A 72,089-nucleotide genomic window follows, 5' to 3' on the forward strand; every position below is an offset into this window, starting at 1 on the left:
GATAGGGATAAAATCTTTGTTATCTTCTGTCTACTACTAACCATGGCAGGTGAAACATCGGATGCGAACAAGCGTGTTTTGAGAGAAGAACTCACAATGTTGTTGGATGATCATCGGCAAACTTTTAGTAATGACATTGACAAGAAGCTTGCGGGAACCAATACTGCATTGCAATGACTCAATGAAAGCATTGCAATACTCAATACAAGCTTTGATTGATTAGTTAATCTGCCACCGAACAATGGTGGACTAGATCCTCATGTTGCAGTTCATGAACAAGAGGAGTCCATCACAAATGAAGAAAATTTGAGGCAAGAACATGACGCCTTTGATGCACGACAATGGAATCGATTGAACTTCAACCGTCAAGGTATGAGAGGTAATGATTTTCAGCAACATAACCCACGTGTTAGTGAGGATCCATTTGCTAAGGTTAAGTTTACTATACCATCTTTTGCGGGTGCTTATGATGCTGAAAAGTATTTAGATTGGGTGATGATGGTCGAATAGAAGTTTAATGCTCATTTGATTCCTAAAGTGCATAGAGTTAGGCAACCCACTAGTGAATTTAAAGATTTTGCAATCATCTGGTGGAATAGAGTTTGCATCGATGGATTAGCGCCTACGACACGGAATACTTTAAAGGTTGCTATGCGTAACAGATTTGTTCCACCCTCTTTTAAACGTGATTTGCGTAAAAAATTACAGCACTTAAACCAAGGTGATAGATCCATAGAAGAATATTATCCTGAGATGAATGGAAAACTGCGTTTAAAACTAAGTTTGGCTTGTATGAGTAGTTAGTAATGCCTTTTGGGTTAACTAATGCACCTAGTACTTTCAAGAGATTGATGAACGAAGTTTTATGTGCTTTCATTAGAAAATTTGTGGTGGTATACTTTGATGATATCTTGATTTATAGCCAGTCACATGAGTCACACTTTAATCATCTACGTTCTATTTTTAATGCTTTGAGGGATGCATGTTTGTTCGGTAACCTCGAAAAGTGCATGTTTTGCATGGATCGAGTCTCTTTTCTTGGCTATGTTGTTACTCCACTGGGAATATAAGTGGATGAAGCAAAAATTGAAGCCATAAAAATCTGGCCAATCCCTAATATTGTTACTCAAGTGAGATGCTTTCTTGGTCTTTATGAGAAACCATCCAAATAATATTTTAATTAATCACTAGGAGGATCATTATTCATAATCACAACCTCGATGAGTAACCAGAATATCATCCCGGTAGTTCCGGCACGTGTTTTGTACCCAAGATCGGAACACATGCCTTTCAACATTTAGCACCACAACATAGCTTAAGAAAGAGCAAGTAATTAACATTTATATTACAAGTCTTTAACATGCAACTATTTCCAATAATTTACAACAAAAGACAACAATATCTGCGCAGCGAAAACATAAACCTATACAACAAAAGAGAGTGGAGCTACATGCCCTTAGGCTCCACCCCAAAAGCACGACTTCCGAGAGTAGGATGCACTACTCTTGCCCGCCACCCTGATCGGCAGGCACGAAATAGCCAACACCAGCTCTTCCTCACCAGCACCACCTAAAAACGCAGACATGAGTATGAAGGTACTCGCAAGACTTAAACCATATAGAGCACATATGCATAGCTCGACTCCAAGCATTATGCATTGAGCCACTAGCAAGGAAAAACCACAAGGTTAAGTTAAACATAAGCGGTTAGCAACCTGGACACATATGTGTGAGCAACTAACTTAACCAACAACAGCATAACTCTACCCTACCATAACCAACTGAATATAAATAATTGGAACCATTATGACCATACATGCAACAAAGACCAACTCAACCATATCCCACGTATCCAATTATCAATCACAAGCCAAAACTCTACGACCGATGCAGATGGACAAAAGCATGCTCATGACCGAGAGCGTAGCATTTTGAAATATTTTTACACCCTGCAGGGGGATACTCCTGGACTCACATGACTTGAGGACCATAAGGCTTGCATGACCACACAGATCTATACAAGGGGGTACTCTTGTCAACCTTTCCAAATAAGCCCCGATCATTTGAACATGCATCGCTTGGCGCGGCAGTATTAGAACTACTCCCTGAGCAAACTAGTACTACTACAAGCTCACCCGCTCACACCATTGATGTTCAAGCCCCAAATGACCACAGCTACAAAGATATTCAGCTTGCCTTACCAATAGATCGGCATGTGGTTAGTACGGTAAGTGCTAAAGTCGACTACACCGATGATTAGTGCTTAAATGACGCAAGCGGGCTACGATGTCCGGTTTCCTCTTCCGACCTACCCAGGGGAACTCCACATCTGGGTAGAATAAACACCTCCTAGCACCAACTATGTCTCGTCTTATACTCACCACTCATACAACCATCATCAACCCATATCCAAAATTATGATTATTATGAAAGTAAATAACGCCTATTCTCGTGAACGGTGAAACAATTCACCGCTCAACTACTATCGAATGATCTATGCATTGCTAAGCATTTCGGTTTAACTTGTAATCTAGACACTAACTACATACTCAAGGCGACAAGGATAGGATGAACAACAATTCAAGGTAGAAGGAATGCATTCAACATAGGATCTACCCACTTGTGCCTGGTCTAGACTCGACACATGCAAACATACATAAACATAGTTTATCAATTTTAGACTTCATTCAATTGAGCAAAGGTGCAATATTCTTAGTTGCTTGCCTTGCTGTTCAGTGGCTGCCTATAATTATCCATGCAACACTCGCAGAAATCCTGAAGATTAGAGTCGTCTTCAACCACGGGCGTCTCCTGCTCCGGCTCCTGGTTCACTAAAGAAGAGCGCATGCAATGATGAGCATGAGTAAATGCAACAAGGTATGCTACAATGCTTAACAACATGCTAGAAGTACAAGACAAGCGAATCAATGCAATGCTAAACGATCTAAATGAAATCTGGAAAATAACAGCCACCTGGAGAATCCGGGTTGGTCCGAAGTATCCGGGTCCAGACCCTCCGGGTGAACCTCCGGAAGAGGCACTCGGTTATGGCCTTTTTGTTTGCCTGACCCGGAGCATCCAGGTGAATTCAGAATATCCGGGTTCTGGAGCCTCTGGGCCATCCTCCGGTGAAGGTGCTCAGTTAGCCACCATTATAACTTAACCTGGAACCTCCAGGCTAGTCTGAACTATCCGGGCTATGCCGGACACCCTTGGTGAGGATCTGGGAGAGGCTCTCGGTTAATCATTAACGCAATTACCAGGAGTCTCTGGGTTTACCCAGATTATCCGGGTGAGGCAGACTTAGGTTCTTCCACAACTTTTCCTTCGGTCGATTCGACTCATTTTACAAATCTGTGCTACACAAACGTGTATATGCCCTATCCAAAGGATTCTAAACCCATCTTGCACCCTAAACCCTAACAAATTTTGAACACAATTCGACAGACGATTTCTGCTGAACTCGGAGTATCCGGGTGAGGCCGGAGTATCCGGGTCAGCCCAAAAAAGTTGTTCTCGAGTGGATTTTTGGTTGCTTCGAGTTGTGATATTCTCCAAGACTAAAGAGAATATGTTAGGGATAATCCAAGGGTCCTAGAACTCACTCATCAACTAGCAACACGACTCTATAGCTCAAATTTGTCCAAAACTCCATTTTCGCTCCAAAAAGCTCAAGAACTTCAAGAGCTACTCGATTCTTCCATGAAAATGAAAATGAATTGGATAGATGAGTAGCCCATGATCTAGAGAATTCATAAATACCACATGGATACCTTGATATTGCTCCTAGAGAGAGAAATCCAAGGGAGACTGAGAGGGGGTCTCTCCTTGCCCTGGGATGGATGGAGGAGAGAGGGAGGGCGTGGGGGAGTGGGAAGGAGAGAGAGAGGGCAGGTGGGGCTGCCCATTTAAGTGATTGGGGTGGTTGGCCCACCTGTGGAGCCAATGTGCAAGAGAAAAGGGAGTATTTCCAATGCGATTTCTATTCTTTTCTCTCCCAAATTTCTTTCTCTTGTCCAAATGATTTTAAATGAATTGCTTTATAGTTACAAAATAAAATCACACAAAATTAAACATAATGCTTAAAAGCATATTTATGATTAATTATATAATTATGGATTTTGGGACATGACAACCCCCCCCCCCTTATGAAGAATCTCGTCCCGAGATTCGGAACGAGTCGGGGAGAGGACGTGAGTCTAGGAACGACGCTCTGAGGGTTATCACGCAGTGAGATATGGAACCTAATGCAATACTTTTATTCAACATAGTGATAAGCTTAGATATGCAAGAGATCCCAATTGTGCAAAATGTATATAACGCTTACAAGCTCTCAAAAAGCTCGGGATACTCGGAGCGGATTTTATCCTCACGCTCCCAAGTTGCCTCATCTTCGGTGTGGTTGCTCCATTGGACTTTGATGAATTTTATGGAATGATGCCGAGTTTTGCGTTCCACTACATCCAATATCCGGATCGGTTGCTCACAATATGTAAGATCCAACTGCAACTCTTGAGGTGCAACATCAACGACCTCGGTTGGAACTCGGAGGCACTTCTTCAGTTGCGACACGTGGAACACATTACGCACGGCGAAGAGAGACGGTGGCATGTCCAATTGATAGGCTGCATCTCCACATCAGCCAACAATTTGAAAAGGTCCCACATAGCGAGGCACTATCTTGCCTCGAACTTGGAAACATTCTACGCCTTTGAGAGGTGAAACCTTGAGATACATATAATCTCCAATTGCGAACTCGAGGTCTCGGTGGCAGCGATCCACATAGCTCTTCTGCCGTGATTGTGCCGTGAGAGGATAACTTCGAATAGCTAGAACATGCTCTTCGGCCTCTTTGACCAAATCCGGGCCTAGAAAAAGCCCTTTCACCGGATTCAGACCAATACAATAGTGTTCGGCATCGTCGGCCATATAGAACTTCAAATGGCGACATTTCAATTATCATTTGGAAGCTATTGTTATAAGAGAACTCGGCAAATGGCAAGCAAATGTCCCACCTTTTCCCATAGGTGAGAACACAAGCCCGGAGCATGTCCTCGGAATCTGATTCACCCTCTCAGTTTGACCGTCGGTTTGAGGATGATACGCGGTGCTATGGAAGAGCTCGGTCTCCATAGCCTCATGAAGGCTACTCTAGAAATGAGAAGTGAACTGGGTGCCTCGATCAGAAATGATCTTCTTCGGAATCCCATGGAGGCAAACAATCCAAGTGAGGTATAGCTCCACATATTGCTTGGCCAAAAATGTGGTCTTGACGGGCAAGAAGTGAGCGGACTTCGTCAACCGATCCACAAGGACCCAAATTGAGTCATAGCCATGCGAGGTCTTTGGCAATCTAGTAATGAAGTCCATGCCGATCCCCTCCCACATCCAGGAGGGAATAGGTAAATGTTGAAGTGTACCAGCTAGCTTGAGATGCTCGGCCTTCACCCTTCGGCAGACATCACACTCAGCAACATATCAAGCAATTTCTCCTTCATGCGAGTCCACCAAAATCGTGGCTTGAGGTATTGATATATTCTCGTGCTCCTTGGATGAATGGATAGCAACGAGTCATGAGCCTCATCCAGTATCTTCTTCCTTAGTGCCTCAACCCTTGGAACCACTAGACGATTCTCGAACCACAGAATACTCTGGTCATCTTCAGAAAAGCACACGGCCTTGCCGATCTTCATTTTCTCCCTAATTCTGGCTATGCCCTTATCACCCTTCTGAGCTGCCTTGGTATCATCCAGGAGAGTGGATCTGATCTCTAGATTGGCGAGAAAACCATCCGAAACTATTTCAAGTCCAAGCCGGTGCAAATAATGACAAAGTTTGGCATTCCGAGGCTCGAATCTAAGACAATGAGAATGAGCCCTTTGGCTCAAAGCATCGATGACCACATTCTCCTTACCGGAGTGATAATGAACTTCCAGCTCATAGTCTTTGATCAACTTGAGCCACCTTCGCTGCCTCATATTCAAATCCGCCTGAGTGAAGATATATTTGAGACTTTTGTGATCCGTGCAAATACGGCACAAGTTGCCCATTAGGTAATGGTGCAAGATCTTCAGAGTGTGCACCACTACGGCAAGCTCTAAGTCATGTGTTGGGTAGCTCTCCTCGTGGCGCTTCAATTGGTGGGAGGCATAAGCAATAACTCTGCCCTCTTGCATAAGGACACATCTAAGGCCCATGTGGGAAGCATCACAATAGACATCAAAGCTCTTGCCCACATCAGGCTGAGCAAGAACGGGAGCAATCATGAGCAGCTTCTTCCAAGTCTAGGAATCTGGCTCACATTCACTTGACCACTCGAATACACTTCCCTGCTTCAATAGCTCAGTCATTGGCTTGGCAATTTTGGAGAAATTTTCGATGAACTGGCGGTAGTAACCTGCAAGTCCAAGAAAACTCCAGATATCGGTGACATTCTTGGGCTAAACCCAACTGAACAATCCTGCACCTTACTCGGGTCAACTGTAACACCGTCCTCTGACAAGACATGACCCAGAAAAGTGACCTCCTTGAGCCAAAATTCGCATTTGCTAAACTTGACATAGAGCTGACGATCTCTGAGTCGGCCAAGAACAACACGGAGGTGCTCAGCATGCTCTTCTTTAGTCTTGGAGTATATAATAATGTCATTGATGAAAACCACAGCAAACTTATCCAGTTCCTCCATTAACACGGTGTTCATCAAGTACATGAAAAATGCCAGCGCATTGGTCAAGCTGAAGGACATGACGGTGAACTCATAAAGACCATAACGGGTAGAGAAAGCCGTCTTCGGAATATCCTCCGATCGGACCTTGATTTGATGATAGCCCAGTCTCAAGTCAATCTTTGAGAAAACCCAGGCACCGGTCAACTGATCAAACAGAATGTTGATCCTCGGGAGCGGATACTTGTTCTTGACAGTGACCTCATTCAGCGGGCGGTAATCAACACACATCCAAAGAGATCCGTCTTTCTTCTTCACAAAGAGAGCCGAGTATCCCCAAGGTGAGGAGCTCGAACGAATGAACCCCTTCTCTAGCAACTCCTTCAAGTACTTCTTTAGTTCCACCAATTCATTTGGCGCCATCCTATAAGACTTTTTGATACTGGGGTCATTCCAGGCACAAGATCAATAGAAAACTCCACAACGTGGTCGGATGGCATCCCTCGCAACTCATTCAAAAAGATATCCGGGAATTCACACACTACATGAATACTCAACAGATCCATGGTGGGGATAGCATTCAGGGCATAAAGATAAGGATTGACACCCTTAAGCTTCAAATGAACTTGAGTGCTACCAACGATGCTCTGGGTACACATTGACTAATAAGAACCTCAGCTCCAGGTGCATCTATGAGATAAGGTGTAGCAGTGGCGCTAACTTTCCGCCCGTGACGCTGTGTATAACTCATCGCTATGAAACAGTGAGAAGCCCTAGAATAAAAAAGAACTGTGGGAATGACGACCGAATTAAATATCATATTCAATGTACCCATCAGTACGTTGTCACCCTGATGAACTTCTTCAGCTGTGGTGTGGTGTGCTCAGCCACGCATGGGTACGCGTGTAGCCTCAGAAGACTGCGGTGTGGACTAAGCAAGTGGTGGCCTTGGAGCAGTCACCATGACTCCCGGCTTCGGATATGGGCAATCCCGAGCATAGTGACCGACACGGCCGCAGTTGTAGCATGGGCCGCTAGGGCCATTTGTCACGCTCACTTGAGAGCCAACGGGTCTTGCAGGCTGCCCTTGTCAAGCAAAGAAAGACGGGTGCCGCACCATCCACATCGGCCGTGGAGCAGTCAGTGATGAGATGTGAGATGGTGGAGGCTGACTCTCAGTGCGGACGTGTTGAGAGCTCCCACCCATGGAAGGTGACGGACCCCTCTTGCGCTTTTTCTCCTCCAGGTGGTTCTTGAGCTTGAACTCTACTGTGAGAGATGTGCTCACCAACTTGTTGATGTTGGTGAACTCATGTGCGGATAGCCGGTCTTGCATCTTTGAGATGAGGCCATTGACAAAGTGGTATTGTTTCCTCTCGTCGGTGTTGACCTCATCCTAAGCATATTACGCAAGGTTGTTGAACATATGCACATACTCCATCACTGATTTGCCTCCTTGCTTGAGGTTCATGAATTCCCTTCTTTTGATCTCCATGAGACCCTTAGGAATATGGCAATCCTGGAATGCCTGGCGGAACTCTACCCAAGACACCTGATAATTAGCGGGGTGCATGGCTAAGTAGTTGGACCACCACGCGACCGCCAGGCCTTGGAGCTGATGGGCGGCGAAGAGCGCCTTCTTGTGGTCCTCGCACCGAAGGAGAGCGAGTTTCTGCTCGATGGTGCAAAGCCAATGGTCGGTGTTGAGCGGGTCCTCAGCACGCGTGAAGGTAGGCGGTTGAGTCTTAAGGAAATCCGAGAAGTCATCTCGATGCCCGACCCCACCTCCTCCTTGAGGGGCCGTGTTACACACGAGAGCTTCAAGAAACACCGTCTGAGCTTGACGGTTTTGCTCAATTTGCATTAGCACCTCCGCCATGCTCGGCGGTGGAGACGGGTTATTCTCATTAGAACCCTTGGGAAGATGTCCCAAACTGCCACGGGTTCTCATCCTGTTGTGACAATGAGAAGGAAGAAAGGCGAAGGTTAAATTCCAACATAGGTGAAAAATCAAACTCCAACTAATGCTACTTTACTATGTCGGATCTCGCTTACTTGGATCCGTATTCTATATATTGATGAAAATGCATGTTCAATGGCATGATGCAAAATGAGCAATGAAACATGATATGCTTGCTTCTGAACTACATGTATCTTTCTCAAATGCATCTCACACCATCAAGCATCACAACTACATACGTTATACTTAGGGGCATAATATAGCAGGTTCATACATATTGGCAAGAAGATGCACAAAAGAAATTTTAGTGAGTTGCTTAGTGAAGTTAACCACTTACTAAACAATGTTCTAATTATGTTTAGGCTACTTAACTAAACCAAGCTTTGATACCCGCTGTGAGGAACCGTCCAAATAATATTCTAACAAATCACCAGTATGATCATTATTCATAATCACAACCTCGAGGATTAACCAAAATATCATTCCGGTAGTGTCGGCACATGAACCAATACAACAACAAAAAGCAACAACATCTACGTAGCAAAAACATAAACCTATACAACAAAAGAGAGTTGAGCCACATGCCCTTAGGCTCCACCACAAAAGCACTACCTCCGAGAGTAGGATGCACTACTCTTGCCCGTCACCCTAATCGGCAGGCATGAAGTAGCCAAACACCAGCTCTTCCTCACCAGCAGCACCTGAAAATGCAGGCATGCATGAGTACAAAGGTACTCGCAAGACTTAAACCGTATAGAGCACATATACATAGCTCGACTCCAAGGATTATGCATTGAACCATTAGCAAGGAAAAGCTACAAGGTTAGATTAAACATAAGCGGTTAGCAACCTGGACACATATGTGTGAGCAACTAACTTAACCAACAACAACATAATTCTAGCCTGCCATAACCAACTGAACATAAATAATTGGAACCATTATGAACATACATGCAACAAAGACCAACTCAACCATCTCCCACATATCCAACCATCAATCACAAGCAAAAACTCTACGACCGATGTAGATGGACAGAAGCATGCTCATGACCGAAAGTGTGGCATTTTGAAATATTTTTACACCCTGCAGGGGGATACTCCTGAACCCACATGACTTGAGGACCATATGGCTTGTAAGACTACACAGATCCATACAAGAGGTACTCATATCAACCTTTCCCAATAAGCCCCGATCATTTGAAACATGCATCGCTCAACGCAGTGGTATTAGAACTACTCCCAGAGCTAACAAATACCATTACAAGCCCGCCCACCCATACCGTCGATGTTCAGCCCCAAATGACCATAGCTACAAATGTATTTGGCTCACCTTACCACTAGATTGGCATGTGGTGAGTACAGAAGTGCTAAAGCTGACTACATTGACGATTGGTGCTTAAACGATGCAAGCAGTCTACGGTGTCCGGTTTCCTCTTCCGACCTACTCAGGGGAACTCCACATCCGGGAAGGATAAACACCTCCTAGCACTGCCCACGTCTCGTCTCATACAACCATCATCAACCCATATCCAACATTATGATCATTATGAAGGTAAATAACACCTATGCTCGTGAACGGTGAAACAATTCATTGCTCGACTTCTACCGGATGACCTATGCATTGCCAAGCATTTCGATTTAACTTGTAATCTAGATACTAACAACATACTCAAGGCGACAAGGATAGGATGAACAACAATTCAAGGTAGAAGCAATGCATTCAACATAGGATCTACCCACTTGTACCCGATATCGACTGGACACATGCAAACATACATAAGCATAGTTTATCAATTTTAGACTTCATTCAATTGAACAAAGGTGCAATACGCTTAGTTGCTTGCCTTGCTGCTCAGGTGGCTACCTATAATTACCCACGCAACACTCATAGAAATCCGGAAGATTAGAGTCGTTTTCAACCACGGGCGTCGCTCTGTCTCCTTGATCACTAAAGAAGAGCGTATGCAATGATGAGCATGAGTGAATGCAACAAGGTATGCCACAATGCTTAACAACATGCTAGAAGTACAAGACATGCGAATCAATGAAATACTAAATGATCTAAATGAAATCTGGAAAATAACAGCCACCTGGAGTATCCGGGTTGATCCAAAGTATCTGGGTCCAGACCCTCCGGGTGAACTTTCGGAAGAGGTGGTTACTGCCTTTTTGTTTGCCTGACCCAGAGCATCCGTGTGAATCTGGAATATCCAGCTTCCAGGGCCTCCGGGCCATCCTCCATTGAAGGTGCTCGGTTAGCTACTATTCTAACTTAACCCGGAACATCTGGGCTGGTCCGGACTATTCGGGCTATGTTGGACACTCCGGGTGAGGCTCCGGGAGAGGCTCTTGGTTAATCATTAACACAATTACCCGGAGTCTCCGGGTTTACCCGAATTATCCAGGTGAGGCAGACTTAGGTTCTTCCACAACTTTTCCCTCAGTCGATTCGACTCACTTTACAAATCTGTGCTACACAAACGTGTATATGCCCTATCCAAAGGATTCTAAACCCATCTTGCACCCTAAACCCTAACAAATTTTGAACACAATTCGACAAACGATTTCTTCTGAATCCAGAGTATGCAGGTGAGGCCGGAGTATCTGGGTCAGCCCAGAAAAGTTGTTCTCGAGTGGATTTTTGGTCAATTCGAGTTGCAATCTTCTCCAAGCCTAAAGGGAACATGTTAGGGATAGTCCAAGGGTCCTAAAACTCACTCATCAACTAGCAACACGACTCTATAGCTCAAATTTGTCCAAAACTCCATTTTCGCTCCAAAAAGCTCAAGAACTTCAAGAACTACTCGATTCTTCCATGAAAATGAAAATGAATTAGATAGATGAGTAGCCCATGAGCTAGAGAATTCATACATACCACATGGATACCTTGGTCTTGCTCCTAGAGAGAGAAATCCAAGGGAGAGTGAGAGAGCTTGAGTGAGGGAGTGAGAGGGGCCCTCTCCTTGCCTTGGGCTGGTTGCAGGAGAGAGGGAGGGTGTGGGGGGAGTAGGAAGGAGAGAGAGGGCAGGTGGAGCTGCCCATTTGAGTGGTTGGGGTGGTTGGCCCACTTGTGGGGCCCATGTGTAAGAGAAAAGGGGGTATTTTCAATGCAATTTCCATTCTTTTCTCTCTCAAATTTATTTCTCTTATCCAAATGATTTTAATTGAATTGCTTTATAGTTACAACACAAAATCACACAAAATTAAATATAATGCTTAAAAAGCATATTTATGCTTAATTATGTAATTACGGATTTTGGGACGTGACAGTCTTGCCGATTTCTATTGGCGCTTTGTGCGTGATTTCTGCACCATTGCTGCTGTATTGAATGAATTGATGAAGAAAGGAGTGGTTTTCAAATGGAAACCTACACAAGAAAAAGCATTCAAGTTGTTGAAAGAGAAACTTACCCATGCTCCTTTACCTATGTTAAAGAATTGTATGCTTTAGTTTGTGTGCTTGAAACTTGGCAACATTATCTATGGCCCAAAGAATTTGTTATACATTTTGATCATGAATCGCTGAGACATATTTCAAGCTAAATTGAATAAATGATATACTAAATGAGTCGAATTTATTGAGTCTTTTCCATATGTCATAAAACATAATAAAGGAAAGGACAATGTGATTGCTGATGCGCTTTCTAGGCGTTATACCATGTTATCTCAACTTGATCATAAGATTTTTCGTTTAGAGACCATTAAGGACTTATATGCTGCTGATTTGGATTTTAAAGAAGTGCTTGAACATTGTAAAGAAGGGAAAACATAGAATAAATATGTGCTGAATGAAGGATTGCTCTATCGTGCTAATAAGCTATGCATTTCAGCTAGCTCCATTCGTCTTTTGTTGTTATAGGAGGCGCATGGAGGAGGATTGATGGCACATTTTGGAGCAAAGAAGACTGAAGATGTGCTGGCCGCCCACATCTTTTGGCCAAAGATGAGACGAGATATCGAACACTATGTGTCCCGATGCACCATTTGTAATAAAGCTAAGTCTCGCTTGAATCCACATGGTCTTTACATCCCTCTTCCTGTTCCTTGTGCACCATGGGAGGATATTTCTATGGATTTTATTTTTGGACTGCCTAGGACAATGGGGGTGGGATATCATATTTGTAGTTGTGGATAGATTTTCTAAAATGGCACATTTTATACCTTGTCACAAGAGCAATGATGCTACAAACATAGCTGATTTGTTTTTCAGGGAAATCGTTCGACTACATGGAGTGCCTAATATGATCGTCTCGGATCGACACAAAGTTTTTGAATCACTTTTGGAGATCACTTTTGAATAAATTGGGGATGGAGCTGCTATTTTCTACTACGTGTCATCCCCAGACCGAGGTCAAACAGAGGTTGTCAATCGTACATTATTGAGCATGTTACATGCACTTCTAAAGAAAAAATTGAGGATGTATTTGAGGAAGGATAGCTACAAACATAGCTGATTTAGTTTCGCTGCATTTGAGGAAGGATAGGATTCTAGAACTAAGAAAGTCAAAGTTGATGTCTCGAGCTGATGGAGCATTTAAGATAATTGAGAAAATCAATGACAATGCATACAAATTGGACCTACCTATAGATTTTGGGGTTAGTCCTACATTTAATATTTCAGATTTGAAGCCCTACTTGGGAGAAGAAGATGATCTTGAGTCGATGATGGCTCCAATTCCAGAGGGGGAGGATGATGAGCCCATGCACAACAATTCAACCACTAGGTGAACTCGTTTCTCGATCTGTTTTGTTTGTAGCCTTTGGATCATCAACGTCAAAGCTCCACCAATCGACTTATCGTATTACCTTTCGGAAGATTGGGCAAACGCACATCAGAAATGGTGTTGATGAACTTGATATAGTAACATGGAACCCTAGGACTTGGGCAAGGAGTTGGTTTGATAATGGTGGTTTATGTGCTGGGCTCCTGGATATGTTCCAAGCAGAGATGTTAGGTTTGGTTGGTTATTTTCCCTATTTGATAGTCTTTGCCCAAGTGCCACATTTAAGGACCCATTTGTGGAGCGACGGCCCAAGAAATACTGTACCAAATATGAGACTGATATGGGTGAGCTTAGCATATGGTTTAGACACCTGGCTGGCATCCATTTGTGATTCGTAGTGATCTTCTGGTAGCACACCACTGACGTGTGTTATGTGTCTTGCAATCACGCAACATGGATATTGTCACACCCGGTTTTAGAAAGGAACAAAACCCGATGTAAACCATATGTATGCCAGGATCAAGTTTCATACATGCAATGACTTCATTAGTGTATCACACACAGTGTCATTATTACAATGTTTAGCTTAAATAGAACTAGAAAGACCTCAAAGTCTCAAACAAAAGCACACAAACTAAACACAGCAAAGCTCCAACTTCCACAGGCAATTGACCAGGGGAACCACTAGCCTAGCAATCTTCATCTTAATCGACGTAGAAGTCTGGTTCTTCTTCAATGTCTGAGCAACTCTTGGTGGACATTTGGAAGGAAACAGCAAGTATGAGTACATATCATACTCCGCAAGTGTGAGAAATAAATGTCATACAAACTTAAGTAAAGGAACAAGCTGTAACCATTTAAATTTGCATAAAATCCAACTATGCTAACGAAGAGTTATAAAAGCATCCTATTTGACTAGGTGAATCATCTCTAGACTTCCAACTCCTAGAAACATCTCCACATGTTTCCCAACCACCTGAATCCCACATCAGGTTCCCAAATCAATCGAAGCAAACCAAACCCATCCAACTAATCATGTGAGGATCCAAGTTTCTCATATCCATGACCACGACTGATATATCAGATTTTACGCTCTGTAGAGGTTGTCCAGCTTTCCCCACCAGTCGTGAATTTCCTTGTTACTGTGTCCGTGAAACACTTAACACACGCTAGTGGTGTGTCTCCCGAAAAGTCACTCAAAGCTATTACAAAGTTTCATCCAGTATGTGCATGCCCGCTAGGTTTCACCACCGTTAAAGTGGCATTCACACCACCCAGAAGCCCCCTTTTGCGCCTTGTAGTCTCCAGAAAGTTTTCTCCCTTGCCTTCCACTACCCATCTTATACTACTAACCAAATGGTTCTAGCCTTTGCCATCCCCACACATCCACTCTTCTGTTTGGCACGCACAAAACTGGAATCCACTAATTAATAGGCTAGACCTGTCCCATACCAGGTCTCATGGTTGGTATGATATTTCTTGGGTTGTCGCTCTACGAACCGGTCCTTACATAGGTTACTTGAGCAAACACTAAGCCAACATCATAACCATCATCATCAAAAACACTACTTTGCTCAAGGCCTAAGGTTCCATGTTGCTATACCATCTCCAGTATTCCCAACTCATAGTTGCATAGTTCATTAGTCATATTTAACCATTAACCCTTCCATCCCCTTGTGCAAAGCTAAGCATAACTACCCATCATATCCATTGCTAACAACTAGGCGACAAGGAAATATATGGAATAGGATATTATAAGTAAATAGGATGCCGAATTAACAGCATGCATGTTTGAAATAAAGAACACATTTTAAATCTGGGATCAAAATGTTAAAGGACACTTGCCTCTTCCAACTTGCTGCTCAGACTCTTCAAATACTTGGTCCTGGAGATTCTCGAACTACTCCTCGTCTGCTCTCGAAACACACCAGAAAAACACACAACAAAACTAACTAAGAACAGTACACTAACAATAGCTAACATTTGAGAAAAAGGTACTAAACAATAGTACACGCTGCTACGAACGTGGGAGCGTGAAAATCTCCTAAATTAGAGCTAGAACGAGAAAGATATGCTAAAAACAAGTTTTAGTGTTATTCTAAAAAAGAAAATGACCTATTTTGAATAAAATAGAAAGGTCAGGGGCCTTTTGTAAAAAAAGAGGGACCTAAAAGTAATTTTGGAAAAGTTTAGGGTAACTGTAGAAGTATAGGGGCTTTTTGGTAAATTCAAAAAAGTCCATTGGCTTTATTGCAAAATTGACCTTTTTCCCGAATTAGAACAAATAGGAATAATGATTGGATAATGGGCTTGATGACTTGGGTGACACGTCGGTGGTTTGGATGACATGGCCGGTTGATGTGGACGATGATGTGGCTTCGGGCAGCTAACTAGATTAAGGAGGCCACATGGCAACATGCAATTGTCTTAGGGGAAGGGGTATTTTGGATCTAACCGTGACCATCCAACTCGGATCCGACGGCTGAGAATCGGGGAGAGATTAACCGGCCGGCGGCAGAGTGGACACGGCGGTGGGAGGGAAACCACGGCGACGGACTTGCCGGAGAGAGGCACAGACCTCGTCGTCATGCATGGATGATGACAGCGAGCGGCGCAAAAGACTCAGGAGAGTGAGGCCTTTCCGTTTGATGGCTTACCTAGCGCGGCACGTTCTAGGAAGGTAGTCGACAGCGAGAGGGGCGGCGGTGGCACACGGTTGTGTGTTGGGGACGAAGCTTTGGTGGCCGAGACGTGACGGGAGCAGCGGAATCAACTCCTCGCGAGCACGTGGTGCCAGGGCTACACACGGAGGCGGCAAAGCACATCTAGAATGGTCGGCGGCGAAGCTTGACCGAGAGCTACAATGGCAACGACGACGGATTGGTGTGGGTGAAACAGATGGAAAAGAGAGGAGGGGGTTTGCACTTATACAGGCGGAGGTACGCGCAGGTGAACAAATTCGGTGGGGGTTTGTTAGGATTCAGTTGAGAGGTGGTGGTGCGTCAGGCGGGATGCGTACTCGGCCAAAGTTCAACCTCGGGTTGGAGACGACGACTGACAGGTAGGCCCCACATATCAGTAGTGCTGAGAGGAGGCGGACATTGGCCAGGTGTCACACCCGATTTTAACGACCAAAACCAAGTGCGGCTTATGTGTGCCCAGAAAGTTTAACACACATAAAGATGTCATAGGTGAAGTAACAAAAGCAATACTTTATTCAATTGAACGTTCACCTCTTACAATAAAAGACTTCACCTAAGCAACCTCAAAATTTAACCTAAACGACATCATCTAAACGACGACAGCGGGACGAAAGCATTGGAGACCAAAACTCCACAGGCACCGACTGGAAGATACGCTCCTTAGAACACCAGGTCATCATCTTGGAAATCCTCAAAGTCTTCCACTGAGCAGCATATGTTTTTGGTAGCAGAAAGCAAGTGTGAGCACATAATGTACTCAGCAAGTGTGGAAAAATAATGACATGCAGGCTTATATCAAGAGTAGGCTGACATAAGGTATTATTTGCGTAAATACGAGTAATGTAAACTCATTTGGACACAAAAGCATTAGACAAGTATTAAATGAATGTAACCCAACAATCCATCATCTAGCATACAAGGTTTCCCACCCTGCATACCACAACCGTCTAGTACTCCCCGTACTAAGACCAAAACCACAACACCTAGTACTCCCTGTACCAGAACAAAAACCAAACCACCATCTAATCATGTGAGGATCCAAGTCTCTCATATCCGTAAGCACGGCTGTTATAACAGTTTTACACTCTGCAGAGGTTGTCCAACTTTACCCACGAGTCAGTGAATTCCATGTTGCCTTGTTTGCAAGACACTTAACACACGCTAGTGGTGTGCCGCCAAGATTCACTGTATGACACTTTCCACTAACCAGAGACTAATCCAGTGCATATCTGCCCACTAGGTTTCACCGCCAGGCTTTACGCAAGCAAAGCTCCTACCCAAAAGCCCCCTTTTGTGCTGACCCAACGCACACTGGACAGACTCTAATCAGTATGTCACACTTTACCCATATCAGCCTCGTGGTTGGTACGTTACTTCTTGGGTTGTCGCTCCACGAACCGGTCCTTACTTAGGTTACTTGAGCAAACACTAAACCAACGTCATAACCATGACAACTATCACCAACATCCCTATGCTCGAGACCTAAGGTTCCATGTTGCTAAAACATCATCATATTAACCATCATTACTGCATATGTTCATTAGTCAAAATTATGACACTTCCCAATATCCCAAAAGCAAGGCTAAGCAATCTACCCATAAAAGTCTCCTAACCATAAACCATCTAGGTTCCAAGGGATGATAAGGGAATATCTAGGGAAAAACCCTAACATAGGTGACTACCCATCATATTGACAGACATTGCATGCAATTTTGTAAAACAAAACATTTAAAAATATAGGTTCAATATTATCAAGGACACTTGCCTTCTCCTTGCTGCTGCTCAGTGTATTCTTGCTCCTGATCTTGCTATTCTTCAAATTGATCCGGAACGTTATCAGCTAATTGCACAATTACCAGCAAACAAACAAACAAGATACACTAAGAACAGAGCACAAAACAAAAGAACAACGGGATAAAAAAAAACTGGCTAAAAAGAAAGAGCACTGAAAAACGAATCCATCGATGCAAGAATCGCTTAAATCGGAGTTACAATGGAAAAGTTAGGGCTAAAACAAGTCTAGGATTAAATCTGGAAAAAGTAAAGGACTTAAATTGAATTAACAGAAAGTCCAGGGACCTTTTTGTAAAAATAGAGGGACCAAAATGTAATTATGAAAAAGTATAGGGACCTAACTGTAAAAAGATAGGGCTATTTTTGTTATTTCAAAAAAGTTTAAGGGCTAAATTGCAAAATTACCAATTAAAGGAATTATCAGATTTATTTTTATACTAAAAAAGGTTTGAATTACTGACTAGGTAGCTCAGGCTGACGTGGCATGGTGACAGGGGTGACACATCAGCAGAAAGGCTGAGGTGGCGGCTGAGGTGGATGGGTGACATGGCATGGCTGCTGACTGGGTTAAGTGGCCGCACGTTGCAGCCTCTAATCTAGGCCGTTGAGGACAGATCCGACGGCTGAGCTTAAAGGGGGCGGTCGGCAAGGTGGTTCTCGGCGGAGCCGAGCTCGGGCACGGCGGCGACTCGCCGGAGACAAGCGCAAACCTCATCGCCGGCCTCGGTTCACGACGACAAGCGGCAGAAAAGCATCAGGAGGAAACAGCGATATTGTTTTGGGGCTTACCGAAGGCGACGCGTCACGGGAAGGTGGTCGGCGACGGAAGGGGGCGGCGGCTGCTTCGGGAACTCGTCGAAGAAGGCTCTCCGGGGGCGCAGGGATCAAATCGACGGCGGGAAAAGCTTCTGTGGTGGCAGGCACTCGCGATGGTGGGCTCGGGATGCTCTGTGTTGCTCTGGAACGGCGTGGCGGCGAGCTCGGCAGAAGTGGCGGCGAGGGTGGCGCGGCGAGCTCTGAACTTGGGGTCTAAGGCTCGGGTTTTGGCGAATTCTGGTTGAGATGCGTTCGGGGAGGGAGGCTCTACTTATATAGGCAGCTCGGGGTGTCCAGGGCGACGACGCAATGCGTTTGACTCGGACACGGCGGCGGAGGGCCAAATCCGAGCTCGGTTTCCCCATTTAAATGCGGAATCCTTAGAGATATGGTAGGTTAGAGATAGAGGAGATCCCGGGCTTTGATTTGGCAAAAATCTAGAAGCTTTAAGGCTCGGGACGGCTCGGATTCAGATCGGAAGGCGGCGGCCATCGCGTGTTTGAGTTTGAGTCGGAATCCGACCGAAGGAGGAAGAAAGGTCTGACGAGCGGGACCCGCACGTCGGCGACTCAGGTGTGGGTGGCTCGACGCGGCGTCTTCGACGCGTGGGCTGGCGCGCGCGTGACTGGGCCGAGGCTGGGTTGAGGCCCAGGTGGGAGAGGAGATCGGCGACGGCTGGGCCGAAGCTGAGGAGTTAGGCCGAAAAGGAGAAAGGCAGCCCAGATGAAGTTTTATTCTTTTTTCTTTTTCCTATGAATTCAAATCCAAATTGAAATTCAAAAATCCAGGCAAAAAATCTTCAAATAAATTCATCAAAAATTCAAATAAAATACTACTTGCCTAATTCAGCATGAATGCAAGATATTCACTTATATCCTATGTCATTTTCTTTTTCTTTCATATAAAATAGGGTTTTCTCTCTTTTTAAATAAAATATTTAAATTCATTTGAACTTTTAACAAATATTGAGAAAAATTTAGAATTAGAAAAAATTAGGGTGTTACAAACCTACCCCCCCTTGGAATGAATCTCGCCCTCGAGATTCACCTGGACCAGAGAAGAGATGAGGAAACTCTGCTTTCAGATTTTCTTCCCTTTCCCAAGTTGCTTCATCTTTCGAGTGGTGATTCCATTGCACTTTGCACATTGGGATTACCTTGGTTCTGATTACTCTTTCCAATCTTTCAAGAATCTTCTCAGGGTATTCTATATAGGAGAGATCTTCCTGAACGTCTAATTCTTCCATAGGTAATTGTTCTTCTGGTACCCGAAGACACTTCTTCAACTGGGATACATGAAAAATATCGTGCACATCTGACAGGTGAGGTGGTAATTCTAACTGATAAGCCACTTCTCCCCTTTTATCCAATATCTTGAAAGGCCCGATGAATCTTGGTGACAACTTTCCTTTAACCTTAAATCTACGAAGACCCCTTATTGGCGAGACCTTAAGATAGACGAAATCCCCAATTTCGAAAACCAATTGTCTCCGTCTATTATTCACATAGCTTTTCTGTCTGGACTGTGCAATCCTCAGATTTTCCCGAATCACCTGAACTTGTCTTTCTGCATCTCATAGAACTTCTGGTCCAAAAACCTGACTCTCTCCCGTCTCATTCCAGAACAGCGGTGTTCTACATTTCCTCCCATACAAGGCTTCAAAGGGAGACATTTGGAGGCTTGTCTGATAGCTGTTGTTATTCGAGAACTCGGCATAAGGTAAACTTTTGTCCCAACTTTTTCCATACTTAAGAGCACATGCTCTCAGCATATCTTCCAATATTTGATTTACCTTTTCTGTTTGACCATCTGTTTGAGGGTGATAGGCAGAATTAAAATTCAACTTCGTGTCCATAGACTCATGTAGCTTCTGCCAAAACTTACAGGTAAACTGAGTTCCTCTATCCGAAACAATCTTCTTTGGTATTCCATGCAGACATACTATTCTTGACATATACAGCTCTGCTAGTTTAGCTCCACTATACATGGTTTTTACTGGGATGAAATGGGCGACCTTTGTCAAGCGATCAATTACCACCCAAATAGAGTCATATCCACTCTGGGTACGGGGCAATCCAACGATAAAATCCATTCTGATTTCTTCCCACTTCCACTCAGGTATCTTCAAGGGTTGCAGTAAACCTACTGGTCTCTGATGCTCTGCTTTGACTTTTTGACAAGTATCACACAGAGCTACATATTCTGCAACTTCTCTTTTCATTCCATACCACCAATAACGATCCTTAAGATCATGATACATCTTGGTACTCCCAGGGTGAATGGAGTAAGTTGATTCGTGAGCTTCTCTCATAATTGTCTTTTTAATATCTTCCGGTTAGGTACGCAAACTCTCTTTTTGAACCATATTGTACCTTGACTATCTTCCGTGAAACCTGGAGCTTTATCCTCCTTAATAAGCTGTCTAATTCCCTTGAGCTTCTCGTCCTCCAGTTGACCTTTTCGAATTTCTTGTTCAAGGGTACAATCTAATTCCATGGTGGTTGTTTCCATGTCTACCACAAATCCAAGGTTGAGCCTTTCGAACTCTTTCCATAACCCAGGTTGGTTATCTTGAACCATCATTGAATTGCAGTAACCTTTCCGACTCAAGGCGTCGGCCACAACATTTGCTTTTCCTGGGTGATAGTGAATTCCCACATCGTAATCTTTAATTAACTCCAACCATCTGCGCTGACGAAGGTTTAGATCCGGTTGAGTGAAAATATACTTCAAGCTCTTATGATCCGTGTATATTTCACATCGTTTTCCAATGAGGTAATAACTCCAAATCTTCAGAGCATGAACCACAGCTGCTAGTTCTAAATCATGGGTGGGATAGTGCTCTTCGTGATTCCTTAATTGTCTTGACGCATAGGCCATGACTCGACCTTCTTGCATGAGAACACATCCAAGTCCTTGTCGTGAAGCATCACAGTAGATGTCAAAGTTCTTGCTAATATAAGGTAGTACTAGCACTGGGGCCGTAGTCAATCTCTTCTTCAACTCCTCAAAACTTGCCTGACAAGCAGGACTCCATTTAAACACCACATTCTTCTGAAGCAAAGAGGTAAGAGGTCGGGCTATCCTAGAGAACCCTTCTATGAAACGGCGATAGTACCCTGCTAATCCAAGAAAGCTTCTGATTTCTGACACGTTGGTTGGTGGTAACCAATTCAGTACATCCTTCACTTTACTAGGGTCTACCGCTACACCTCCGGCGGTTAAGATATGGCCAAGGAACGCGACTTGGTCTAACCAAAAATCACACTTGCTAAGCTTGGCATACAGCTGATGTTCTCTGAGTGTCTGTAGCACAATTCTCAAATGTCCTTCGTGTTCTTCTTTGCTTCTGGAGAAGATTAGAATATCATCAATGAACACCACCACAAACTTGTCCAAATAATCCATGAATACCTTGTTCATGAGATTCATGAAATAGGCTGGGGCATTGGTTAATCCGAATGACATAACTGTATACTCGTATAGCCCATATCAAGTACTGAAAGCAGTCTTTGGTACATCCGACGGTCGAATCTTCAGCTGATAGTATCCTGATCTTAGATCAATCTTGGAGAACACCTGGGCTCCTCTCATCTGATCAAACAAATCCTCAATCCGGGGCAACGGATACTTGTTCTTAATGGTTAGCTCATTAAGTGCCCTGTAATCTACACACATCCTTCGGCTACCATCCTTCTTATCTACGAAAAGAACTAGGGCTCCCCAAGGTGATGCACTGGGTCTAATAAAACCTTTGCTTAACTGCTCTTGAATTTGCTTCTTTAACTCAACTAGGTCGTTACCCAACATCCTATATGGCCTTTTTGCTATAGGGGCCGTACCAGGTACCAACTCAATGACAAACTCGACTTCTCGATCAGGTGGCATACCTGGCAATTCGTCAGGGAAGACATCGAGAAACTCACAAATATCTTGATCTGCTCAATGGTTGTTCCTTCAAGTGAATAGAGAGACCGATCCTCTGTTGCTTGTTCCGTGGCTACGAACTCCACCTTGGTATCTTCTCCATTGGTCAGGTGAACTGCTCTTCTGGCACATTCTATAACTCCATTAAACTTGGCTAACCAATCCATTCCAAGGATTACGTCTATGCCATTGGTTTCCAAAACTATAAGGTTCGCGGGGAATTCGACCCCCCTTATGCTAAGCCTCATCCTAAGACATATATATTTTGCGCTCAAATTCCCTCCAGGCGAGCTAATAAACATATTATTCTTCATCATAACCATAGGCAATCCATGCTTTGCAACATACTGAATGGTGATAAAAGAATGCGAAGCTCCAGAATCAAACAAAATAGATGCAGGTCGGGAGTCAACGAGGAACATACCGTACACCACATCTTGAGCATCAATAGCCTCTTCTGCTGTGACATGGTTGACCTTCCCATGCACATAGTTCTGTTGTCCACGATTATTCTGGCTGGGGTTCTGACTTCCATTGTGTGACTGGGCTGGGGTTGTAGTTGTCCTTGGTGTGTTGTTGGTTCGGGCCAGATCTGGCGTCTTCTTAGGGCATTTATTCACATAGTGCCCTTCTTCTCCACAATAGAAGCATCCTTTGTTCGGACCTGGAGTTGCTGGGCTGTTCTTGGTTTGAGGTGTGGCCGGTGGGGTTGATTGGGGCATCTGATAGTTGGAGCGCTGAACGGAGTTTTGTGACTGAGTCCGGTACTGAACGTTGGAACGAAACATGGGGCCTTGCGGAGACATCTGTGTAGCTCCACGGGATCGTGTGTTGCTTCCTTGTCCTTGGAATGACATCTTCCTCTTCTTCTCTTCCAGTTGGCGGCGCTTGTGCTCAACCATTAGGGCTTTGTTTACTAATGCTTGGAAATTGGGAAACTCTTGGGGTAGCAACGCATATTCTATGGCGTCATTCAGGCCTTCCAGGAAATGTTCCTATTTCTTCTCCTCTGTGTCCACTTCATTGGGTGCGTATCTGGATAACTGAGTAAACTTGGTCAGGTACTCCCTCACAGTCCTGGGTCCTTGCTTCAAACTCATGAACTCCTTCTTGTTCAGACATACATCTCCAGAGGAAAGATGATGGGTGCGGAAACTAGCTTTGAACTCCATCCATGTGATAGATGTAGGGTTTTCATGTGCTGTGCAGTAGGCTTCCCACCAATCTAGGGCTTGACCAGTGAGTTGATGTGAGGCATAGAGAACCATCTCCCTATCATTGCACTGAGCAACGTGTAGCTTTCTATCTATATCCTTCAGCCAATCATCTGCATCTATTGGTTCCACTGCATGACTGAAGACTGGGGGTTGAGTTCGTTTGAATTCTCCAAGCCTTGATGGATGATGTGGTTGAGGAATATGGTTTGGTTGTTGTTGTTGCATATGCACCATTGTTTGAGCTATAGCTTGCAAGATTTGAGTTTGCATAGCCATTTGCTGCTCCAAGGTCGATGGAGGGGGCGGGGGTGGATTCTGGTTGTTGTTGTTCTCCTCTTGAGTGTTAATGCTCCTCCTTGTGTTAACCATCTGGTTAGGGTTGAAGAAAAGAACAGAAGTAGATGAGCAAGTATGGAGAAGTTTAACTAAAGGAACCCATCTATATTATATTATATAGAAATAAAGATGCATTTGTGGACAAAGTGCCAAAGCATCCCACAGCTCGCATCAGCACTCAAGCAAAAACTCCAACTTGCACATTTAGCACCATAACAAAGCTCACACTAACATTAATATTACCCTTAACGATTACATCGACGCTAGGTTCTAATAAGGAAAAGACTATTATGGAATGACTACACTACTGGGACTCCTCTCTAGTGCGAGACCCTGAAGGGGAGGAATCAACTGATCCATCCTTAGAGGCGGCGGGGGTGTTGAAGCAGATCCTCTTGCGCGCGGGCGAGTGGATAGACAAGTCTTCTTCATCATCTTTAGATTCCTCTTGATTTGCATCTTGTTCATCCTCAAGGGAAGCGGAGACGAAGGCAAGGTGCTGGCGAACTTCTCCCAATTCCCATAAGGCACAGCTGAGCTCGTCCTCCAAGGCCATGGTAAGGGCAACTTGCTCTCGTAGCTTGGGGTTTTCTCCAAAGGTGCTCTTCATGAACGGTTCGTCACTTCCCCGAGTTCTGCGGGGACAGTAAGCATACGGAGAGTTGTCCACCTTGCTGTTGTATTGATCACGAACACGGGATATGGCTTGACGAGCCGCATCTCGAACTCCAGCGGTGAAGGTTGCTCTCGGGACCATTGCTGAGTGAATGCCCACCACTCTTCGAACTTCCATACCCTCGTCTTGACTTCGCTCGTAGTCATAAATAGTGACTTCAACCTTCCATTCCACATATCCAGGGTATAGTTTCTTCACTCCCCTGTAGACTGGCTTCTGAGTATGTCCAAGTCCAGAAAGTATCCCCCAAAGAAGGCGCGGAAGATGTCCAGCATGAAGGCCATCACTCTCATAAACGTCAGGAACGGGATCCATATTCCGGAAGGTGGGGTCATCAATCTCCTCTTCAGTTGGCACACATGGTAGAATAGGTGGACGTCCTCCGGTTGACTTGAGGGCAGTAAGTAGCTGGCGAACCATCTAAAAAGGAAGAGATGGGATATAAGAAATAGGCTTATGGATAGCAAGAGACAAGTTTGAGAACTATAGAAAGGCTTGGATGGGTTTAGACGATTAGAAAATTCCTTAGGACGACCATGCTAACTAGGCTTGCGATCCTACAGTCAGTATGGCTCTGATACCACCTCTATCACACCCGGTTTTAACGGCCAAAACCAAGTGCGACTAATGTGTGCCTAGGAAGTTTAACACACATAAGGATGTCATAGGTGAAGTAACAAAAGCAATACTTTATTCAATTGAATGTTCACCTCTTACAATAAGACTTCACCTAAGCAACCTCAAAATTTAACCTAAACGACATCATCTAAACGACGGCAGCGGGACGAAAGCATTGGTGACCAAAACTCCACAGGCACCGACTGGAAGATACTCTCCTTAGAACACCAGGTCGTCATCTTGGAAATCCTCAAAGTCTTCCACTGAGCAGCATATGTTTTTGGTAGGAGAAAGCAAGGGTGAGCACATAATGTACTCAGCAAGTGTGGGAAAATAATGACATGCAGGCTTATATCAAGAGTAGGCTGACATAAGGTATTATTTGCGTAAATACGAGTAATGTAAACTTATTTGGACACAAAAGCATTAGACAAGTATTAAATGAATGTAACCCAACAATCCATCATCTAGCATACAAGATTTCCCACCCTGCATACCACAACCATCTAGTACTCCCCGTACTAAGACCAAAACCACAACACCTAGTACTCCCTGTACCAGAACCAAAACCAAAACCAAACCACCATGCAATCATGTGAGGATCCAAATCTCTCATATCCGTGAGCACGGCTGTTATAACAGTTTTACACTCTGCAGAGGTTATCCAACTTTACCCACGAGTCAATGAATTCCATGTTGCCTTGTTTGCAAGACACTTAACACACACCAGTGGTGTGCCACCAAGAATCACTGTATGACACTTTCCACTAACCAGAGACTAATCCAGTGCATGTCTGCCCACTAGGTTTCACCGCCAGGCTTTACGCAAGAAAAGCTCCCACCCAGAAGCCCCCTTTTGTGCTGACCCAACGCACACTGGACAAGACTCTAATCAGTATGTCACACTTTACCCATATCAGCCTCGTGGTTGGTACGTTACTTCTTGGGTTGTTGCTCCACGAACCGGTCCTTACTTAGGTTACTTGAGCAAACACTAAACCAACGTCATAACCATGACAACTATCACCGACATCCCTATGCTCAAGACCTAAGGTTCCATGTTGCTAAAACATCATCATATTAACCATCATTACTGCATATGTTCATTAGTCAAAATTATGACACTTCCCAATATCCCAAAAGCAAGGCTAAGCAATCTACCCATAAAAGACTCCTAACCATAAACCATCTAGGTTCCAGGGGATGATAAGGGAATATCTAGGGAAAAACCCTAACATAGGTGACTAACCATCATATTGACAGACATTGCATGCAGTTTTGTAAAACAAAACATTTAAAAATGTAGGTTCAATATGATTAAGGACACTTGACTACTCCTTGCTGCTACTCAGTGTATTCTTGCTCCTGATCTTGCTGTTCTTCAAATTGATCCGGAACGTTATCGGCTAATCGCACAATTACCGGCAAACAAACAAACAAGATACACTAAGAACAGAGCACAAAACAGAAGAACAACGAGATAAAAACTGGCTAAAAAGAAAGAGCACTGAAAAATGAATCCATCGACGCAAGAATCGCTTAAATCGGAGTTACGATGGAAAAGTTATGGCTAAAACAAGTCTAGGGTTAAATCTGGAAAACGAAAAGGACTTAAATTGAATTAACAGAATGTCCAGGGACCTTTTTGTAAAAATAGAGGGACCAAAATGTAATTATGAAAAAGGATAGGGACCTAACTGTAAAAAGACAGGGCTATTTTTGTTATTTCAGAAAAGTTTAGGGGCTAAATTGCAAAATGACCAATTAAAGGAATTATCATATTTATTTTTATACTAAAAAAGGTTTGAATTACTGACTAGGTAGCTCAGGCTGACGTGGCATGGTGACAGGGGTGACACATCAGCAGAAAGGCTGAGGTGGCGGCTGAGGTGGATGGGTGACATGGCATGGCTGCTGACTGGGTTAAGTGGCCGCACGTGGCAGCCTCTGGTTGGTCAGCGAAGGGGTACAGATGGGATCTAATCTAGGCCGTTGAGGACAGATCCGACGGCTGAGCTTAAAGGGGGCGGTCGGTAAGGTGGTTCTCGGCGGAGCTGAGCTCGGGCACGGCGGTGACTCGCCGGAGACAAGCGCAAACCTCGTCGCCGGCCTCGGTTCACGACAATAAGCGGCGGAAAAGCATCAGGAGGAAACGGCGATCTCGTTTTGGGGCTTACCGAAGGCGGCGCGTCACGGGAAGGTGGTCGGCGATGGAAGGGGGCGGCGGCTGCTTTGGGAACTCGTCAGAGAAGGCTCTCCGGCGGCGCAGGAATCAAATCGACGGCGGGAAAAGCTTCTGTGGTGGCAGGCACTCACGATGGTGGGCTCGGGATGCTCTGTGTTGCTCTGGAACGGCGTGGCGGCGAGCTCGGCGGAAGCGGCGGCGAGGGCGGCGCGGTGAGCTCTGAACTCGGTGTCTAAGGCTCGGGTTTTGGCGAATTCTGGTTGAGATGCGTTCGGGGAGGGAGGCTCTACTTATATAGGCAGCTCGGGGTGTCCAGGGCGACGGCGCAACGCGTTTGACTTGGACACGGCGGCGAAGGGCCAAATCCGAGCTCGGTTTCCCCGTTTAAACGCGGAATCCTTAGAGATATGGTAGGTTAGAGATAAAGGAGATCCCGGGCTTTGATTTGGCAAAAATTTAGAAGCTTTAAGGCTCGGGACGGCTTGGATTCGGATCGGAAGGTGGCGGCCGGCGCGTGTTTGAGTTCGAGTCGGAATCCGACCGAAGGAGGAAGAAAGGTCTGACGAGCATGACCCGCACGTCGGCGACTCAGGTGTGGGCGGCTCGGCGCGGCGTCTTCGGTGCGTGGTCTGGCGCGCGCGCGACTGGGGCGAGGCTGGGTTGAGGCCCAGGTGGGAGAGGAGATCTGCGGCGGCTGGGCCGAAGCTGAGGAGTTGGGCCAAAAAGGAGAAAGGCAGCCCAGATGAAGTTTTATTCTTTTTTCTTTTTCCTATGAATTCAAATCCAAATTCAAATTCAAAAATCCAGGCAAAAACTCTTCAAATAAATTCATCAAAAATTGAAATAAAATACTACTTGCCTAATTCAGCAGAATGCAAGATATTCACTTATATCCTATGTCATTTTCTTTTTCTTTCTTATAAAATAGGGTTTTCCCTCTTTTTAAATAAATTATTTAAATTCATTTGAACTTTTAACAAATATTGAGAAAAATTTAGAATTAGAAAAAAATTGGGTGTCACACCAGGCGCCTTTGCGTGATATTGCCAAGCCTAGCCTTCGGCTGGCCCAGGCGGGGAGGCGAGGCGTGGGATTGGGCTGCTGAGTGGCGGCCCAGGCGGGAAGGCAGGGTGAAAAGGAAGAAAAAATGACACGGGCTCAGTCCAGGAAGGAGAAAGGAGCGGGACGCTTGGAAAAAAAGAGGGAAAAAGGGAAAAGGAGGAGAGATTCGGCCGAGAAGGGAAATTGGATTTTGTTTTCAAGAAACCTTTTCAAATCTTTTCCAAAATTAAACAACGCGCCTGGAGGTTTTCAAAAATTCATTTCCACACATAAAACTCTAATGCATCTAGTCCAACATGAATGTAACACAAAAATATAACCTAGGGCAAAATTCAATTTATTTTTAGAAAATATGTTTTAACCTAATCTGTTGATTTTGAACCCAAAAAAAATTCTAGCAAAATTTTAGGGAATTAGAAAATTAAAAACCAGGGTGTTACAGATATCACGTCTCATGGCTAAAAGTTGGACAATTTCTACAGAGTGTAAAAACTGTTATAACAGTATGCACAAGGATTTGGGAGACTTGGATCCTCACATTATTAGTAGGTCATGGTAATGGTTTGGCTATAGGTTGGTGATACTGGTGATGGTTGGATGGTTATGGTTTGCAGGGTGGTATGCCTTGGGTCATGCCTAGTTGTTAGGTTGTTGGGTTACATTCACTTAATAACTACTTAATGCTTTTGAATTACATTACTATTTTCTTTAGTCGCATTTACGCAAATATATCATGTGTTAGCCTATTCTTATTGTAAACCTACACATTATTATTTTCTCACACTTGCTGAGTACTCCATGTACTCTCCATTACTATCTCCCACAATACATATGCTGCCAAATGGAGGACTTTGAAGATTTTCAAGATGATGACTTGGTGTTCTAGGAGTATGTCTTCTGGTCAGTGCCTGTAGAGTATCTTGGTCGCCGATGCTTTCATCCCACTGTCATCGTTTAGTTCAGTAGTTTGGTTAATATAGTTGATTAGGTGAAATTTTTTTGTAAGAGTTAAATGGTTGTAAGTAAAAGTATTGCTTTTATTACTTCACATGTGATATCCTTATGTGTGTTGAACCTCCTGGGCACACATAAGCCACACTTGATTTTGTCCATTAAAACCAGGTCTGACAGGGGTGGTATCAGAGCCATGCTAACTGCAGGACCGCAAGCCTAGCTAGAATGGTTATCTCTACGGTTTTCCCTAGTTTGTCTGAACCTATAGAAGCTTTTTCTTAGTTATCTTAGTTGCCTATTGTTATCTTTAAGGCTAGTTGTTATATCCTATCTTCTCCTTTATAGATGGTTCACCAAATACTCACTGCTCGCAAGTCAACTGGAGGTTGTCCGCCTGTTCTTCAGCATGTTCCAACCGAAGAGGAGATTGATGACCCTACCTTTTGCAACATGGATCTTGTTCCCGATGTCTACGAGAGTGATGGTCTTCATATTGGAAACCTTCCTCGCCTGCTGTGGGAAATACTTTTTGGACTTGGACATATAAAGAAGCCAATCTACAGGGGAGTTAAGAAGCACCGAACTGGATATGTGGAATGTAAGGTAGAAGTCACCATCTATGACTATGAGTGAAGCAAAGATGAAAGTATGGATGTTCGATGAGTTGTGGGGATTCACTCTGTAGTGTCTCCAAGAGCAACAATCTTCACTGTAGGTTTTTGAGATGCAGCGCGTCAAGCCATATCCTGTGTCTGTGATCAATACAACAACAAGATGGTCAACTCACCTTATGCCTACTGTCCCCGGAGAACTCGTGGAAGTGATGAACCGTTTGCGAAGCACACCTTTGGAGAAAGCCCAAAGTTACGTGAGCAAGTGACACTCTCTATGGCCTTGGAAGATGATCTAGACTGCGCCCTATGGGAGCTGGTAGATGGTCGTCGTCACCTTGCTTTTGTCACTTTACTTGTCAAGGATGAACAACACACCAACAAGGAAGAACCTGCAGAAGATGAACAAGAAGTCTTGTATATCCACTCACCTCCGCGCAAGAGCATCTATCTCAACGCCCCCACCATAGAAGATGAAGGATTAGCCGAGTCTTTCTCAGGATCCCGTATTAGATAGGAGTCCTAGTAGTAGAGTCTTTTAGTAGAATCATTCATCTAGGTCGAGTGTCGATGTAACCATTAAGGATAATAATGATAGTGTGAGAATTGTTATGGTGTTGAGTGTGTGATTTGGATCTTTTGTTGGAGTGTTAGTGTGTGCTATGGAATGCTTTGGCACCTTATCCACAGTCGAATCTTTAATATCTATATAATATGATATAGTTGGATTCCTTAGTCAAATCCTTTCTAGTCTCGCTTACCTACCACTATCCTTCTTTCCAACCCCAATCAAATGGTTAACACAAGAAGGAACACCGGTACTAATGAGGATGACAACAACAATTAGAATCCACCCCAGCCTCCTCTAGCCACCCTAGAACAATAGTTGGCTATGCAAACACATATCTTACAAGGTTTAGCTCAAACTATGGTGCAGATACAACAACAATAGCCACTACAAAAAAATGGCATTCTTTGACAAAGCCAAAACGTCATTGTAGGTATAATTTTTGTCATAAAATTCCTTTTTGACGAAAAATGAGCATCATGTGCGTCATCATATATCGGCTGTCGCTAAATGTATCTTGTGACATTTTCTCGCACTTACGCCACAAAATGTCCAAAAATTTTATGACGATTAGTAGAATGTCATAACACACTGACATTTTATGACATCTAATCTGTGTCACAAAATGGTAAGTCAACTTGTCGCAAATCCTATAGTTGTCATAAAAAAGTGGGTTCAAACCATGGTTATAGTGGTTTTTGTGACGAAACAATATATGTCATAATACATGTGTACATTTTGTGATGTGTCCATAGGTCACATAAAAATGTCCTATTGCGTCACAAAAGGGCACTAGTAACCATGGTTAAGGTATATATTTGACGATACTTGTGCTGTCATAAGAAGTGTTAACATTTTAAGACGCTTGTTCCTGTCATGAATACTAGGTCTATTTCGTCACTGAATCCTATCCTGGTAAGCATGGATAGTCTGTTTTTTGACAGAAGCTCTCATCACTAATGCTCGTATTTTTGGTGAAAATATGCCTTCTGTGACGTGACAGTAAATGGTGCACAAGAAGCATAAATTTATTGCACGATGTTTTCATACAAGATTTTGAATCAAAGTGAACACAGCACACTGCCATACAGGTTGCAACACCAATATCACATAATAAACCTTAACATTATGATACGCCTGATATATTGGACTCGATCAGGTATGGTACAATAGAACACAAGTTATAATATGCCAACTACATGGCAAATACCAGTAGCCACAACAACCAACAAAGCTTAACATGAGATGGCAACAAACGCTTGTCCAGATAGGAACATAAGACCTGTAACCACCACACAATGTTCCAGCGAAACAGATGCCAAAGCCATAAGCAACCTAATATCATGGAGACTTACCCCTAGTCGAACGACGACGCGTTTGACCATGAAACAAAGTACGCAACAAGTTATCAGTCTCTGAAAAATTCTGACTAATCTCCCTCACCTCATCCTGGGTTTGTCGAAGTAAATTTTGATTGGCCTCAAGTGCAGCTTGGTTGGCCTCAAGTGCAGCCTGGTGAGCAACTACCTTGTCATGCAAATCTTGTTGTTTGTGAGCAGCTTCCTCTCTTTGTGCTTGTAGTGTCGCCTCAAACACCTCACAAAGTCTAGTTTCTGAAGTAGAAGAACTAGACCTAGACCTCTTGGAGGGGGAAGCAATGCCCATGTGTAGAAGGAAGTTGGTTGAGTGACTGACTTGGCTGAGAGTGTCAGCAACATTCTAAGTAGGAGACTTCTGTTCTTCACCTTCTTCAGGCTCCTTTTCCTTCTCAAAGGTCATCTTGTCCTAAGGATAAGAAATACAGATGTCAACAAGGGCAGGAAATACATATCAGCAGCAGCATGTTTGCAATTTAGAAATATGTCATGCAAATGTTGAGAAAAACAATTCTTGAATATGTTGAGAAAAGACAAAGTTTTATCCAAGGTCAAGGTGCATCACCCAGAGTTGAATATAGTGGAGTACTGTGCCACTTTGTGGTGAATTATGAAGCTTACCTAGTTAACTTACTAAGCTAAATCCCCAGTGAAAAAGAAAAGAAAATTTAGGACTGACCATGCGCAAATGTGTCTAGTTAAATTGAACTTAACTATGAAAAAGATGACCAAATTGTCGCATGTACCGAAAGCATCAAAGCTTGTTAGATTAGAGCTGAGGAATTAGAATGTTCTTACAAAGTTTTAAGAATTTACTTTTGTTGTTTTATGTCGTACACTCGAACCTGTTCTCTGCATCAAACAGAGAGTAGTGCTGATTTTAGGTCTAGTCCTATCTAATCATGTAACAGTACAGATTATTGATGCAGCAATACAGAAAAAAATCCCTACATTTCAAATCATTTAGACTTGATATAAGCAAGGAACTTACAAAGATCTCAGTTGTTAATGCATTACGACCTTTCTGAGCACTAGTTATACATTCTCCAAAGAATTCTACAGGATCTGGGTCTCGGTCATTGTACTTCAACCTCTACAAGATGAATGCATTATGACTTACAAAGTGATCTGAAAAGATAGGTATAGACATAGATGATGGTAGTCATACATAGATATGCTTACAAGGGAGCAGCGATGGGCAATATGGGACCGAGATCCTGTTCTTTGGTGAAGCCGGACTTGGCCTCTATTTTCTTTGTTCTTAACACATCTTTCCTGTAATAAAGATGCAAAAAGCAGTCTAAATTTAGAAATCCTAATGGCAATGTTTATAGAAGATGTTGGCAATGATAGGTGCAAGATCATCTAGCAGGCATTTCATGGAACGATCTAAATGATGATATTGAATGATTTAATAATAAGTGAATATCCCATAGAATTGCAACTCCAAAGTAAGCATAGTTTCAATCTTGCTTTTATTCGGTGTAAATTGATCTTATTAATAATAAACAATGAACATTTTCTATGCAGCACTTTTGAACTAATAGAAAGCACAAGGAATATATTTAAAACAAGCAAGCATAATAGACTAATGTGTTAGCCTTTAGGACAGTGCCACTGTCTTGCTCTTTGCCAACAGGTACAGGAAACATATAAACTAAATTGTAGATTTGCAACACATATGCAAAACAAGATGACTGTTGCATGTATGTACCTGAATGTTCGGTTGATACAATTATTCAACCAGTCCGGTCCACTATACTTTTTTCCATTTTAGGTGGGGGTTCTTGGTCCAGCAGCTATTCTTTTGTGAGTGATGCATTGAAGTACTTCCTTTTAAGCAAATATCGTTGCTGCCTTACTCCCCTCTTAATTATATCTGTACATGCATCCTTGCTAGGTCCATCTTGTGTAACCTTAACATCCAGTCTTGTCTAATATAATAGATAATACTTGTAGTCAGATTTGTCACGTATGAAACTTTAAAAGTAGAAAGTATTATGAACAATGAAATAAGTGACTCACCACAACTTTTTTTAGTACTATAGATACAATTTTCTTGCCATTGCCATCTTTGTAGTCTTTCCATGTTGGATAGATAGGTAGGTTATCTCTAAGGGCAACACCACATTCTGAAGCCAATTTTGTAGCTTGTACTGGAACCTCTGGTCTTATCTTCCCTTCAGGCACAAGAATTTTCAATTTTCTTCCTCTTTTGTTCATCCTCTCTAGCCCATGACCCATGGTCTTCTTACGAACCTCTTTAGGCATGGTGGGAGCTGCATATACTAAGAAAAAAAATGTTATGTCTATGGTACATGTTCTAGTCACAAAAGGGAAAATGTGATTGCATGGATATTGACACTGTGTACCTACAGCATCCACTGTAGCATTTCCATGTGAGCAATTTTGTGCTGTCTCAAGAGGATCAACATCAAGAAATGCATTTTCTTCACCAGTGTTAGCAACATCAAGCGATGCATTATATTCACCGATGTTTTCCTCAGTGATCTCATTGCTCTATTGGGAACTCTGTCCTCCCAATGAGTTATCTGTAAGGATCGATGGGTTCCTTCTGACATCATCCAAAGTGCGCAACTCATGTGCCATGGATCTTGTGCACCTTGCATGGTTGAGCTGCAATTGCTAGGCATTTGACCTTTTGAACCTTCCAGGGCTGAGCTGCAATGGGGAGGCAACTGACCTTGTGCATTTGGTAGCTAGGGTCTGTTGCGATTGGCTAGCAGCCTGCTCCAATTGGCCAGCTGTTGACCTTGTCAATCTTGGGGGGCTAGCAGTCTGCTCCAATTGGCCAGCAGTCTACTGCAATTAGCCAACAGTTGATCTTGTCAATCTTGGGGGGGCTAGCCGACACAGGGTTTGAGGTGGTATTTTGCTTCTTTGGTTGAGCTCAATTTCCTGGAGCCATAGGAGTAGTCTGCAAAACACAAGACTATAGAAATAAAGCAATGAACTATATGAGTACAGAAACAAGAGTAAAGAAATGTGCATGTAGAAGTTATATGTACAAACTAAATGAGGTTGACTATCCTTATAATGCATGGCTTAATAACCCTAGCCTACTATAGGAAAGGGTTAGCACCTTAACTTGTACTAATTCATCTTCCTCAAGGTCAGTCATCTTCCTCGCTTTCATTAGCGGAATCGCGACCTGGATCATATTCAGCTTCAGATTCTTCTTCGTCAGGAACAACACTCTGTTGATGCCAGTGGAGAACAAGCTATTAACATTCTTTGCTAACGTAGGCAGACCAAAAGACTATAGTACAACTTCATTCTTCTGTATGTTCTCATTCCTTTTCTTCTCGTACGCCGAAAGAGACATTGCTTTAAATATTTTTTATGATAGAATGCGGATACAGAACAAAAAAATGTAATAAGACCCCATCACAAGCTTGCTGATGCAATACAAGAACACAGAAGTACCATGGCAAATTTGTAATCAAATAGAATAATATGAACTGAGATCTATCATCTATGTATCCCAACAGAACACTTATACAGACATATTAGATAGGATTTGCTCAAAAACTTTTGATGAAACAGAGCTTATCACTTAATCAGAGCACTGGTTGCTCGTATTAGGCATCACAAAATCAAGGAGTCATTCCGCAAAACATGATATATTGGAATGTAGTGTCTTGGCAACCGACATGTTTTTTCTATGAGAAGAGAAAAGAACTCAAAATGCACCAAAGCATCATGCTCTACCAAACTATCAACTCAAAACTTTCCAACAGGAAAAAAAGGGTGAAACATATGAGTAAAAACCACAGAATAGATAGTTCAGGGTTGAATCACATCCAATCTTGGGAGGAAGATGTGGTGTTCTTGGGGGACTGTGGAGAGGAGGGCGCGGCTGTCCCGAATGTCACAGCGACGCCATCGATGCGAAGAGCGGCAGCTTCTAGGTTGATGAAGGCACAATAGGAAGCTGTAGAGCTGTGGGGCGGCTGTGTGAGTGGAGGGTGGAGGGAAGAGGATGTGGCCGGGTGAAAGCAGGTTGGAGGAGTAAAAACCCAAAAAATATATGTCAGGGTTGAATCACCTGCGGATTTGGGAGGAGGATGTGTTGTTCTTGGGGGACGGTGGAGAGTAGGGCGTGGCCGTCGCGAAGTCGAGGTGATGCCATCAATGCGAAGAGTAGCGGCTTCCGGGTTGACGAAGGCGCAATAGCTGGCGGCAGAGCAGATGGGTGAGTGGAGGACGCATGGGAGAGGATGTGGCCGGGTGAGAGCAATGCTGAGGTGGATAAGACAGAATGGAGAACGATTTTGGGGGAGAGGAGACGAGGGGATTTGGGGGGAGGGGATTTTGTTTTTTCTATTTCCCACTATTAGATAGTGGGCATAAATCTCATGATAGGGTCCACGTTGTCATTGGCAATGTGTGGCACGGAAGATGAAAACAACGCGCAGGAGATGAAAACGAGAGCAGGTGTGTGTGGCATGGAAGAAAAATTGGTTCTAATAGATAAAATTGGTTATATTTAATAAAATAAATATCAAAATTTCATTTTTTTTAACATAATTGCACTTTCCATGTTTCTCGGGTAAACATTATGACCAAGGGGGCAGAAAAGAACCATCATTTCTGAAAATTCTTGAGATTTTCTCAACGATTAGGGTTCACCAATAACTGGGAGGGTTATAAGAATGGTCCTTCATTTGACTTAAAATGCGCTCATCCATTTTTGACCTCCTCCGCAGCCAGCACCTCGCATGGCCGACTGTTGGAGCAAGAGTTCATCTTGCCCCAGCAAGTACAGCGAGAGTTTCTTCTAAGGAGGAGACTCAAGCTTGGAAACGAAGTTTAAGAGGAAGGAACACCACGAATGTATTGATGGTAGGAAAAATGAATCAATCTGGGGGAGTATCACAGGTTTGCTGTGATGTGTGTTCTGTGTCATTTGTCCTGCCCAGAGGACCATGGCCTCCTATTTATAGGGCCATGCGTAGCTTGGTGTACAAGTTATCATAATGTACAAATATCTGGGATCCAGCCAAATTACTGAGCCTTATCCCGGATGACTACCTTCTATCCTGTTGGGAGATAAATATACACTATGGTAATTATCATGGTGCCTGCCCCCTGAAGGGGGCGAGCCGATCGCCAATTGCGGCCCGGTGCTGCATCGCCAAGGGTGTCAGGATAGGTACCATCGTGCTGGAGTGTCAGAACGGCGTCTACTAGCCTAGGCATTTAATGCCGGTCAATTCCTTGCAGGCAAAGTACGACTGGTTCTTGCCTTTTGGCAGATTTTTCCTGAGGCCTGATGACTCACCCAGTAACCTCCGGGAAGCCAGCTTGGGCAGCGGGAGAACAAAGCCTCGGGGACCAGGCCTTCGGGAGGCTGAGCTTCGGAAGGCTGGGGCTTCGGAATGGGGAGGCTTCGGGAGGTCGAAGCCTCAGAAACCGAACCTTCAGGAAGCTGCGCTTCAAAAGGCCAGGGCTTCGAAAGGCGGAAACAAGCTCAGCCTTTGGGAGGTTGAGGTAATTAAGTCAAGGGGCTGTCGGGGGTCCATAAGAACGACCCCAACAGTAGCCCCTTGCGGGGGTGGCCAGCGGAGCTGTCGGGCCCATGGTTCCTTCGTAGCAGGGCCCCTGGTGGTCCCTGACTTGTGGTTGATGGCTAGTGGTTTGAGAATCGCTTGTCTTGCCTAGGACGATTTGACCTGGGTGACGGAACATCGTGTTGGATGACGTTGGCCACAAGGGGCATTGAATGCTCCCTCAGGAGAGGTGTAGTCATGCCCTCTCTGGCAGAGCATGGGACGTGTGTCGTCTTGTCATTGGGGGCCAAGGGAGTCAGTTTCGCTCCCCCATGATTTTGACTGGCAGGCGAAAGGACGACGCGTGTGCCCACCGCTTGGAGGGGGATTGCCCAGAGCAACCCTTTCACCGACTCCTCATTCTCATCTACCTCTGTCTTTGGCTTCTCTTGCCTTGCATGAGTTGTCCCTTGATCTCTACTCCCCTCTCTCTCATAGTTCAGCGCCTTTCGCCATCCTCTTGCGGTTCATATGGCTGACCTGAGTACCCCGAGTGAAGCCAAAACTTGGGTGGCGGGGGAGATGGCCGGAGTAGCCATGATGGGGGACCCTCAGGTGTCATCAGCTTCCCCATTGCTAATGGGGCCACCGTCGGGAGTGGAGCTCTGGCGCGCCAGCAAAAGCCAGTCCCGGCAAACCATCGCGCTGGGATCATCTATCATTGGTGACGAGGAGCTCGACCAGATGGTTAGGGAGGGGAAGATCCCCTCCCAAGTCATCGCTTGGCCTTCGCTGGGCGAGGAGGTCCCGAAGCCTCTGGCCCATCAAGTCGTGGTGTTTGAAGCCTTCTTCAAGGCGGGCCTCAGTTTTCCTTCAGTGCCATTGCTTGAAGAGGTGCTCCGCCACTTCTACGTGGAGCTCCCGTAGCTCCATGCCAATGCCATTACCCGCCTGGCCACCTTTGAGTGGCCCATGAGGGCAGAGGGCTGTGAAGGGAGGGCAGATTTCTTCGTGGCCCTCCACTTTGCCAGCTGCCAACCGAAGTTGATCAAGGTCTAGGGGATGAACATGCCCCTTAGTTTTGGGAGTGTCAACTTCCAGATACAGCGGTAGTATCATGATGCCTTCTCGGCAAAGGCCATCAACGACCGGTGGTATACCGACTGGTTGCAGCAGTGGTTTTACTACAGTGTTGGCCCTACATCACCCCTTCGCTCCATGAATTGGGATATCCCATATGTTCCGGAGCCAGAGACGGGGATTACGGACAACGAGTTCACCTCACGATTGGCCCTTCTCTGGAGGGTGGCCGAGAAGAGAGCTGCCTCCCGCTGGAGCGCGTGGTGGAGATCGTGGAGGTGATCTGATGAGGACATCACTCTTTCGGATACACACGCACCGAGTATTCCTCCAACAATGGGTCCATTGACACGAGCTCGTGCACGTTAACTAAATCATGAGGTGAGCTCCTTCCTTAGTGTTCCTTTATATTTTGATAAGGATGGGATGCTACTGAATAATTGTGATGTATTGTTACTTAGGAACACGGGAGAAGAACAGCAAGGGCGCCCAAGCCAAGGTGGAGGTCCAATCAAGTTCGAGTCCGTTTCGGAGTCCAGGACCAACCTGCACTAAAATCATCGCCCAGGACGCATACGGACTCTGTTTTTGACGTTCTACACATGGTTGGAAAGCTAAGGAGAAAAGCTTTCCAACGGGAATTGTCGAAACAAGTGAACGTCCAGAATCTGTCAGGGTGTTGTGTCACCATCTTTTGGGCCGTTGGGCCGTGTAACGTGTTGGAGTCCATTAGGGACGCGTCCAGGGGTCCTTGGCTGACCCTAGTCTTTTATATATAGTAGCTGCCACCCTAATTAGGGTTGGGTTTTTGCTTAGATATTGATCTACACAAAGATTGTGAGATTTTCGCTCTTGTTCCGGACCGACTAGGCTGCCGCAAGTGTTTGTGGAACCCCAACTTCGAGTGCTTGAATTCTATTCGCAATATTTCAGATTGCATCTTCTACGTTCTTGCTTGTGTTCTCGGTACGCTTGCAGGGATTGACCCTTCTTGGCGAGGTCAACCGCGTGACACGGTTGATAACCAACGGAGCTGTGGTGTAGTGATTGCAAGGGAGACGATCTGTACGGGTCGAAGCCTTTGGATCATCAACATCGAGTTCTCCACCTACCGACTTATCGCTACCTATCGGAAGATCAGGCCAACATTACTCATCAACTGGTATCAGATTTTCAGGTTGCCCGTTAGGTAATTTCATTTTCCCCTTTAGATTAGTCTGTTTTTCATTACCTAGAGTCCAGAAAAAGCCAAAAAAATTCCGTCCATTTCCGCTGCCCTAGAACACTTTGTGCCTTTGCAATTTTTGTTTTCAGTTGCGCGTTGTTGAGTTTGTGTCCGTGGTCGAGTCTTGTTGCTGGTTTTAGAGTCGTGTTCTTGGTCTTTAGTCAACGCTCCGTGCTATTTTGATCACGCCGCTATCCCATCGCCACCATCCCCACCAACAAGTCGAGCCACCACATTACTTGATTTGCCACTGCGAGCCGCCTTGTGTTACCTTCCGCCACGCCAACCCTAGATAGGTCGCAAGCCGCCTTGTATCAATTGCCCTGCCACCGCTGCCCTCCTTGTTCATCTCATGATCCTATTGCTTGCAATACCTTAAAGAGGCCAATTTCTGCAAGAGGTGCTTTGAAAAAAACCCTAACTCGACAGGGTTCAGTAAAACGGCCATAACTTTCTCATACGGACTTGGAATCAGGCAAAAAAAATTTTCACGGACATCTACAGAAAAAGTTACATCCGTTACTCCCCTGCTTTGTTGGGTTCCACCAAAACATTTTTCCCAAATTCGGCTCGGAAGATTGAGTATTCGAGTCGCGAAGTTTCCGCACGCTTTTCAGAGAACGTGCTTGATTTTCTATAGGCCACATCTTGCATCCGTTTGAGCTAAAAATTTCTGTGGTTGTTGCTAGTGCTAAAAGACAAAAAAGAGGAGCACATAGAGAACACCCAGATAATTGTGCTGTTTGCTGTGTCTTTCTCTGATCATCCTTATTAGCTTTGTTTCAGCTGTTGTGCTAGGACTAGGGACACGTGATGGACCAGCAACTGTGATTCATACTTTGGACACTTATTTAGCTTTGCTCATCTGATTACAGTTATTGCTAATCCTTGCTACCATATTGTGCCTTTCCAAGCTCCACCTCCTTTGATCCGAACAGGTTCACTCTTGCAATCATCCCACGCTTCCAGACTCGTCACCGGTTGTTCCTCCTTGCTGCGTTGGTAAGAACATTTGTAAGAGCGTGGTAAGACGCTTGAGTGTGTGTGATTCCACCTTCCACCACCTAGTAGTTGATAGGGATAATATTGTGTTGTCCTTTGTTTTCTACTAACCATGTCAGGTAAAGGCTCTCCGTCGGATTTTAAGGATTGTGTGTCCAAGGAAGAACTCAACAAAGCCTTGCAGGATCATACTAGACTATTGACAGACAATAGAACAAGCATTGCTAACCTTGTCACGCGAGTCAATGACCTTGAGTTGTGATAGCCACCACAGGATGATGAATATTCACATGATGATGATAATAATAATGGTGATGGAGATGGTGACCAGGAAGATGGTGAGGTTTTTGTTGGGTAAGATGCGCGTGCTGAGCAAAGTCCTCGTGCTGAACAATTACGTCGTGACCAACAATAACGTCGTCAAGGTAACGGAGGTAATAATGTTAATCACAACGGTCGGATGGCCCTTATTCTAAGATTAAGTTTTCAATGCCTCCTTTTGATGGTGCCTATGATGCTGATGCTTATTTGAATTGGGAAATGATGGTTGATCAAAAGTATAGTTCTCATATGGTTCCTGAAATGCATAGAGTTAGACTAGCCACTTGTGAGTTCACGAATTATGCTATTATTTGGTGGAATGGTTTAGTTTCTAGTGGCTTAGAACCTGAATCATGGCCTAGAATAAAGTGTGCCATGCGCAATAGATTTATTCCTCCTGATTATACACGTGAATTGAAAAAGAAATTGCAGCGCTTAAATCAAGGTTCTAAATCTGTGCATGATTACTATCAAGAGCTTCAAATTGCTATGCTTCGTTGTAGTATACAAGAGGATGATGAGGATACCATGATTCATTTTTACTCCGGGTTGAGACGTGAAATTCAGGACCTTGTTGATTATAAAGATTACAATACTACCAATAGGTTGTTCCATTTTGCTATCTTGGCAAAAAAAGAACTGCAGGGTCGACAACAGGTGCAGAAATTGCGGAACAATTTTGGGAGTACATCTACTTCACGAGTACCACCGGGACAAGCAACAATATTCCCTTCTACAACTACACGATCTGCTGCCCCCTCCTCCAACACTCGGGCGCGTTCAGCAGGAGCACCACAACCATCACGTGAGGTGAGTAAATCTACTGTTTCGCAGGATCCAATGCCAAGCTCTTCTTCAAGTGCAGCTACCACGGGTCGTACAACGGGCATTGTGTGCCGTCACTGCCAAGGTATTGGCAACGTCATGAAGGATTGCCCAAGCCAGCGAGCATACTCCACAACAGCAGATGGTGGATATGTTAGTCATAGTGATGTCGAGGAAGAATATGCATTTGAAGCTAATCTTGCAGCCGATCATGACATGGATAGTGAGGGGGAGGAGATTAGTGGTACCGCTGCCACGGAGAGTTATGCAGCACGCACCTTCATTGTGAAGCGAGTTTTGAGTTCTCAAATGGGGCATGCAGAGCAGCTACAACGCCATAATCTATTCCAGACAATCCTCATTGTCAAAGATGCACGTGTTCGTACCATAATTGATGGCGGGAGTTGCAACAACCTCTTGAGCTCCGATCTTGTGAGGAATCTTTCCTTGCCAACACGTGCACATCCTCATCCATACTACATTCAGTGGTTCAATAACAGCGGTAAGGTTAAGGTAACATAATCTGCGAGAGTACATTTTTCTATTGGTTCCTACCATGACTATGCTGATTTTGATGTAGTGCCTATGCAAGCATGTTCACTTTTGTTAGGTCGTCCTTGGGAATTTGATACCGATGCTACACACCATGGTAGAAGTAATAAATATTCTCTCATGCACAAGGGAAAGAAAATCTCTTTGCTTCCTTTGACACCTACTGAAATTGTGCAATGTGATAAAACGCTAGCTGAAAAAGAAAAGAAAGAACGTGTTTTGGAATATGAAAATTAGCAAGTAGCTCAATCTGTTTTTCCACCTAAGAAAGAGAAGAACACACCTAGGTCCAAAGGCATTAAGTTAAAGGGTGGTGTTATGCTTGCTACTTAATCTGACCTTGCTCAAATTCAAGATAATGATACTTTGTGCTATGCTTTGGTATGCAAAGAGGTTTTATTTTCAATTGATGATATACCTAGCTCTTTGCCTGCTGCTGTCACTAACCTTTTGCAGGAGTATAAGGATGTCTTTCCAGCTGAGATACCCCCGGGGCTGCCACCATTGAGAGGGATAGAGCACCAAATAGATTTGATCCCGGGAGCGACTTTGCCAAACCGCGCTGCATATAGGACCAATCCGGAGGAGACTAAGGAAATTCAGCGACAAGTCCAAGACCTTTTGGACCGTGGGTACGTACGAGAGAGCCTTAGTCCTTGTGCTGTTCCTGTTCTTTTGGTTCCTACGAAAGATGGTACATGGCGCATGTGTGTTGATTGTAGAGCCATTAATAATATCACAATAAGGTATCGTCACCCTATTCCTAGGCTAGACGACATGCTTGATGAGTTGAGTGGTTCTATTATTTTCACGAAGATTGACTTGCGTAGTGGTTACCACCACATAAGAATGAAATTGGGAGATGAATGGAAAACTGCTTTCAAAACTAAGTTCGGTCTATATGAGTGGTTGGTAATGCCTTTTGGTTTAACTAATGCACCTAGCACTTTCATTAGATTGATGAATGAGGTTTTACGTGCTTTCATAGGAAGATTTGTGGTGGTGTACTTTGATGATATTTTGATCTATAGCAAGTCACATGAAGAACACATTGATCATCTACGTGCTGTTTTTTCTGCTTTGAGAGAGGCACGTTTGTTTGCTAACCTTGACAAGTGCACCTTTTGCACGAATAGAGTTGCTTTTCTTGGCTATGTTGTTACTCCACAGGAAATTGAAGTAGATGAAGTTAAAATTGAAGCCATCAAGAGCTGGCCGACCCCTGGGACTATCACACAGGTGAGAAGCTTTCATGGCCTTGCAGGGTTCTATCAGTGTTTTGTGAGAGATTTCAGCACCATTGCTGCCCCACTCAATGAGTTGACAAAGAAGGGCGTTCCGTTCCAATGGGGGCCAGCACAAGAACAAGCTTTTAATACGCTGAGTTAGAAGCTTACGCATGCACCTCTACTCCAACTTCCGGACTTTGGTAAGACTTTTGAGTTAGAATGTGATGCTAGCGGCATTGGAATTGGAGGAGTGCTACTACAAGGAGGTAAACCCATTGCTTATTTTAGTGAGAAATTGAATGGGCCATCTCTGAATTATTCGACTTATGATAAGGAGTTGTATGCTTTAGTGCGAGTTTTAGAAACATGGCAACATTATCTTTGGCCCAAGGAGTTTATTATTCATTCTGATCATGAAGCTTTGAAACATATTAGAAGCCAAGACAAACTGGACAAACGTCATGCTAAATGGGTTGAATTTATAGAGTCATTTCCTTATATCATTAAACACAAGAAAGGTAAAGACAATGTCATTGCAGATGCGTTATCTAGACGTTATACCATGCTGTCCCAACTCGATCATAAGATTTTTGGTTTAGAAACAATTAAAGGATTATATGCTACTGATTTGGACTTTAAATATGCTTTTGAACATTGTAAAGAAGGAAGAACTTGGAATAAATATGTGCTGAATGATGGATTACTATACCGTGCTAACAGGCTATGCATCCCAGCTAGCTCTATTCGCCTATTGTTCTTGCAGGAAGCGCATGGAGGTGGTTTGATGGGACATTTTGGAGTGAAGAAGACCGAGGATGTATTGGCTGCTCACTTCTTTTGGCCTAAGATGAGGCGCGACGTCGAGCGTTACGTGGCACGCTGCACTACTTGCAATAAAGCTAAGTCTCGCTTGAACCCACATGGACTTTATATGCCTCTTCCTGTTCCTAGTGTGCCTTGGGAGGATATTTCTATGGATTTTGTTTTAGGATTGCCTAGGACCAAGAGGGGGAGGGATAGTATATTTGTCGTTGTGGATGATTTTTCAAAAATGGCACATTTTATACCTTGTCACAAGAGCGATGATGCTACAAACATAGCTGATTTGTTTTTCAGGGAAATCATTTGCTTGCATGGAGTGCCTAACACCATTGTTTCGGATTGTGATGCAAAATTTTTGAGCCACTTTTGGAGGACACTTTGGAATAAACTTCGGACAAAGCTGCTGTTTTCGACGACATGTCACTCTCAAACCGATGGACAAACGGAGGTTGTGAACCGCACATTATCCACCATGTTGCGGGAAGAGTGTCTACCCCATATTGAGTTCACTTACAACAGATCAGTTCACTCCACCACCAAGGTATGTCCATTTCAGGTAGTGTATGGTTTTAACCCCCGTGCCCCTATTGATTTACTTCCTTTACCAACATCCGAGAAATTGAATTTTGATGCTAAGACACGTGCTGATTTGATTCTGAAAATGCATGAGTTGACTAAGGAAAATATTGAAAAGATGAATGAGAAGTATAGAACTTATGGTAGCCAAGGTCAGAAACATATTACTTTTGAAATTGGTGATCTTGTGTGGTTACATTTGTGCAAAGATAGGTTTCCTGATTTGAGAAAGTCTAAATTGCTGCCTCGAGCTGATGGTCCTTTTAAAATTGTGGAAAAGATCAATGATAATGCATATAAGCTTGAGTTGCTTGCAGATTATGGGGTTAGTCCCACATTTAACATTTCAGATTTAAAGCCTTACTTGGGAGAAGAAGATGACATTGCGTCGAGGACGACTCCAATTCAAGAGGGGGAGGATGATGAGGACATCACTCTTTCGGATACACACACACCGAGTATTCCTCCAACAATAGGTCCATTGACACGAGCTCGTGCACGTCAACTAAATCATGAGGTGAGCTCGTTCCTTAGTGTTCCTTTATATTTTGATAAGGATGGGATGCTACTGAATAATTGTGATGTATTGTTACTTAGGAACACGGGAGAAGAACAGCAAGGTGGAGGTCCAATCAAGTTCGAGTCCGTTTCGGAGTCCAGGACCAGCCAACAGTGAGCCATGGCCTCCACGGACTTCGACTTCGGTCTTGTTGACACGGATGCTGAGGATGCTACTGGTCCTCTTGTAAGAGGTTCATGGGAACCAGGTGTGGTTTGCTTTGTTAGTCATACCCTTTTGGTCGTGCAGTGGGATCTTAATTTGTATTTCTTTTTTTTAAGCGACCTTCAAGGTGATACGACCTTGACTCCATCCCTCAGGGCCTCGAAGGCCCAACAAAGATCGTGGACTCCTTTAGAGGGGTCTCCGAGGGCTATCTTGGGGGATGTGGCTTTGTTCCTACGGAGCCCGGAGTTAGCTAGTGGACCACCACTGGGAGTCCCTTCAGAGCGGTTGAGGGGAGCCCTGGCCTCAGGATCCTGACCCCGGACGACTTCGCGCTGCGCCCGGAGGTGTTAAGGGCTTTCGCTGTGGCCTCCTCTTTGCTTCGGAGTGGGGACGTCAAGAGAGCATTTGCCCAGTGTCCCCTAGAGGAGCTGGAGGCGCGATTGGCGCCAGAGGCCCTTCAGGTCGGTAGTGTTAGTTATGATCGTCGGGTCTGGTGTTGGGTCCTGGGTAGCTTATCTTGTCTTTTTCCATCGTTTTAGGTGCTTTGTAGCAAGTTATTTTGACGAGGGTGCTGGGAGGTGGCAGATGCCAGGTTTTGGAAGAGGCCCGAAAACGGGCGGTTTCCGCGGAGGGCTGTCTTCATGAGGAGATGGTGCTTCGTGAGCGTGCGAAGGCTGAGGCGCGTAAGGCTGCCAAAGACCTCCGGGAGGCGAAGGAGGTTGCCGATGCGGCCAACATAGCCCGTGTGTCCGCCAACAGTTGTAACACCCTAATTTTTCCACCTTCAGAAATTTCTTAAAATTTGCTCAAATTTAAAATGAGTTTAAATAATTTAAAAGAGTAAAATTGTATTTTATATGAAAGAATATATATTTGACATAGGATATAATTGATTATTTTGCATTCATGCTGAATTAGGAAAATAGGATTTTTATTTGGTTTTTGATGGAATTTATTTGAAGAGAATTTGCTTTGATTTTGAATTTGAAACTTGGATTTGAATTTAGAAAGAAAACAAAAAGAATAAATCCTTTCTCGGGCTGTTTTTTTTTCCCCGGCCCAGATCTCCTTCAGCCTCAGCCCAGCAGCCAGCTTCGGTCTTCTCTCCCACCTGCGCCATGCCCTGCCTCGGCCCACTCCCGCGCGCCAGCTGAAGACGCCCCACGCTAAGCCGTTTTCTCCTGAGCCGCCGACATGTGGACCCCGCATGTCAGGCCTTTCTTCTTCCTTTGGTCGGACTCCGACTCGGACACGAACACGTGCTGGCCGCTACCTCCCGTTCAAATCCAAGCCATCCTGAACCCTAGAGCTTCAAGAAAATTGCCAAATCAAAGCCCTAGACCTCCTCTATCTGTAACCGGCCTTATCCCTAAAAATTGCGGGCTTAAACGAGGAAACCGAGCTCGGATTTGGCCCCACCATCGCCGAACCCTACTCGGACTCGCCCGGCCAACCCGAGCCTCCCCGCCTATATATGTGCGCCCCTACGCCTCCCCTGAAGCACCACACAACTTTTCCCCAGCTCATCGACGAGTTCCCGAAGCTGTAGCACCCTCCCCGCGAAGCTCCGACCGCCTGAAGTCACCGCCGTCATCGCCAAGCTTCTCCGATGCTGCACCGCTTTCGGTAAGCCTCAAAACGGGTTCACCATCACCTTCCAGTTGTTTTTCGCCACTTGTCGTCGTGCTCCGAGGCCGGCGATGAGGTCAGCACCGGCCTCCGGCGAAAGCACCGCTGCTACCCCTCGGTCGTCGCCGTCCCACTCCTCTCCAGCCGCTCGATCCCCCCTCAATCATCGGATCCAAAACCCACGACCGAGATTAGATCGCAAATACCCCTTCGTTGGCTAGTAGCAGTTCGCCACGTGTCACCTTTGAACCAGTCAGCATCCCATGCCTCATCACCCTTCCACGTGTGCGACACCTCAGATGCTCAGCCCATGTGTCATGCCTAGTCAGATGCAGTCAGCTGCCACGCAATAAAAGGTGTTTTCCAGTAGAGAAATAATTTCAGATAATTCCTTTAATTGGTAATTTTGCAAATTAGCCCCTAGACTTTTCTAAAATAACAAAAAGAGCCCTATCTTTTTACAGTTAAGTCCCTATTTTTTTCATAGTTACATTTAGGTCCCTTTTTTTACAAAAAGGTCCCTGGACTTTCTGTTTAATTCAAAATAAGCCCTTTTCTTTTCCAGATTTAACTCTAGATTTGTTTTAGCCCTAACTTTTTCATCGTAGCTCCGATTTAAGCGATTCTTGCGCCGATAGATTCGTTTTTCAGTGCTCTTTCTTTTTAATCAGTTTTTATATTGTTGTTCTTTTGTTTTATGCTCTGTTCTTAGTGTATCTTGTTTGTTTATTTGTTTGCTAGTTATTGTGCGATTAGCCGATAACATCCTGGATCAATTTGAGGAACATCAAGATTAGGAGCAAGAATACACTGAGCAGCAGCAAGGAGAAGGCAAGTGTCCTTGATCATATTGAACCTATGTTTTTAAAATGCTTTGTTTTACAAAATTGCATGCAATGTCTGTCAATATGATGGGTAGTCACATATGTTAGGGTTTTCCCTAGATTTTCCCTTATCATCCCTTGGAACCTAGATGGCTTATGGTTAGGTGTCTTTTATGTGTAGATTGCTTAGCCATGCTTTTGGGATGTTGAAAAGTGTCATAATCTTGACTAATGAACATATGCAATAATGATGGTTAATATGTTAATGGTCTAGCAACATGGAACCTTAGGCCTTGAGCAAAGTGGTGTTGATGGTTGTCATGGTTATGATGTTGGATTAGTGTTTGCTCAAGTAACCTAAGTAAGGACCGGTTCGTGGAGCGACAACCCAAGAAGTAATGTACCAACCACGAGGCTGATATGGGTAAGGTGTGACATACTGATTAGAGTCTGTCCAGTGTGTGTTGGGTTAGCACAAAAGGGGGCTTCTAGGTAGGAGCTTTGCTTGCGTAAAGCCTGGCGGTGAAACCTAGTGGGCAGACACATACTAGATTAGTCTCTGGTTAGTGGAAAGTGTCATACAGTGATTCTTGGTGGCACACCACTGGTGTGTGTTAAGTGTCTTGCAAACACGGCAACATTGAATTTACTGATTCGTGGGGAAAGCTGGACAACCTCTGCAGAGTGTAAAACTGTTATAATAGCCGTGCTCACGGATATGAGAGACTTGGATCCTCACATGATTAGAGGGTGGATGGCTTTTGGTTCTGGTACAGGGAGTACTAGATGGTGTGGTTTTGGTTATAGTACAGGGAGTACTGGACGGTTGTGGTATCCAGGGTGGGGAACCTTGTATGCTAGATGTTGGATTGTTTGGGTTACATTCATTTAATAATTGCTTAATGCTTTTGAGTCCAAATGTGTTTTCATTACTCGCATTTACGCAATTATACCATGTGTTAGCCTATTCTTGACATAAACCTGCATGTCATTACTTTCCCACACTTGCTGAGTACTCTATGTGCTCACCCTTGCTTTCTCCTACAAAAACATATGCTGCTCAGTGGAAGACTTTGAGGATTTCCAAGACGACGACCTGGTGTTCTAAGGAGCGTGTCATCGTCGGTGCCTGTGGAGTGTTGGTCGCCAATGTTTTCATCCCGCTGCTGTCGTTTAGATGCTGTCGTTTAGGTTAATTTTGAGGTTGTTTAGGTGAAGTCTTTTATTTGTAAGAAGTGAATGTTTATTTAATTAAAGTATTGCTTTTGCTACTTCACCTATGACGCCCTTATGTGTGTTAAACTTCCTGGGCACATATAAGCCGCACTTGGTTTTGTCCGTTAAAATCGGGTGTGACAAAGGTGGTATCAGAGCCATACTGACTGTAGGATCGCAAGCCTAGTTAGAATGGTCGTCCTAAGGAATTACCTAGTCGTTTAAACCCATCCAAGCCTTTCCATAGTTCTCAAATTAGTCTCTTGCTATCCATAAGTTTATTTCTTATATCCCATCTCTTCCTTTTTAGATGGTTCGCCAGCTACTTACTGCTTGCAAATCAACCGGAGGACATCCACCCATTCTTCAACGTATACCAATAGAAGAGGAGATTGATGACCCCACTTTCCGGAGTATGGACCCGTTCCTGACGTCTATGAAAGTGATGGCCTTCATGCTGGACACCTCCCGCGCCTCCTTTGGGGGATACTTTCTGGACTTGGACATACTCAGAAGCCAGTTTACAGGGGAGTGAAGAAACAACACTCTGGATATGTGGAATGGAAGGTTGAAGTCACTATTTATGATTACGAGCGAAGTCAAGATGAGGGTATGGAAGTTCAAAGAGTGGTGGGCATTCACTCAGCAATGGTCCCAAGAGCAACCTTCACCGCTGGTGTTCGAGATGCAGCTCGTCAAGCCGTATCCCATGTTCGTGATCAATATAACAGCAAGATGGACAACTCTCCTTATGTATATTGTCCCTGCAGAACTCGTGGAAGTAATGAACCATTCGTGAAGAGCTCCTTTGGAGAAAACCCCAAGCTACGAGAGCAAGTTGCCCTTACTATGGCTTTGGAGGATGAACTCGACTATGCTTTATGGGAGTTGGGAGAAGTTCGCCAACACCTTGCCTTCGTCTCCACTTCTCTTGAGGATGAACAAGATGCCAACCAAGAAGGATCTGAAGATGACGAAGAAGACTTGCATATCCACTCGCCCCCGCGCAAGAGGATCTGCTTCAACACCCCCGCCACCTTTGAGGATGGATCAGTTGATTCCTCCCCCTCAGGGTCTCGCACTAGAGAGGAGTCCCAGTCTTATGGTCTTTCCATTGGTAGCATTATCCTTGTTAGAACCTAGCGTCGATGTAATCGTTAAGGGTAATAATATTGTTAGTGTGAGCTTTGTTATGGTGCTAAGTGTGCAAGTTGGAGTTTTTGTTTGAGTGCTGATGTGAGTTGTGGAATGCTTTGGCACCTTGTCCACAGACGCATCTTTATTCCTATATAATATAATATAGATGAGTTTCTTTAGTTAAACTATTCCAGACTTGCTTATCTACTTCTGTTCCCTTCTTCAACCCTAACCAGATGGTTAACACGAGGAGGAGCATTAACACTCAAGAGGAGAACAACAACAACCAGAATCCACCCCCGCCCCCTCCATCAACCTTGGAACAACAGATGGCTATGCAGACTCAAATCTTGCAAGCTTTAGCTGAAACCATGGTGCATATGCAGCAACAACAGCCAAACCATGTTCCTCAACTGCATCAACCATCAAGACTTGGAGAATTCAAAAGAACTCAACCCCTAGTCTTCAATCATGCAGTGGAACCTATGGATGCAGACGATTGGCTGAAGGATATAGAGAGGAAGCTACATGTTGCTCAGTGCAACGATAGGGAGATGGTTCTCTACGCCTCGTATCAACTCACGGGACAAGCCCTAGACTGGTGGGAAGCATACTGCGCTGCACATGAAAATCCCGAATCTATCACATGGATGGAGTTTAAATCTAGTTTCCGCACCCATCACCTGTCATCTGGAGATGTTCATTTGAAGAAGAAGGAGTTCATGAACCTGAAGCAAGGACAAATGACTATAAGGGAGTTGAAAGGATCGAATAGCCCAAGAAGGGGGGGGGGTGAATTGGGATATTAAATAAAACTTTTACCGCTTGACCAAATAAAACTTAAAAGAAATGCAACTAAGGAATTTAACTAGCTCAAGATAACTAACCAAGCAAAAATTAACCAAGAGAGATAATTCTTAAAAAGAACTTGCAATAATAACAAAGCTCAAAATAAGATGCAAGAAAGTAAATAGTTGGAGAAGACAACACCGATTTTTTTTCCCGAGGTTTCGAAAAGTTGGCACTTCCCCCTAGTCCTCGTTGGAGCATCCACCAAGGATGTCGCTCCCCCTTGAGTCACCAAGGCTCAAGTGCTCCCTCTTGATTACCCCTTCTCCATCTCCGGATTGGCGGGTATCAAACCAAGTACACCTTCTTTTCTCGGGGCTCCCACAATTCCTCCAAGAGCTCACCGAGAAGTCCTTCTATCACCAAGACCGTCTAGGTGTTGTCAACCACCAAGACTAACAAGCCTCAAGCTTCACTTGACAGATACCAAGCCTAGACAACAGCTAGATGCACACTTGTTACTCTTCAAGCACTCAAGGAAGTCCTTAATCCTCAACTAAGAACTTAGAATTGACACAAGTGCTCTCTCTCTTGCTTCTAAATGACACACCAAGTGTATGAGCTGCTACAGGGTCACAAGAGTACCAGAGAGCTCCAAATGGGTGGGTATTTATAGGCTAAGGATCGAAAATTAGCCGTTGCCTAACAACCCAGAACTTTTCTTAACACCGGAAGGTCCGGTGTGAATAACACGCTTCACACCAGAATATCCGGTGCTAATACATCTGACAAAATAGCCGTTAACTATTCCATTAGCCGTTAAAACTCCGGTGATTAATCCTGGCCTACAGCGGATCATCCGGTGCATTGAAGTGGGCCAGATGATAGTTTACAACCTCTCTGTAAAAATTCATCCGGTGATCATATTTTGCTATGCCGGACTATCCGGTGTATAGAATTGGTTCTGGACTTCATGGCTTTCTATTTATCCGGTGATTTCACCTATCGAACGCCGGACTATCCGGCGTGGTCTTCAACAATTTTTCAAGTCAGAACTCTTAGGAATTTACTCCGGCGAACTCACTCTGACATCAGAGGATCATCTGGTGAACTGAAATTTCACTGATTTTATTTATTTCAAAGCAATTTTGAGTTCTACCTTCGAGATTCGGAACCAATGATTTTCTGAGGTTAACTTAGTAATGGAAAGTCACAAGTGTGCATCGACTATGTCTAGACTCTCCTAAGTCAAGCTATAACTCTTAACCCCTCTTTATAGTACGGTCAAAAGACTAAGAATAAAAAGAACCTATACTACTCTAAGTGTCCTTCATCTCCTTATGACACTTAGATCTATAAGATCCTTATCCTTCACATTTCGGTCATTTGATCATCACAAAACTCTTTTAATGGGCAAGAGTGTAAGATCACCATTGACAATTAAGTTTTTCTTTGTTTCTTAAAAGCTGAAATGTTAGTCACAATGATATGGTTGTCATTAATCACCGAAACCCTTACCTTTTTCTTAAGGGCCTAGATGCTACAGGAGTACCTGACCAAGTTTACTCAGCTGTCCAGATATGCACCCAACAAAGTGGACACAGAGGAAAAAGAAGTAGGAACGTTTTCTGGAATGCCTGAATGATGCCATAGAATATGCTTTGCTTCCCCAAGAGTTTCCCCATTTTCAAGCAATGGTAAACAGAGCCCTAATGGTTGAGCACAAGCGCCGCCAGCTGGATGAGAAGAAGAGAAAGATGTCATTGCAGGTACAAGGAAGCAACACACGATCCCGTGGAGCAACACAGATGTCTCTGCAAGGCTTTTGGTTCTGGTACAGGGAGTATTAGATGGTGTGGTTTTGGTTATAGTACAGGGAGTACTGGACGGTTGTTGTATGCAGGGTGGGGAACCTTGTATGCTAGATGTTGGATTGTTTGGGTTACATTCATTTAATAATTGATAATGCTTTTGAGTCCAAATGTGTTTTCATTACTCGCATTTACGCAGTTATACCATGTGTTAGCCTATTCTTGATATAAGCCTGCATGTCATTACTTTCCCACACTTGCTAAGTACTCTATGTGCTCACCCTTGCTTTCTCCTACAAAAACATATGCTGCTCAGTGGAAGACTTTGAGGATTTCCAAGACGACGACCTGGTGTTCTAAGGAGCGTGTCTTCAAGTCGGTGCCTATGGAGTGTTGGTCGCCAATGTTATCATCCCGCTGTCGTCGTTTAGATGCTGTCGTTTAGGTTAATTTTGAGGTTGTTTAGGTGAAGTCTTTTATTTGTAAGAAGTGAACATTTATTTAATTAAAGTATTGCTTTTGCTACTTCACCTATGACGTCCTTATGTGTGTTAAACTTCCTGGGCACACATAAGCCGCACTTGGTTTTGTCCGTTAAAACCAGGTGTTACAACAGTGATATTGACACTCTTCGGGCGGTGGTGGTAAATATGTGGCGAGAGCTAGAGGAGGTTTGGGCATTGGAGGGGGCACTGCGTTTCGAGTGCCAGCAGTTAACGGTGCTAGCGTCGGAGGTGGCCCGGATTATCTCTGATGCCTTGAGCGGCCTAGGAGCTTGGTGTCCGCCACTACCCTCTGACTCAGAGGCATCGGTCATGCCTCTCTTCTAGCTTCGGTTTGCCGTGAAGGTTATGGTTAGGGCCGCAGAGGTCTATACGAGGTCTAGCACTCGTGTGGCTGCTGCACTTCAGCTGACCCTGCTACACCAGATGGGGGTTGGTCCCTTCAAAGCACCGGAGCTGCACGTCCAGACTCCATGGTCGAGGCCTTCCAGCTAGAGGCAGCTCCGGTGGAGATTGGCGCAGCCTTGGAGAGCTTCCATCGCGGTGTATGGGCGAAGCATGGCCGGAGCGTGATGTTGTGCTTTATGGCCGGTCATGGGGCTCCGGGTGCCTCAGGGGGGCCTTCACCTGAGTTCTTCTTTGGGGAGGCCTGGTGCTTCACTCGAGGTCTACAGGCGTTTCGTAGCCCTCTGGGCAAGCTTTGTCTGGCATTGTTGCCCCTCCGGAGCAAAGCGTGGATGCCCTGGAGGTGCAGCTCTATCGCGACTGTCTTTGTTTTCTTTTCTTTCCCAAGGAGGGATTGAGTTCTAGTATGTTGACCGCCTCCTTCTGCTTTATGTATATAATCTTTCCTTTATCTGATGGAAACCACATCTGTCTTCCTGTGTTTTACCTGTGTTGTTTCTGGGACGTTTGAGCCTTTGAGTTTTAACCAGAGTCTGCTCTGTGTGTATAGGTACGACGGCCTGAGGCTGGAGGAGGCCTCGTCCGTACCTTCGATAGTGCCTCCGTGGAGGGATCGAGTGCATTAGGTGCTTCGGGGGCTACTCCGTTCGTTCGTCGGAAGAGTCGCTTTGTTGTGCCCCGCAATTCCGATGGGTGTGTTGACCCGCAGGTGGCTGCCAACATTTTGGTTAAGGTCGAGCCAGAGGATCCCCCAATATCCTCTCCGGATGTATGCTTTACCGCAAGAGATGACTGGTGTGTAGCCCAGGAGGTTGCCGACTCACGCTTCTTACAACGCTTCGTCCTTCCCCAGGGTTTTGACGGAAGGGTTCTTTAGGAAATTCTCGAGTCTACCTTGGGTGAGGTGAAGGTGGAGGAGGCACAGGACGTGGAGGCCTCATCGGCGGGGCAGGGGGAAGAGCTGGACTTCTCAGCCTTCAACTCGTATCCCTTCCCGGCGGATTTTTCATCTTCCCGAAGCCGAGTCTTTGTTTTCGGTAGTAGCCCCTTTGGTGGAGGAAGCTCACGTTGCCCTCCCGTGAGCAGTTGTCATGGATGACTCTCCAGGTCTCGTGGTGTGTCCGGGAGGCATGGCGGTCGGGCACCCTCCTCTTCCCGTAGTGGTACAGGGGGGTGTAGTAGGCTGGCCAGATTGCTGGGCATAGATTCGTTCTACAACAGTTAACTATATAAAAAGACTTTTGTATGCTTGTTTTCCTCTCCCTTTTTTATGATTTATCGCACCGACGTTTCGCCTGTGCCGCTTGTCCTAGCCCCTTTGCATCCTGTGGTTGTTTGGCGGCCACGGGGTGCGAGACTTCGAGGGGCATCGGAAGGGTTGGGTGACAGACACAGTTTTGTTGTGGTTTTTATCCCCTCGCCATGCCTAGGGCAGCCTGGCCTTAGAAATGATGGGGGGTGTTATAGGGTTATACCTATCCGGTATGAAGGCACTACCTTCAAGATGCCAGAGCGGTATTTGCCTATCTGACATTTTAGGTTTGCTAGGCCCAAATGATGACGAACGGAATGCCTGTCCACCACGGAGACTTTTGTCTTCAAGATGCTGGAGCGGTCTTTGCCTATCTGCCGTGTAGGTTAGCTAGACCTTAAAAATGGCGGACGTAATGCCTATCCAGTACGGAGGCTTATGCCTTCAAGATGTTGGAGTGGTCTTTGCCTTTCCACCACGTAGGTTAGCGAGACCTTAAAGATGGCAGACGGAATGCTTGTCCAGCACGGAGGCTTATTGATGAGGACATCACTCTTTCAGATACACACACCGAGTATTCCTCCAACAATAGGTCCATTGACACGAGCTCGTGCACGTCAACTAAATCATGAGGTGAGCTCGTTCCTTAGTGTTCCTTTATATTTTGATGAGGATGGGATGCTACTGAATAATTGTATTGTATTGTTACTTAGGAACACGGGAGAAGAACAGCAAGGGCGCCCAAGCCAAGGTGGAGGTCCAATCAAGTTCGAGTCCGTTTCGGAGTTCAGGACCAGCCTGCACTAAAATCGTCGCCCAGGACGCATACGGACTCCGTTTTCGACGTTCTACACATGGTTGGAAAGCTAAGGAGATAAGATTTCCAACGGGACTAGACCCATGTCCAAATTCTTTCTGAGTCAACAGGAATCGTCAAAACAAGTGGACGTCTAGAATCTGTCAGGGTGTTGCGCCACCATCTTTTGGGCCGTTGGGCCGTGTATCGTGTTGGAGTCCATTAGGGATGCCTCCAGGGGTCCTTGGCCGACCCTAGTCTTTTATATACAGTAGACGCCACCCTAATTAGGGTTGGGTATTGCTTAGACATTAATCTACACACAGTTGTGAGATTTTCGCTCTTGTTCCGGACCGACTAGGCCGCCGCAAGTGTTTGTGGAACCCCGACTTCGAGTGCTTGAATTCTCGGTACCCCGACTTCGAGTGCTTGAATATTTCAGATTGCATCTTCTACGTTCTTGCTTGTGTTCTCGGTACGCTTGCAGGGATTGAGCCTTCTTGGCGAGGTCAATCGCGCGACACGGTTGATAACCATCGGAGCTGTGGTGTAGTGATTGCAAGGGAGACGATCTGTTCGGGTCGAAGCCTTTGGATCATCAACGTCGAGTTCTCCACCCACCGACTTATCACTACCTATCGGAAGATCAGGCCAACATTGCTCATCAACTGGTATCAGATTTTCAGGTTACTCGTTAGGTAATTTCGTTTTCCCCTTTAGATTAGTCTATTTTTCATTACCTAGAGTCCAGAAAAAGCCAAAAAAAAATCTGTCAATTTCCGCTGCCCTAGAACCCTTTGTGCCTTTGCAATTTTTGTTTTCAGTTGCGTGTTGTTAAGTTTGTGTCCGTGGTCGAGTCTTGTTGCTGGTTTTAGAGTCGTGTTCTTGGTCTTTAGTCAACGCTCCGTGCTGTTTTGATCACGCCGTTATCCCATCGCCACCATCCCCACCAACAAGTCAAGCCACCACATTACTCGATTTGCCACCGCGAGCCGCCTTGTGTTACTTTCTGCCACGCCAACCCTAGATAAGTCGCAAGCCGCCTTGTATCAATTGCCCTGCCACCACTGCCATCCTTGTTCATCTCGCGATCCTATTGCTTGCAATACCTTAAAGAGGTCAATTTCTGCAGAGTTGCTTGAAAAAAAACCCTAACTCGACAGGGGTTCAGTAAAACAGCAATAACTTTCTCATACGGACTCGGAATCAGGCAAAAATTTTTTTCACGGACATCTACAGAAAAAGTTACATCCATTGCTCCCCAGCTTTGCTGGGTTCCGCTGAAAATTTTTTCCCAAATTCGGCTCGGAAAATTGAGTATTCGAGCCACGAAGTTTCCGCACCCTTTTCAGAGAACGTGCTTGATTTTCTATAGGCCACATCTTGCATCCGTTTGAGCTGAAAATTTCTGTGGTTGTTGCTTGTGTGCTCCTAGTTCAGAAAAAATATCAGAAAAATACCAAAAAAAACAAATTTCGTGATTCCTACTAGTGCTAAAAGACAAAAAAGAGGAGCACATAGAGAACACCCAGATCATTGTGCTATTTGCTGTGTCTTTCTCTGATCAACCTTTTTAGCTTTGTTTCAGCTGTTGTGCTAGGACTAGGGACATGAGATAGACCAGCAACTGTGATTCATACTTTGGACACTTATTTAGCTTTGCTCTTCTGATTACAGTTATTCCTAATCCTTGCTACCATATTGTGCCTTCCAAGCTCCACCTCCTTTGATCCGAACAGGTTCAGTCTTGCAATCATCCCACGCTTCCAGACTCGTCACCGGTTGTTCCTCCTTGCTGTGTTGGTAAGAACATTTGTAAGAACGTGGTAAGACGCTTGAGTGTGTGTTATTCCACTTTCCACAACCTAGTAGTTGATAGGGATAATATTGTGTTGTCCTTTATTTTCTACTAACCATGTCAGGTGATGGCTCTCCGTCGGATTTTAAGGATTGTGTGTCCAAGGAAGAACTCAACAAAGCCTTGCAGGATCATACTAGGCTATTGAAAGACATTAGAACAAGCATTGCTAACCTCGTCACGCGAGTCAACGACCTTGAGTTGCGACAGCCACCACAGGATGATGACCATTCACATGATGATGATGATGATACTAATAATGGTGACCAAGAAGATGGTGAGGTTTTTGTTGGGCAAGATGCGTGTGCTGAGCAACGTCCTCATGCTGAAAAATTACGTCGTGGCCAACAACAACGTCGTCAAGGTAATGGAGGTAATAATGTTAATCGCAACGGTCGCCATGATCCTTATTCTAAGATTAAGTTTTCAATGCCTTCTTTTGATGGTGCATATGATGCTGATGCTTATTTGAATTGGGAAATGACGGTTGATCAAAAGTATAGTTCTCATATGGTTCCTGAAATGCATAGAGTTAGACTAGCCACTTGTGAGTTCACGAATTATGCTATTATTTGGTGGAATGGTCTAGTTTCTAGTGGCTTAGAACATGAATCATGGCCTAGACTAAAGCGTGCCATGCGCAATAGATTTATTCCTCCTGATTATACACGTGAATTGAAAAAGAAATTGCAACGCTTAAATCAAGGTTCTAAATCTGTGCATGATTACTATCAAGAGCTTCAAATTGCTATGCTTCGTTGTAGTATACAAGAGGATGATGAGGATACCATGATTCGTTTTTACTCCGGGTTGAGACATGAAATTCAGGACCTTGTTGATTATAAAGATTACAATACTACCAATAGGTTGTTCCATTTTGCTATCTTGGCAGAAAAAGAACTGCCGGGTCGACAACAGGTGCAGAAATTGTGGAACAATTTTGGGAGTACATCTACTTCACGAGTACCACCGGGACAAGCAACAACATTCCCTTCTACATCTGCACGATCTGCTGCCCCCTCCTCCAACACTCGTGCGCGTTCAGCAGGAGCACCACAACCATCACGTGAGGTGAGTAAATCTACTATTTCGCAGGATCCAATGCCACGCTCTTCTTCAGGTGCAGCTACCACGGGTCGTACAATGGGTATTGTGTGCCGTCGCTGCCAAGGTATTGGCCATGTCATGAAGGATTGCCCAAGCCAGCGAGCATACTCCGCAACAGCAGATGGTGGATATGTTAGTCATAGTGATGTCGAGGAAAAATATGCATTTGAAGCTAATCTTGCAGCCGATCATGACATGAATAGTGAGGGGGAGGAGATTAGTGGTACCGCTGCCACGGAGAGTTATGTAGCACGCACCTTCATTGTGAAGCGAGTTTTAAGTTCTCAAATGGGGCAAGCCGAGCAGCTACAACGCCATAATCTATTCCAGACATTCCTCATTATCAAAGATGCACGTGGTCGTACCATAATTGATGGCGGGAGTTGCAACAACCTCTTGAGCTCCGATCTTGTGAAGAATCTTTCCTTGCCAACACGTGCACATCCTCATCCATACTACATTCAGTGGTTCAATAACAGCGGTAAGGTTAAGGTAACACAATCTGCGAGAGTACATTTTTCTATTGGTTCCTACCATGATTATGCTGATTTTGATGTAGTGCCTATGCAAGCATGTTCACTTTTGTTAGGCCGTCCTTGGGAATTTGATACCGATGCTACACACCAGGGTAGAAGTAATAAATACTCTCTCATGCACAAGGGAAAGAAAATCTCTTTGCTTCCTTTGACACCTGCTGAAATTGTGCAATGTGATAAAGCTTTAGCTAAAAAAGAAAAGAAAGAACGTGTTTTGGAATCTGAAAATTAGCAAGTAGCTCAATCTGTTTTTCCACCTAAGAAAGAGAAGAACACACCTAGGTACGAAGGCATTAAGTTAAAGGGTGGTGTTATGCTTGCTACTAAATCTGACCTTGCTGAAATTCAAGATAATGATACTTTGTGCTATGCTTTCGTATGCAAAGAGGTTTTATTTTCAATTGATGATATACCTAGCTCTTTGCCTGCTGCTGTCACTAACCTTTTGCAGGAGTATAAGGATGTCTTTCCAGCTGAGATACCCCCGGGGCTGCCACCATTGAGAGGGATAGAGCACCAAATAGATTTGATCCCGAGAGCGACTTTGCCAAACCGCGCTGCATATAGGACCAATCCGGAGGAGACTAAGGAAATTCAGCGACAAGTCCAAGACCTTTTGGACCGTGGGTACGTACGAGAGAGCCTTAGTCCTTGTGCTGTTCCTGTTCTTTTGGTTCCTAAGAAAGATGGTACATGGCGCATGTGTGTTGATTGTAGAGCCATTAATAATATCACAATAAGGTATCGTCACCCTATTCCTAGGCTAGACGACATGCTTGATGAGTTGAGTGGTTCTATTATTTTCACGAAGATTGACTTGCGTAGTGGTTACCACCACATAAGAATGAAATTGGGACATGAATGGAAAACTGCTTTCAAAACTAAGTTCGGTCTATATGAGTGGTTGGTGATGCCTTTTGGTTTAACTAATGTACCTAGCACTTTCATGAGATTGATGAATGAGGTTTTACGTGCTTTCATAGGAAGATTTGTGGTGGTGTATTTTGATCTATAGCAAGTCACATGAAGAACATATTGATCATCTACGTGCTGTTTTTACTGCTTTGAGAGAGGCACGTTTGTTTGCTAACCTTGACAAGTGCACCTTTTGTACGAATAGAGTTGCTTTTCTTGGCTATGTTGTTACTCCATAGGGAATTGAAGTGGATGAAGCTAAAATTGAAGCCATCAAGAGCTGGCCGACCCTTGGGACTATCACACAGGTGAGAAGCTTTCATGGCCTTGCAGGGTTCTATCGGTGTTTTGTGAGAGATTTCAGCACCATTGCTGCCCCACTCAATGAGTTGACAAAGAAGGGTGTTCCGTTCCAATGGGGGCCAGCACAAGAACAAGCTTTTAATACACTGAAAGAGAAGCTTACGCATGCACCTTTACTCCAACTTCCGGACTTTGGTAAGACTTTTGAGTTAGAATGTGATGCTAGCGGCATTGGAATTGGAGGAGTGCTACTACAAGGAGGTAAACCCGTTGCTTATTTTAGTGAGAAATTGAATGGGCCATCTCTTAATTATTCAACTTATGATATGGAGTTGTATGCTTTAGTGCGAGTTTTAGAAACATGGCAACATTATCTTTCGCCCAAGGAGTTTATTATTCATTCTGATCATGAAGCTTTGAAACATATTAGAAGCCAAGCCAAACTGAACAAACGTCATGCTAAATGGGTTGAATTTATAGAGTTATTTCCTTATATCGTTAAACACAAGAAAGGTAAAGACAATGTCATTGCAGATGCATTATCTAGACGTTATACCATGCTGTCCCAACTCGATCATAAGATTTTTGGTTTAGAAACAATTAAAGGATTATATGCTACTGATTTGGACTTTAAATATGTTTTTGAACATTGTAAAGAAGGAAGAACTTGGAATAAATATGTGCTGAATGATGGATTACTATACCGTGCTAACAGGCTATGCATCCCAGCTAGCTCTATTCGCCTATTGTTCTTGCAGGAAGCGCATGGAGGTGGTTTGATGGGACATTTTGGAGTGAAGAAGACCGAGGATGTATTGGCTACTCACTTCTTTTGGCCTAAGATGAGTCGCGACGTCGAGCACTACGTGGCACGCTGCACTACTTGCAATAAAGCTATGTCTCACTTGAACCCACATGGACTTTATATGCCTCTTCCTGTTCCTAGTGTGCCTTGGGAGGATATTTCTATAGATTTTGTTTTAGGATTGCCTAGGACTAAGAGGGGGAGGGATAGTATATTTGTCGTTGTGGATCGTTTTTCAAAAATGGCACATTTTATACCTTGTCACAAGAGCGATGATGCTACAAACATAACTGATTTGTTTTTCAGGGAAATCATTCGCTTGCATGGAGTGCCTAACACCATTGTTTCGGATCGTGATGCAAAATTTTTTAGCCACTTTTGGAGGACAATTTGGAATAAACTTGGGACAAAGCTGCTGTTTTCGACGACATGTCACCCTCAAACCGACGGATAAACGGAGGTTGTGAACCACACATTATCCACCATGTTGCGGGCTGTTTTGAAGAAAAATTTGAGGATGTGGGAAGAGTGTTTACCCCATATTGAGTTCGCTTACAACATATCAGTTCACTCCACCACCAAGGTAAGTCCGTTTCAGGTAGTGTATGGCTTTAACCCCCGTGCCCCTATTGATTTACTTCCTTTACCAACATCCGAGAAATTGAATTTTGATGCTAAGACACGTCCTGATTTGATTCTGAAAATGCATGAGTTGACTAAGCAAAATATTGAAAAGATGAATGAGAAGTATAGAACTTATGGTAGCCAAGGTCGGAAACATATTACTTTTGAAATTGGTGATCTTGTGTGGTTACATTTGCGCAAAGATAGGTTTCCTGATTTGAGAAAGTCTAAATTGCTGCCTCGAGCTGATGGTCCTTTTAAAATTGTGAAAAAGATCAATGATAATGCATATAAGTTTGAGTTGCCTGCAGATTATGGGGTTAGTCCCACATTTAACATTTCAGATTTAAAACCTTACTTGGGAGAAGAAGATGACATTGCATTGAGGACGACTCCAATTCAAGAGGGGGAGGATGATGAGAACATCACTCTTTCAGATACACGCACCGAGTATTCCTCCAACAATAGGTCCATTGACACGAGCTCGTGCACGTCAACTAAATCATGAGGTGAGCTCGTTCCTTAGTGTTCCTTTATATTTTGATGAGGATGGGATGCTACTGAATAATTGTGATGTATTGTTACTTAGGAACACGGGAGAAGAACAGCAAGGGCGCCCAAGCCAAGGTGGAGGTCCAATCAAGTTCGAGTCCGTTTCGGAGTCTAGGACCAGCCTGCACTAAAATCGTCTCCCAGGACGCATACGGACTCCGTTTTCGACGTTCTACACATGGTTGGAAAGCTAAGGAGATAATCATTCCAACGGAACTGGACCCATGTCCAAATTATTTCTGAGTCAACAGGAATCGTCGAAACAAGTGGACATCCAGAATCTGTCAGGGTGCTGCGCCACCATCTTTTGGGCCATGTATCGTGTTGGAGTCCATTAGGGACGCGTCCAGGGGTCCTTGGCCGACCCTAGTCTTTTATATACAATAGTCGCCACCCTAATTAGGGTTGGGTTTTGCTTAGACATTGATCTACACACAGTTGTGAGATTTTCGCTCTTGTTCCGGACCGACTAGGCCGCCGCAAGTGTTTGTGGAACCCCGACTTCGAGTGCTTGAATTCAATTCGCAATATTTCAGATTGCATCTTCTACGTTCTTGCTTGTGTTCTCGGTATGCTTGCAGGGATTGAGCCTTCTTGGCGAGGTCAACCGCGCGACACGGTTGATAACCATCGGAGCTGTGATGTAGTGATTGCAAGGGAGACGATCTGTTCGGGTCAAAACCTTTGGATCATCAATGTCGAGTTCTCCACCCACCGACTTATCACTACCTATCGGAAGATCAGGCCAACATTGCTCATCACTTATGCCTTCAAGATGCTGGAGCGGTCTTTGCCTATCCACCACATACTTTGGCGAGACATTATAGATGGCAGACATAGTGCCTGTCCGGCACGGAGGCTTATGCCTCGAAGATGCTGGGTTTTTTTTGGGTGTTGAGGTTGGGGTTCTTTATACATAATACTTGTGGAGGGTCTCTGTGTTCCAACTGTGTTCGAGGGGTTCCCCTCTGCATCAGCCAGTCGGTAGGAGTCGGGTCTGTTAGACTTGAGGACCAGGTATGGGCCTTCCCATTTGTTGCATAGCTTTCCCGGGGCTTGGGCGTGTCGAAGCACGAGTTTGCCAGGTTTGAAGTTTCGCGGTGCAACCCTTGGATCATACCAAGCCTTAGCTTTCTTAATGTAGTGATCTAGGTTCTGAATGGCATGAAGCCGTGTGCCTTCGGTAAGGTTGAGGGAGAGCTCCCTTTCTCCGTCAGTTTGTGGGAGTTGTACCCTGAGTGAGCAGGCCTTGACCTCGAGGGGGGTCATGGCTTCGTCTCTGTATAGGAGGCGGAAGGGTGTGAACCCGGTGGCCCGCGTGACTGTGGTGCGGAGGGACCATAAAACCTTGGGTAATTCATCGACCCATAGGCCTCGAGCTAAGCCGACGAGGTGTCAATTTAGACCAGAGAGGATGTTGCTGTTGGCCCTTTCGATGTATCCATTGGTTTGAGGGTGTTGAACTGCTACGAAGCATAATCCGGTGCTGAGGTCATCGGTGAACTATCTAAAAGGCCCGAAATCGAATTGTGTGCTGTTGTCCACCGTGAGCTGTCATGGGATGCTGAAGTGGCAAATTATGTTCTTCCAGAAGAATTTTTGGACATTTTTTGATGTGATCGCAGTGAGGGTTCGGCCTTGACCTATTTGGAAAAATATTCCAATGCGACCACTGCGTACTAGAGGTTTCCTTTGGCACGGGGAAATAGACCAATGAGGTCCATACCCCAACGAGCCAGGGGCGAGACAGGGGCGATTGGTTGCAAAGGAGTTGGAGGTCGATGGCTTCGTCGTCCCATCCATTGGCATCCTTGACAGGTGCGAACGAGTTCTTCCACGTCGGACATGATCGTAGGCCAATGAAGCCCCTGGCGAAGTGCCTTACCAGCTAGAGCATGAGGAGCCAGATGACTGCCGCACAGACCTTCGTGTATTTCTCTGAGGAGGGTGGCTCTTTCTTGTTTAGTAATGCATCGAAGGAGGGGAGCACAGACACCTATCTTGTAAAGGATGTTATTTATGAGGTGGTAGCCCCTGGCGCGATGTTGGATGTGGCATCCGGTTCTGCTATTCCTCTCAAGAACGATAGGAGAGGGGCCATCCAGTCTGCAATTTGGATGGGGAGGATGGCGACGGCTGTCTCGTCAAGGGTTCTGGTGGTCGGCTAGTGCAGGGTCTCGAGGAAGGTGCTTATTGGTGGGTTTTTGCCCGTGGCTACAGCTTTTGCTAAGGCGTCTACCTAATTGTTGTCCGCCCGTGGTATGCTTCGTATGGATATGCGTTGGAAGTGTGCCTTGGCGTTGCGAATGGCCTCGAGGTATGTTACCATGTCTGGATGGCGAACTTGGAAGTCCTTGTTGACGTGACCAGCGACGATCTGAGAGTCAGTTCGGATGATGACTCTGGCTGCTCCTAAGGCTCACGCCTTTCGGATGCCTAGGAGGATAGCCTCGTACTCGGCTATGTTGTTGGTCATCTTGAAATCTAAGCGAGCGGCGTATTGGACCTGCTAGCCTGTGCGGGGAGATAAGGACCACGCCAGCTCCAGCGCCCGTGGAGCAGTATGCTCCGTCGATGTAGATGGTCCAGATGTCTTGGGTGGGCATGGTGTTGGGTTCAGTTGTTGCCGGGGTCCATTCGGCGATGAAGTCTGCCAAGATTTTTGATTTTATGGTGGTGCAGGCTACAAACCTTACAACGAAGGGGGATAACTCTACTGCCCACTTGCCGATGTCTCCTGTCGCCTCCCGGTTGCGAAACATGTTGCCTAGTGGGTACGAGGTTGGGACAGTGATGTCGTAGGCAAGGAAGTAGTGCTGGAGCTTGCGCGAGGCCATCAGTAGGGTGTAAACTATTTTTTTTGAGCTCAGTGTAACATGTATTGGCCCCGGCTAAGACCTCTGAGATGTAGTATACAGCCCTTTGAGTAGGGCGACCGCCACTTCTTTCCTCTCGTACCATGGCGCTGACGGCGAATGCGAAGACGGATAGGTACAAGAGTAGTCCTTCGTCGGGGAGGGGAATTGCGAGTGTTTCGAGGTAGGAAAGGTGCACTTTTAGGGCCTCGAATGCTGCCTGGTAGTCTGGTGTCCAGCTAAATGGCTCAGAGTCCCTTAGTGTTTTGAAGAAAGGGAGGTTGTGCTCAGCGGATTTTGCGAGGAAGCGACTGAGGGCTACGAGGCAGCCAGCCAGGCGTTGTACTTCTTTAGGATTGGCGGGAGGCGACATTTATGTGATAGCATGAATCTTGCCCGAGTTGGCCTTGATGCCTCTTTGGGAGACAACATACCCTAGCATTTTTCCACCTCTAGCGCCAAATACGCATTTTTCTGGGTTTAGCCGTACACCAATGGCTCGGAGGCTATTGAATGTTTCTTGTAGGTCGGCAATGTGGGTGGCTTCTATACCACGATGTTGTCTACATAGGCCTTGACGTTGTGGCCCAACTACTATTGCAGCACCTTGTGTACTAGGCGGGTGAACGTGGCCCCGGCATTTCAAAGACCAAAGGGCATCCGAACGTAGCAGAATACTCTGAAGGGGGTAATAAAGCTGGTCTTGTTTTCATCCTCCGTTGCCATCCACACCTGGTGGTATCCAGAGTAGGCATCGAGGAAGCTTAGCATTTCGCAGCCGGTGGTAGAATCCACCAACTGGTCGATGCGGGGGAGAGGGTATGGATCTCGGGGGCATACTTTGTTTCATGACGTGAAATTGATGCACATACACCATTTTCCGCTATGTTTCTTGACCAGGACGGTGTTGGAGAGCCAATTGGAGTGGATAATCTCTTAGATAACACCGGCTTTTAGCAGCTTCAAGACTTCTTCTTTTACGGCTTCTACCCACTCCGGGGAGAGTTTGCGAAGCCCCTGGTGTACGGGCCTTGCCTTCACATCGACCTGGAGTAAGTGCTCAATGAAGTTGCGGTCGACTCCTGGGAGGTCCTGTGAGAACCATGCGAAGATGTCAAGGTTACTCCATAAGACGGCCAGAAGTTGGGTTTATTACCCGGAGGTGAGGTCTGCCCCTATTTAGAAGGTCCGGTTGGGTTTGTATTGGCGTATGGGGACTAGCTTTATGTCCCCTTCTGGCTGTGACCTCGGAGGGCAGCGGTGCCCAGGGTGCGCTGACGGAGGATCTTTTGAGTCCTCCCATGTCGTAGTGTGGATATGGCGATTGGGGAGCGGAGCAGGGTGCCCATACTCGATGTGTCTAGCCAGGTCTTCGTCGCCGTGGATGGTTATTAGCCCCTGGGGTCCGGGTATTTTTAGGCAGAGGTAATTGTGATGGGGTACAACTCTAAATCTATCCAGGGTCCCCCATCCTAGGATGGCATTGTAGGCATATGGTACGTCCACGACATCAAAGGTGATAACCTCGGATCACGATGCAGAGCCCTCACCGAAGATGACTAGGAGTTCTCTCTATCCTAGGGCGTTGAGGGGGGCTCCATTGAATCCTTGGAGGGGTCTGCTACTTGCTGAGAGCCGGCTTTGCGGAATTCGGAGCTGCTTGAAGGCATGCATGAATAGGAGGTCTGCCAAGTTGCCTCCTTCGACCAATATTCTTTGGACCTCAACTTCGCGATATTGGCTAAGAGGACCAGGGCATCGGAGTGGGGAAATTTTACCCCTTCGGAGTCATCGATGGTGAATGTTACGGGGGAGTCGGCCCAGTTGGGGCCTGTAGGTGGATGCTAGTTGCTCCGATGTGGTGCACACCGTGGGCGCAATCTCACCGCTGTCGTTTCGAAGTGCCTCCAGAGCTCCCTCTGCCGGTAATGCGAGGACGATCCATTTGCCCCGCGCTCCTTCGTCACTGTGCGGTTCTAGGGATGACTAGGGTGGTGAAGGTAGCGACAATTGCGATGGATTTTCTAGGGCCAGATGGTCTACACATCGGTTGGCCGATGGCTTGCAATCTTCGGACTGCCACTTGGGGATCCCACCGTTGGAAGCGAGGGCCGCCTGCCTGCCGAGGTACTCCTCTTTGAAGGTGGTGAGGGTTCGATTGTTATCAATATTGTGCCCTCGTCCCGCTCTATGTAGAGTGCACCAAGATTCTTCCTCGTAACACTGGTTTGGGGCATGGCTTCGGTCCGGGAGGCCTCCAGAGCGTCGTCGGCTGCATCCCCTCGGGTGGCTTTGGTTCGGAGCCCCGCGGCTTGGGTTGATATTGCTGATGTTTCGGTGCTCCCGTTACCGCCCCCTTTGGGACCCGGCGGTAAGGACCTCCTCGAAGCTCTTTTTTGTCGATCCGGCCTGCGAGTGTGGTCTCTTGCTGCTGGAATGAGAAGCTTCGCCAGCTTGTGAATGCCTTCAACGGAGCTTTTGCTCCTCTGCCTGCGCATATTCCTCAAACTTGCTCATGAGGATTTGTACCGTGCGTATTGGGTACCGGTTTAGTCGATCATATAGGTGGCCTTCGGCCAGGCCCTGGGTTGCACCATCGATGATTGAAGAGTCTGATATGCCCCTAATCTGGGCTTTGGTCTGGGAGAACCTAGTCCCGGAGGGTTTCATCTGACCCCTGCCTGATAGTGAACAGGCAGCCGGAGGTTACTGGTTTGATGAAGGTGCCCTGAAAGTTGCTGCTGAAGAGGTCTCGTAGTTGGGACCAGGTGTGAATGGTGCCGGGGTCCGGTGCCCAGAACCACTGTATGAACAGCCCTTCTAGGGCGAGGGGGAAGCATTTAGCCATGGTGGCCGGTCCGCCCCCATTGGCCTCTATGGCTAGGGTGTAGGATCGGGCGAACTCATCAAGGTCTAAACTGCCTTTAAACTTGGGCAACTTCGGGGTCTGAAAACCTTTCGGGAAGGGCATGGCCTGCAGGTCGGCCTATAGGAGAAAGTCGTGGTCCTGCAGGGGGTCCTCACGACGCTGGCCCCGGGGCTCCAGGGATCGAACGGGTCGTGTCCTTGTACCGAGGGGCTCGCCTGTTTGTAGAGCTTGGGTCAAAAATGCGTCGGCTGTCCCGGGAGCGGTGATGAAGGTGTGGGCAGCTTCCTGCTCGGCCCGTAGGGCCGTATGTTGCTCCTCCATCTATGCCAGGAGTGCCGCCAAGCATGATTGCTGCTAGGGCGGAGCGGTGTTTCCGACGGTGGCGTAGATCGTAGCTCCTAGGGGTGCAGCAAGGGCCTCGCCTTGCTGCTGCTGGGTCGTTGGGGTAGAGAACCCTTCGATATCGCCCGTAGCTTTTGTTATTGTTGGGTCGATGGTGGCCGTAAGGTTCCCGTTCCGCCCAGTTGGGGGACCGTTATCGGTGGTGGCCGCATATAGCCGGCTAGACTGCCGCGAAGGTGTGACTGGGGGGTCGGCCGCTACCGATGCAGCCTTGGTGGTCTTTTTCTTGGGTGGCATCCTACCTCTCTTAGCACTTCTGTACGGCGAGAGTTTCTTCTAAGGAGGAGACTAAAGCTTGGAGATGAAGTTTAGGAGGAAGGAACACCACGAATGTATTAATGGTAGGAAAAATAGATCGATCTGGGAGGATTATCACATGTTCGCTGTGATGCATGTTCTGTGTCCGTTATCTTGCCTAGAGGACAATGTGCGTAGCTTGGCATACAAGTTATCATAATGTTCAAAATCCGGGATCCAGCCAAATTACTTAGCGTTATCCTGGATGACTACCTTCTATCCTGCCGGGAGATAAATATCCACTGTGATAATTATCATGGTGCCTGCCCCCTGAAGGGGGTGAGCTGGTCTTCAATTGCGACCCGGCACCGCACCGCCAGGGGTCTCAGGATAGTTACCATCATGCTGGGGTGTCAGAGCGGCGTCCACTAGCCTAGGCATTTAATACCAGTCACTTCCTCGCAAGCAAAGTACTATTGGTTCTTGCCTTTTGGTAGTTTTTTCCAGAGGCCTGATGACTCACCCAGTAACCTCCGGGAAGCCGACCCAGGCACCGGGAGGCTGAAGCCTTAGGGACCAGGCCTTCGGGAGGCTGAGCTCCGGAAGGCCAGAGCTTTGGAAGGGGGAGGCTTCAGGAGGTCGAAACCTCGGAGACCGAACCTTCGAGAGGTTGCGCTCCAGAAGGCGGGGGCTTCAAAAGATGGTAACAGGCCCAGCCTTTGGGAGGCTGAAATAATTAAGCCAAGGGGCCATCTGGGATCCTTAATAACGACCGCCAACACCGACTGCCTCCCCAAAGCCCACTTTCGAAGTCCAGTAGCACAAAAACCAACCCTAAGCCCCGTTTCGATGTAGAAAAGAGGGATAACTTGTCATGGATAAGCAACATTTCGGGCTACATATGATCCATTTCTCGGATGAGATAGATGCATTTCTGAGTAAAAGCATTTCTTATTTTCAATTGGTAAAACACATCCACGATTCATTCCCTCTTTAGAAAGAGATATGTCAAGACAAGAATGGGTGGAATTTGATTCCCTAGAAACCATTGACTAACCTGCTGGTAGATAGTTAGTAACGAAGGAGACATGAACTAAGAACTTAGGTCTTGATCCTCCACAAAATACAGTTAGTAGGGATGAAAACGGAACGGTAAAATCCCAAACCGTAATTCACATGTTTATGATCTAAACTATCGGTTCCTAACTGTAATCAACATATTTCCGTTCTGATGGTCTAATTGTCGAAGTTTATGATATCTCTGATATCATAATTGTTTCCAACATTATCGTTTCTGATTTCGATTTTGAGAACAAATGTGAAAGTGAAAGTGATTTAGGACATTTTTTGATCATTTCGGACTGTTTTCATCCCTAACAGTTAGTTGTATCACGGAATACAGTTAGTTATATCTGGATGTCACAGCGAGACATTCGTGATATCCTGGTGAATCTCCTAGGATGGGTGAATCTCAAGATGATATAGTGATGTCGTTTATCCAACTTCGGTGCTGGAGAGCCAAAACAAGACATATTTACTATGACTACAGCCAAAGCAATACATGAAGCTATTGAGGGAAGTATTGGATGGTGATCACTAATAGAAGATAAATGGAGCCTCTTATTTCAAGTCATTGACATAGGTCAACTAGATGCGTCGGACAAAATTTTCACCTATTTACATGATGTTATTTATCTGAATTTGAATGCATTTGGAATTTGTGCAAATCATGTCTGATTGACCGGTGGGCCTTCTTAGCGTATTGCTCATCTTATCATTTATCTCAAGTTATTTTCCGATGCATCGTTTGCCCAGTTTCCTTTTTCTCCCATGCCCCGTCTGCCCACCAGTGCGCCGTCCTCCCACCAGTGCGCCGTCCTCCAGCCCCTCCTTGCATCACCGCTTTTCGTGAGGGGAACCGATCTTATCATTTTCCCGTGTGCTATCTGCCTAGTTTCCACTTGTCCCATGCGCCGTCCACCCAGCCATGCATTGTCCCCCAACCGTGCGCCATCCTCTGGCACCTCCTTGCATTGCCGCTTTTCTTCTTCCCCTTTCCTATCTTCCCTGCACAGCTGTTGCTGCTATTCGTCGTGCGCTCCCTCCTAGTCATGCACTGCCTCATCTGCAGCTGATGCTTGTGTCCCAGTCCCAGTGATGCGAGGCTCTTCATCTACCACGTGCAGCACGAGTTCGAGGGCACCGCCAGAGATGGATCAACCACTGGGCTTCCTTTGATCCAGTGCCCAACTTGAGAGAACTACAATGTGATAGAGCTGACATGCACAACCGGTGAGAACAAGGGGAAGATATTCTTCAAGTGCCCTACCAATGATTGTGAAGCGAGTATTGCTCCCAATTTTGTGTTCTTGCTTTATAGTTCTTCAATTTCTGAAATTGTCATTTGATTTACATATTGTAGATGCCAAATAGATACCCCTTTTTCAAGTGGAAAGCAACATACAAAACGATTGTGTCGAACAAGGCCAAGCTGGAGGCTGAATCTGTGTCACACCCAGTTTTAACGAACAAAACCAGATATGGCTTATGTGTGTCCAGGATGTTCAGTACACATAAGGATGTCACAGGTGAAGTAAACAAGCA

This window comes from Phragmites australis, chromosome 4 (assembly GCF_958298935.1).
Source record: "Phragmites australis chromosome 4, lpPhrAust1.1, whole genome shotgun sequence".
Taxonomy (NCBI): Eukaryota; Viridiplantae; Streptophyta; class Magnoliopsida; order Poales; family Poaceae; genus Phragmites; species Phragmites australis.